This window comes from Pollachius pollachius (assembly GCF_949987615.1).
Source record: "Pollachius pollachius genome assembly, chromosome: 3".
NCBI classification, from domain to species: domain Eukaryota; kingdom Metazoa; phylum Chordata; class Actinopteri; order Gadiformes; family Gadidae; genus Pollachius; species Pollachius pollachius.
The window spans coordinates 49,803,102-49,874,132 of record NC_136936.1 but is presented as its reverse complement, the minus strand read 5'-3'; the positions used below and the strand labels follow the sequence as shown (position 1 = coordinate 49,874,132).

At 48.8% G+C, this 71,031-nt stretch overlaps 4 protein-coding genes across 5 annotated transcripts; 2 read left to right on the top strand and 2 right to left on the bottom strand.

The window, feature by feature from the left end:
* Window positions 1-23,723: 23,723 nt before the first annotated feature.
* On the bottom strand, window positions 23,724-28,758 carry LOC307073898 (uncharacterized protein; the record flags this gene model as incomplete). The annotated part of the gene is made up of 6 exons (XM_079733856.1): window positions 28,522-28,758; window positions 27,787-28,077; window positions 26,910-27,191; window positions 26,206-26,304; window positions 25,986-26,045; window positions 23,724-25,786 (listed from the first exon to the last, which is right to left on the bottom strand). The coding sequence occupies exons 1-6, from the start codon at window positions 28,568-28,570 to the stop codon at window positions 23,724-23,726; spliced, it is 2,844 nt and encodes a 947-aa protein (XP_079589982.1). The 5' UTR covers window positions 28,571-28,758.
* A 318-nt stretch (window positions 28,759-29,076) lies between these two features.
* Window positions 29,077-38,067, bottom strand: klhl6 (kelch-like family member 6). Its single transcript, XM_079732580.1, has 8 exons — window positions 37,671-38,067; window positions 36,375-36,540; window positions 35,306-35,572; window positions 34,818-35,000; window positions 34,073-34,307; window positions 33,023-33,225; window positions 31,452-31,665; window positions 29,077-31,027 (listed from the first exon to the last, which is right to left on the bottom strand). Exons 1-8 carry the CDS (start codon window positions 37,928-37,930, stop codon window positions 30,702-30,704), a joined length of 1,854 nt encoding a protein of 617 aa, XP_079588706.1. The 5' UTR covers window positions 37,931-38,067; the 3' UTR covers window positions 29,077-30,701.
* A 516-nt stretch (window positions 38,068-38,583) lies between these two features.
* On the top strand, window positions 38,584-47,702 carry LOC307072973 (immunoglobulin superfamily member 3-like). The gene is given in 11 exon segments (XM_079732579.1): window positions 38,584-38,785; window positions 39,896-40,264; window positions 40,440-40,471; window positions 40,473-40,857; window positions 41,019-41,423; window positions 42,230-42,619; window positions 43,350-43,727; window positions 44,822-45,205; window positions 45,425-45,826; window positions 46,103-46,507; window positions 46,669-47,702. Coding segments are annotated over 11 exon segments (3,429 nt in total). The 5' UTR covers window positions 38,584-38,718; the 3' UTR covers window positions 46,881-47,702.
* A 4,079-nt stretch (window positions 47,703-51,781) lies between these two features.
* LOC307072975 (immunoglobulin superfamily member 2-like) lies at window positions 51,782-60,073 on the top strand. 2 transcript variants are annotated; one of them, XM_079732582.1, is made up of 6 exons: window positions 51,782-51,915; window positions 52,202-52,311; window positions 55,051-55,224; window positions 57,413-57,778; window positions 57,870-58,286; window positions 59,287-60,073. In XM_079732582.1, exons 3-6 carry the CDS (start codon window positions 55,158-55,160, stop codon window positions 59,385-59,387), a joined length of 951 nt encoding a protein of 316 aa, XP_079588708.1. In that variant the 5' UTR covers window positions 51,782-51,915; window positions 52,202-52,311; window positions 55,051-55,157; the 3' UTR covers window positions 59,388-60,073. The 2 variants fall into 2 exon arrangements, with proteins under 2 accessions (XP_079588708.1, XP_079588707.1); XM_079732581.1 differs by having other exon boundaries at window positions 51,808-51,915; window positions 52,152-52,311.
* The last annotated feature ends 10,958 nt before the right edge of the window (window positions 60,074-71,031 follow it).

Genomic DNA, 71,031 nt, shown 5'->3' with positions numbered 1-71,031 from the left:
GGAGGGAGAGGGAGGGATGGCTGGATGGAGGGAGGAAGGAGGGAGGGAGAAGGAGGGATGGGGGGAGAGAGGGAGGGATGGCTGGATGGAGGGAGGAAGGAGGGAGGGATGGGGGAGGGATGGGGGGAGAGAGGGAGGGATGGCTGGATGGATGGATGATTGACTGAATGAATGGAAGAGTCTCTAAGTTCCTTCCCGGCTCTGAGCACTAACTTTGTGGTGTTAATTGAAGGCTGCATGAGGCCTGAGATGGTGATCCGGGTTTGGAGCACGGAGCCCCGTTTGGTGTCAGCCTCCCCCTCAGGGCTGCCGCTCCTCACAGGAGCCACGCCCCATTAGCGTCTTTCGTCAGTGAGAGGTGAGGAGGCGAACGTTTGAGCGGTGGTAAGTGGAGGATAAATTGCGGAGACAAAATGGAAGTTTTCACACTCACAACCTCCCCTGGTGATGTCTGATGGAGAGTGGCGTGCTGTTTGAATGTACCGTATCTGTGTTGTGTCTCTATTGTCTCCTCACACGATGAGGCAGATGAAATTGATGATAGGGTGATGATAAATCCACCAATAGGCTCCCAGGCAGGGCATTATAGTGGTAATAGCACTCTAGCACAAAAAGGCATTCAGCCCTCGTATTAATCTGTCTGTAGTCATGAATGAAATACAACCAGGGTCAGGATCGGTGAACATGGAATTGATTAAACTATAATAGGGACAAATGAAATGTCCAAACCTTAAATCAATAATAGAACCTATAACAAGAAGCCATCAAAGAGATTTAGTCCACCAGTAAAACAGCATTACATTCTTCTGTGATGGATTTCATATCGTATTAAGAAGCTGATTCTGAAAACATTACAGGGAAAGCCAACACATGGATCTTACAAACCACAATGTTTACAAAATCCATTTGGTCTTGCCAGTGTGTGTATGTGCGTGTGTCTATACGTGTGTGTGTGTTTATACTTGTGTGTGTATACTTGTGCTTGTGTGTGTGTCTGTGTGTGTTTATACGCGTGTGTGTGTTTGTGTATATACGTGCGCATGCCTGTGCGTGTGTATGTCCGTGCATATCTGTGTGTGCGTGTGCCTGTGTGTGCATGTCCGTGCATATCTGTGTGTGCGTGTGCCTGTGTGTGTATGTCCGTGCTTATCTGTGTGTGTGTGTGTGTGTGTGTGTGCGTGCGCTGTGCGTGCGTGTCCATGCTCTAAGGCTAAGAGCTCATTTCCAGCCTGATGATCACAGGCCCCATTGATTGTTGTGCTGACGACCAGCCCGTGGCGGCGAGGATCTGGACATGTTTAAGGCACTAAGCACTACACTTTTATGTTGTCCTGTTTTTTCTCCCTCGGCATGAGGCTGAATACTGATGTTCAGGGCAGCTGGCTCCCATTAACACACCCTGATGTCAAACAGAGGGCCTCGCTGCTGAGAGCCGAACGCTCTCTGGTCCGCTGGTGTCTATGAATCCTGCGGTGGTGGTGGCGGCCAGAGCTCCACCGCGGAGCCCGACATCTGAGGGCCCGGGGCCCTTCAGGGGCCGGTGCTGCGGCGGCGGCCCGCCACATATTTCAATGAAAACGTTTTGAGGAATGCCGAAGGAAAATAGAATGCAAAGTATGCGATCATCAGGAAGAACAAACAGGATTAGCGACCGTGAGAGAGACGAACGGTCCGACGCCGTGAGAGGCAGGGTGCGCTTGTTTCGCTCTCGCCGGCTCGCCGCCGTTCAGCGAGAAGACAAATCACAGCGAGGAAGGCGTCCGGCGTTCGGCCTCCAGCGCTTTCACGGCATCAATTTATGACACACGCGCCGACGGGACGGTGGAGCTGGACTTCCTGGGTCCCGGCGGAGTGTGGCCCGAGGGCGGGGCGGGGGCGGGGCCGAGGGGTTGGCGTGTGCCGCCGCCATTACTCACGGCTCGGGACGCCCCTCGGAGTGGGAGGAGCCCGCGAGGTTCCCCTCGGAGCTCCACGCCGCGATAAACAACCTCCCTGATGCGCACGTGAACCCCCGGGCTTACCGCTGCCCACTGCAGGGACAGCCGTCAGGTGTGAGCGTGTGCGTATGGGGGGAGGCGTTGGACTGTGTCCTCGCCACAGCACACGAAAGGAGCTTCAGCCTTCTCATAAATCCACAGTCTCCTCAACGCACCGCTGGGGCCTGTGGTTCTGGACCCGAGCGCAGCATAAACAGTTCCGTCCGTGTTGAGGTGCTGAGAGGAGCCAGGATTTAGGGAAGCCTGGGGGGATCCATCCGGGCTTCGGTGTCAGGATGGGCCTCCGCGGTTGGCCGGCCTGTAAACACGTTTACGAGCCTCCGGTGGAGCTCAGCAGATGGGATAGATGTTAGGCCGCTCGGTGCTGGAGCGCCGGGGGCGGGAAGGTCTTTGATGACAGATAACCGATAACTGTGGCTCGGCCTCGGGGACCCCCACACATGACGCACTTTGACTAAGAAGGAGAAAATGTCGATTTTCGAACGTCGGCGGGCTTCGATAAAGAAAGCATGTGTACATTACCCTATTAGCGTGTGTTATTAATAACTGATGTCCACTGTATTGAGAAGGCTATACGTTTTTAAATTCAAAGCCTTGTCTGAAGAGAAAAGGCTCTCGTAGAAGCAACAGGGCTACCAGTGGTTTGGCTGAGCAGCATCTCTGCAGCATCTCTTTAATTTCACTACTTAGTGATTTGCAGCCACTTTAATCCGAAGTGACTCACAATGGACTCGGATTTAGGGTATTCATTCAGAGGGGAACCGTCACGCTCACTATTGGCTAATATAAAGAGTACTGAGAATAGAAGGGTTCTGTTTCGTACGCGTGTTGGGCACAAATCGCTGTCTGCAACTTCAACTCTTTTCTTTTATAATTTTTCTACGGAAAGGTTTGACGACATCGGTCGGGGATTTGCGTTCTCCATCGTTCGGGGATTTGAGTTCGCCAATGACATCAATGGCCCGATTCTCCGCCCAATTCTCCGAGAACAGAGTTGATGTTTCAGATTCTCCCCAAACGTGTGGATGAGGCACGACTCAGATATTAGAACTGAGCCGAGCGTTCCCCTTCAGGAACCTGCTGGGGAGAAGCAGTGCGCTCCAGAACACCTTCAGGTTGCTGGTTGAGATCTGGGATCGAATCCAGTACGTCTGGGTCGGCGACCTCACCCAACAACCTCATCCCTGCTGATTCCCAGCGCGAGTGGCCAGGCAGCACCAGTGTTTCCCTCTCCTTCTCTCGGTGGCCACGCTGTTGTGTTCCTATCGTCATGTTGTTCCAATCGTCATTGAAGTCTGTGTTCCTCTTTCTCACACTTATGATTTAGTACCCCCCGAACCTCCCCCTCCCTCCCTGAGCTCAGTTCATCCCAGCCTCCTGACCGTCACGCTCCTTCAAAGCAGAGCTGTCCGATGACAATGAAGTATCGCGGGGGCTTAATGACCTGATCTAAACCAGCTCCTCTCAGCTCCAGAAGACACACAGCCCCCGGGGGCTTACGCCACTCGGGGGAGGCTTGGAAACAAACGGCCTGACAGATTGTAATTTGATTAAACGGATCAACAGTCCAGTCGGTTACTGTCCCCGCTGCGCTGGTGAGAGCTGGAGTGGTTTTGATTTCTGCGGGAGAAGAGCGGTTCACCTCGCCAGCGGTCCTGCTCACACAAGAGGCCGTCGCTCCTCCTGATGCTCCATGCCGAGCGCGTAATGGATCGCAGACCCTCGCTCTCCCCCTGCCTTTGACCGTCATCGCGTCGGGGCTTACAGCTGGAAGGATGGCCCCACTTAATCATGCTGATACTTGAAAGCAGACCAAGTGAACTTGTTTTCGAATAAGGTCAAGCCTGGTCTTTTCTTTTTACCACGGGTGCCACGGAGTATTGTGTGGAAAAACTAAAGTCATAAATTGACATACAATGGGATTATTAGATCACTTCTCTCTGGGTTTCCACCGCTACGAGAAATGTTAGCTATGATCACACACACCACAATACAGCTGTGTCAATATAAACACACACACATCTACACACACACACACACGCGCGCACAGACATAATTGCATAAACGCACACAAACACACGCACACACCCACCTGTCGACTGCACAGACACACACACGCTCCCGTATTCACATCCACTCGAAAATACTGGAAATATTGTAACTTATATGCATACGTAATCCCACCACATCGCTTACCCCCCTGTGATCATATTATTTTCAAGGCCTCCCTCAATTAAGCAATTACCAACACCTGGCGCTTTCCTTCACTCAATCTGCCTATTGAGTGAATGAGCATGACCCAATTAGAATCAGTAAGACAAAAAACGTACAGATATCAGCCAATCCAAACATTTGTATTAACTAACCGCTCTAGCGGCCGCTCTGAAATACCCGCGGTGAGACGTCTGTTCTCGCCGTGCGATCCGTCTTTCATGGACGAGACGCGAGACCGCCTGCCAACAACAGCCGCGCGCTGATGGGTCTGCCGCGCGCTGACGGGTCTGCCGCGCGCTGACGGGTCTGCCGCGCGCTGACGGGTCTGCCTCTCTCTCTCTCTCCTCGCACCGTGCCCTCGCTTCCAGAGCCGTGCGTTCGTTTTTTCCCCCTGAAACTTTCTTCTCTCACTGTGTGTTGTTGTTGTGGGCGACGGGGCTCACGGTCTGCTGAATGCCATTACTCACAGACAGAGATGTCAGGACCGCTAAATGACACACCTTCCCTCGACTGATGCGCTGCCAGAGTGCGTCATTCGCTCTCCCGACGCACAGAGAGGCACCAGAGAACGCCTCGGAGCAGGTGTCACAAGCAATTGCCTTTACCCCCTTTGCTGCAACATCTCGCTCTGTATCGCTTTCTGTTTGCATAATTATTCGCTCGTCTCCGTTTACTTCACAATGGCGCAGGTTGTCGAGTGTGGGGGAGTGTTCTCAATTCAACTGCTCCTTTATGGTTTCTTTTGGTACACGTAGGGCCTAACTCTTCTCTGGGATGAACCGGCTGTCTCTCGCTCTGACAGGTGTATGTACACACACACACACTCACACTCACACACACACACACACACACACACTTTCCTTTCCTTGAATGTTGGATTCTGTTTGTGTTCAACTATGGTGAGAATGCTCTATACCGTAGTATGAAGTATCTTTGGGCAGAATTTGTTTCACCAAAGACTGTCGTTTTCCCATCAGAATCTGGCTTGGGTTGCATGTTGCTTGATGTGATGGATGGACTTTGATGGATTGATTTCTGAGGAAGTCTAAGATATTCATGAGTCTGTGGTCTGCAGGGGAACAGACCCAGAGTCGATGTGAAGCAGCAGCAGCAGAAGGCCTCCTCGGGTTCCCCGTCCGCCTCTCCTCAATTTGTCCCGAGTCCGTGGCTCTCTACGTCCTCCTCACTCCCGTCAGGCCAGAAGCCGCTGCCCAAACACCACATCTTCAGCTTCTGGAGGCTCAGAGGGATCCAAGTAAAGTGGAGAGATCGCTCCTGGATCCGTGTGTTTTGGTGGATGAGGTCGTGAGGACACTCCGCTGACGGACAGAGGGTCAGGCGCGGTTAAGAAGGAGATGATCCACGGTTAACCCCGTCTCTGCGGCTTCGACAGGGATCTTCTCCAAGGGCGCAAGTCAGCGTAATCCCAGCCCACTTAAAACACTGGACTCGGATTACCAGCACGGCCTCTGGCTCAGTGTCATCACTCTGTATCCACTCAGGGTCCTTCAACCCCATCAAATCCCACTTGAAACACGTCCATCACGCTGGGCCTTCTCCCCATCCCAGGCAGTCTAGCGTAAAGTTCCCAGCCTGCCTCCCACAAGCCTCGTACTGCCAGCGGCCTCGTTCTTCAACCGGATCTCAGGCCAGAGATGTGACGCCCTAGAGAGAGAGAGAAGCCCACTTCTCAGACGTCAAACCTGATCCACAAGCAGCGTCCTCCGAGTTCTCCCGGGATCGCCCGGGCCCAATTATCCTGCTGCGCAACGCGTCTCTCGGAGCTGGCGAGCGAGGCGCAGACGGACCTCGTGGAATCTCATCCGTTACCGTGATGATTTATGTCCACATCAACGCGCTAACTAGGAACTCAGGAACCGGGCGTATCCATCGATGAAAGGGTGAGAGGGGAAGGACTTCCTGCAAAACGTCTTTACGACCTGTTGTGATGGACGTGGAATTCTCACAGATATTTGCCCACAAGCCAGGAATGCAGCATTGTTGTTTTATCTCCAGCCCAGCGGCCCACCAGTCTCACGGAAGCCCACCACAACACAGGGGGCTGGTATTTTAATCACCCCAACAAGCTGGCGATCGTCCTGTCAACCTACAGCGAGAAAATACTCCCTTTAACTGCTTTGTGAGGTCCCCGCGACTCTGATCTAAACAAATATACATTCCTGAGCGAATTAACCACAGAACAAGAGAGCGGAACCGAAACCTCCAGAAAAGGGTGTGGTGTTCTGGAATATTGCGTTTTGAATATTTGTCAAGAATGTGTTTAATATAAATACATTTCCCATTCATGACTTAATCAAGCAAGGGTTTGTCTGAGGAGACACGGTGGTGAAAGCTATTTCATTCAGGCAGAGAATCAAAACATCCCAGTGTTAAACACCGTCTGCTCAGTCTGTCCTCATCAGGTTCCAGGCCTTTCTTCACACAGCTCTGCTCGTTGAGACTGTTGAAAATGTGGATAGTTGCTGTGACACAAAACGCCTTGAGAAATCTATAGGCTCAAACCGGTTCCACGTATTTGTTGTTGTTCAGAGTAATTACCGTGTAATAATTGAGGGTGAGAATGTAATCTGAGGATTAACACAGACCTCTGAATCTGAAACCCCCAAAACGCAAACCGATCCCTCAAGTTCAAACATGTTGGAAAGTACTTAAGTGGAGAATGTACGTGATCTGCACACTACTACAGGCATCCAAACATCTCCATTGTGTGTTTTATTTATGCTTGTCTTTCTGTACGCGTAAGGAAGAAAGAGGCCGATGGTTGGTCTTTGAAAGCATAGGTCCATATACCGTACGGGGCGACACTTTGAAGTGGGAGATGAAATGGTATCAAGCAAAAACAACCCCAGGGTTCCGGCCTGCTTTTGGGAGGAAAAAAGAGATTTGCCAAGCCTGGTCTTGCGCAACCCCGACCGTCAAGCAGGTCTGGGAGATCTGCCAGGGAGGCTTCGACAGCCTCATTAAAACGCGAGGTATTCCGAGATGGGTCTGTCCGTGAGGGGTGGCGATGATGATTGCTAACAGACTCAAGGCCTCGTCCACACGTATTTGAGTATTACTGAAAACGTGGGGTGTTTTTTTTCTCTGCGTTTTTGGCCTCCCCCCCCAAACAGAACGGCGTTTCAGGTCACGGAAAACAAAGCTTTTGGAAAACTCCAAAAGGGTGGAGGTTTTTCGTAAACTCTGTTTTCTGTGTGTTGGTACGGACCGGTGGAACGGAGGTGACGTGAAACCATGACATCATCACCTCCATTCACACACTGGGCGTGATGCAACACTGCGACATGCAGGGGGAATTATCTTCTCTCTGAAGTTTAACTTTGGAAGCGAGTGACACCAACGAAATAAAAAATAAAATACATTGTGTATTTTTTCAAATAAAGTGAAGTCCGTCTTCTGCTTTGCTGGGAGTTGAAACATAAACATGTAGAATTGAATTAGCGGCAGTTGTGGAAAAAAAGACATATGTTGGAGACCGTAACAATGGTTTGGTTTTTGGATCCGAATAATTGGAAAAATATACTCGTGGAGTGATTTGATTTAGTCGTAAATCAACACAGATCGTATCTGCACCTTATCAATAACAAACGTGCCCTTTGGTTTGTCTTTTTCAGAAACCGCACCGGGAGAAGGGAAAATAAAAATCTTGCTTTGACTAAGGACACTTTCCTTTCTACTCTTTTTTCCAAAGCGAACACTTTAACCACTCTCCCTACGTCCTGATTTATCACATCTTCAAATTTCACAATCTGGCGACAAATTGGTCTCCTCAAAAATGCTTGAACGTAGCTGTGCAGCCCCACATCAGATGAAATGAATTCCTGATGTTGCAGCCGGAGAGACTGCGGGCACGGCCGTGTCTCTGCAGATTAAGGAGATGCCCCGTTTTACAACCTGCGGTACCGTCACTAATCTGAGGGGCATTGGACACGGCGGATTGCATTAGAAGAGACACAAACAGTACAGTTTCTTCCAGTCGCTGTGTATTCGCCGCTCTGGAGGTGACAAAGACACGCGGCCCGTGCCTTGGTTTGGGATAAGCATCTCCTGCTAGAAGGAACAAAAGACTTGTGAGGCAAGGCAGACTTCCATGCCAAAACACTCTTAAAGAGGCATGAACTGGCTGGTCCTCGCCCGGCCCAACCCAGCATCCACATCTTGAGGAGTAATCATTCCCTTCTGGGTGTGTTTATTAGGGCAGAGGGGTCTGGGGTGAGACGCCTGTGCACTATAGCATGGGGGGAGTGATGAGTCCTCCAGCACCAAACAACCTGCTGGAAATGTCACCGTGCTATCTTATCGGGAACAAACGGGCTACAGGAAAGTCCACTTCTTGTTTCGGTTTCCAAAGCGGCTGCAACAGCCCTGGATGTTAAGCAGCGGTCATCTGTTTGAACAGGGGGCTAATTATCCATGTAATGAGTTGCCAGGGATCTTCATGGCAGTATTTCAAGAAAAATATTTCTGTCTTTGAAAAAAAAAAAGAACAAAAAAGCATTGCACATTGTTGAACCTCCAAAGTATGGCTTGCTAAACGGAACCTATTTTCCACACATGTGCTTCTGATCAGAACATAACAGGGAGGCATACTTTCTCAAACAACATCATTTATCTGAGGATGAGCTAAACCTCACGGTGAAAAAGTAGAATATCTGTCCCTCTGCAAGGAGTGGTTGCTCCGTCCGAAGATGGAAACAAGGACGAGACAGAGAGGAGACCAGCACCTTAGTGTCTGGGCCCCATGCCGTGTAGAGATGATTACAGACATCCAGAGCTGAGGAGACCTTAGTGTCTGGGCCCCATGCTGTGAAAAGATATTCCCAGACATCCAGAGCTAAGGAGACCTTAGTTTCTGGGCCCCATGTGCTGAAGAGATATTCACGGACATCCAGAGCTCAGGAGTCCAGCACCGTTTCAAAACAGTTAGCAAGATGCCCCGAGACGCATTCGATAAGGACCGAAAGCGTCCATTGTGTTCCCATGTGCTTTTGTGGAAAGTCAGATCGGGTGAGCGATACACCCCAGAAGAGGAGAAGAATGCGCTTTGACTCGGTTCTGTTTGGGTTGGCACGTGTCATCTGAGCAGAGGGCTGTTTGTTTACGAGTCACCGCAGGATTAGGACGGGGCAGTTTGTTCCCTGGTTATGTAGTTGGAGGGGTCATATAGTTCCGTGTCAAATCCGGGGATGTGTATGTAAGGCCCGGCCATTTGGGAAGTAGCTATAATCTGGTGGGTTACCGGGAGGGGAGGACATACCGGGGATTTGATATTCCCTTTCATGAGTTGTGCGGCATTGTTTATGTCTACGCTTTGGGCTCCTCCGAGGAGTTCCCTGGAAGTCAGGCATGTGTTTGTTAGTCAGGAGCCCATCTATTATAGATCCATATTTCAAAACAAAAGCATCACATCAAGGTGTTTATTGTATTTATTACATTCCTGTCGGCCCAGCCCATTTGAATTATGTTTCCGTCAGAAAATAGGATGGAAAGCATGTGAAAAAATAAATAGAAAACACAGGATTTTGAAATCCAGATATGTGAAAAAGTCAATGCATCTGTATACTGGACAACATTAACATCCTGATCTGCTTTGTTGTCTAATGGTCTTAATTTTGGGCCACAGTGAAGCCATTGTCTTCAAACCGTCCGTGAATACTTGGTAATAGCATTCTGTATATAGTTCAGATGGTATATTCAGATGAGCTCCACTGAGAACCGGGGTTAAAGCAGCCCTGATATCTCCCTCTCTGGACGGAAGGTGGGTTCATGAGTCTCCATGAGCCTGTTTAACAGCCGAAGGAGAAGGTCTGGGAAGGGAGCACATGTGGATATATAATCCCCAGCGGACAGGCCTGAGGTTTAAGATGCAAACGGACTCAAAGAGCCCAGCCAAGGCTTCACAAACGGCTATTGCTTTCGATACGTTTTATTAAAAATGGGACATTTTTACAACAAACTTTGCCAATTATCTGGAATGCCGTAAAGAAATCCTGGAACACAACTCGGAAGTGCAATAAAAAGGGTTCTTGTTTTCCTTGGGAGAGTTGGACCGGCTCCACACTGCCATTGCCGCGTTGCTGCTAAAAGGCACGGAGGAAAATCCCATAAAAGATAATTTACATTCGGATCCAAAAAAAGGACCGGATGATTTGCTCATTAACTATTCCAAACAAAATGCTGTGGGTGTGTAACGTCAACGCATATAGTTGCAGTGTAAATGATGAGTGAAGCCAGCCGGTGTACGGTAATTCTATTGTCGTCTGATGGTCGTCTCGTGAAAAGTTTGAGTGTGTATCTGTTGACAGGAGGACACTCTTATCATGTTATTCCACCCAGAGATGGCCTCACAGCCTAGATACTTCTGATCCGATGATGCAGCCTTAAGTATCTTCATACACCGCAAGTATCTGTCGATACAGAGCCAATATATTCATTAAGGTGGTCCGAAATGCTTCTGCTCAGCACCTGATCTAGTCCCCCAAAAGGTCTCGCGTAACTCCTCTTCTGATTTATGTACGCCAGCTTCCCATCAGCTTCAGAGTCCAGTTGAAGGTTCTTGTAATCCCTGCAGAGCCTTGCATGGTCAGGCACCTGCACTCGTCGAAGGGCCTGCAGCCACAGGGTTCCAGCAGGACTTGAGGGCCAGGTCTCAGGCCAGGGCTTGCTAGCTGCTCCTCACTTCAGGCTCAAGACAACCCTGCTTTTGAGGTTGCAGCTCGCAAACAGACTCTCTCCCGTTTCACTTCAGAACTGTGGACTCTGGACCCTGTGAGAAGCAGCTCGGGAGCCGTGCGTTTATCCTAGCTTTTGTTCCTTTGTATTGTTGATGCTTTTGTTCCATGGCTGGATGTCTGTTTCTAAACGCCTGTTGCTCTGTGGTTTATTCACTTTTTCCTGAAGCTGGGACGTCTGCTCCTTAAAGGTGCTAGATCAACAACGGTTTTCTTCCGCTTGTATTATTTCACCTGAATAACCAGGAGGCCTGATCGCCTCTTCACGGCCCGCTGTGCATAGGCTGCATAATCCAGTGTTGGGAGGAATGTCGAAGCAGAGTAGCGGGGGTTTATGAGCAGATGTGTGCATTGTCTCATACTTCAACATCTATTATTCCTGATACGTGATCCAGGGAGCCTCAGCCAATACTGGCCCAGATACCGACGCAGAGTCTGTGATCGGTGCGTCCAGATTTGTCCTCTATGGGTGTCTGCTTCTCCCTGAGAAAACATTTCCTGCTCGGTGCCCTAGCTACACTTCACAGAGGGGTTAGGAGACCTTTGGTCACAGAGCATTAAACCCTCCTCAGGACTCCTTCCTAAAAAATAACTTTGCTCGTTTATCAGCCAAAACCTTCAGACACGTGCTGGGTTAAGAAAACAGTCTGGGAAAGCAAAGCGCAGCACGGCTTTGATATGGAAATAATACATTTCATCAGCCTCCCCGAGTACTATTGCTCTTAGCAGGCCAATTTGTGAAAAAGACGTTGACGATAATTGCGTGCAATGTGAGCGTGTTGAATCACGTTAAGTCTTATTTGAATTTAATCTGGAGCTAAAGGTGTTATCACAAACAGGTTAACAGGCCCACTAGCGCGCGATGTGTGGAGGAACATCTCTGGAAATAATAACCAACGTCCTCTATTCCACCGCCCACCCCCACCCCCAACCGGGGGTGTGTTAACCTCTGTGGCGAGGTGTGGGCTGGAAACGAGAGCCAACGCCTCCAACGCTGTGGAATCTCTCTCTCTCTCTCTCTCTCTCTCTCTCTCTCTCTCTCTCTCTCTCTCTCTCTCTCTCTGTGAAGTGCTTCAGGGCAAGGCAGTGTTGAACATGTGTGAGTCATTTGCAGAAGGTGCGCAGCGAGATGATTTGATGACGGTCACCGCAGCTGTTGGAGGCATTCACCGGTGATGCGCCAGGGATGCATCTTGTTTTTGTTTGGAGAGGCGGGGGGGGCAGGGAACTCCTCACGGTGGCCTCGGTGACATGGGTGACAGATCACGACTCCCATGAAAGGTCTGGTTAACAAACAGTACACTATAAAACAGAAACCCTTTCCCGCCAGGGTGGACTCCTCAACACCCCAGGACACACTCCCTCCTCCGTTTGGGAGCCTAGCCTGTGGCCGCCCTGTGTGGGGGGGCTCGGTTGTAGAAACTGGATATGCGTTTGGGTTTTGTGTGAATGTGCGCAGGTAAAGGTAACACGACTCAGGCGTCCACTTATCCGACGGAGCGTTAAATAACGCGCCGGGGTCCTAACGACCGCGCGGCCGCTCTCAGCATGTGCGGACACAGGAGAGTCCGACATGCCAGACCGTGTTGTGTGGGAGTCCATTCAAACATGGCCTTTTGTTTTTTTCAGACGCTCACCCCAATCACACGTAACCGTAAACTCCCTCCGGGCCCGTTCGGAGGACACACAGCTTTAAGCGGAATGTCTAACAGCATGTGAGTAATGCTTCATAAACCGTGGCATCCCCAGCAGTAGTTTACCTTTCTGTTTGGTTTATTATTCGCGAAATGAGCTATGTGGATAAATACCATGGCCCGGCGCATTTATGTCTCCTCCCTGCTGTACCGTTCATAGCATTGAGACATCCACACTAAATGTAATGAAAGCCATACAACGCTATTCCGTGGTACTGACACCGCATTTCTCATGCTCTTCATGGTGTTGGACGGTCTCGCCAGGCCAGGTATAGATTATAGATCAGCTCATTTCCTGTCCCGGAGCCAAGAGGCAGATGGATTGCACATTGAGAGACTTCAGACCTGCCAACAGCCACTCGCACGCGGCTGTGAAGAGCAGCACGGCGCGGACATCTCTTTAAGGAACTGACAGATCCTGCGTGCCATGATTTCCCCAAGGTCCTCTGTTGACTGAGGGCAGCTGGAAACTGGACGCCTTTCAGCACGCTGGAATAGAAAGAGTATATTTTTCCTGTGATTGGTCGATTTGGAGTCGGAGCATTTGATATCGTCCAAGAAACGTTGCTAAAACGGAAACTGATGCACCTCACAGATCAGCTTTCAAAGCTCGTCGCCCCTGAACCGGTGTCATCCTTTGTGACGTTAACCGCGGTTTATACTTTTCATCATTGGGAAAATCGCAGTATTAATTAGTATTGATGATTGCTAAATATCTGCGAGTACATTATTAAATTCAAGTTGACTAACCCAGCGTTAATACACCGACTATAGTCAGGTTGTAGACTTTAGCGCGGCTGGCTGGCTGACATCTGTTCAACTAACCAGCGTATTATGGGACAGCTGCAGCAGAGTGCTGGCTGCAGACCCAAGGCCGTGAACTGCATCTCACACCGACGCAGACTCCTGCTGCACTGTCCTCCAAAAATACCACATAAAACCAAGAGTTTTTTAAAGCAGTGCCTTCCCTGTGGAATCAGGCGGTTCCTTCAAAGCTTATAAAGGGGGTCGCCGACAGCCCCTTTAAGAGACCCGGAGGCCTCGGGGGCTAGGCTAACAGCTAATTGTTTTGCAAGTGTCCTGTGAATATCCACCGTGAGCTCATGAAGCCGGCACTAATGCGTTCAGCCGCGTGCCCCCCCCACCCACCCTCTCCTCAACGGGGAGATTTACAGCCGGACAGTGTCGTGAAGAGGTGTTGGCTGCGATGAAATACAGGGGAGAACATCTGGAGTGCCTATCAGCAGCAAGCCTCACAGCCGGGGGGAGTTTGATGGTGGTGGTCACTGCTGGGAGGTGGAGTGTCCGGGTGACGCTACGCTACGCTAGGCTAGGCTAGGCTACGCTGCTCTTGACGCTTGCGACGTGTGAGCCGAGGTCACTTACATATTAAGTAGGGCCCTAATAGGTGCTACTTAGGGCGCCAGGTGAGCTAACAAGAGGCCTGAATGAGCCCCACCCCTCCCCCCCCCTCCCATGGCCCTGATGCGTCCCAGATGTCCCGGCTCCAGTTTGAGTCATCCCAGCGTCCTTGGGTTTCTGGCAAGGGGGGGGGGGTGGGCGGGGGGGTTTGTGGAAGGGAAAGAGAAAGCGTGTTGCGGAGTCCAGGACCCTACGATTTCTTGTGATCACGGAGAACGTAGCGTCAAGCAACGCTAACGTACTAACCTGGACCACCTCTGGGGAGGTCCAGGTGTCCCACCGAGGAGTCCATCTCTGGTGGCGAGCCCTCCGTCCAGAACCGACGTGGCTTCTATCCTGTGGTCCCTCTCGTTTCTCAACATCAGGTCGCGGCCTTCGACGCGTCGTTCCCTCACTCTCCGACGCATCGCTCGGGAATTACTTCGCCGGGGAGCGGACACAACCAACCCCGCCTCATGGACCTGTGGCCCCCCCCCCCCCCCGACACTCCGATGCAGCCCAACGGTCTGCTTCTCATTTAGGGGGGAGACCTACCTGTGTCCGGCCAGGCAGACGTCTCCCGGAAGGCTCTGTGTGTGTTCCCCCCCCCGGTGGGCCTTCCCCCCCATCCCCTAACAAACGCTGTGCTGGCTCATTAACGCAGTACCACAGTAGGCTCAGGCCAGCGGTGGGATTGCTCTCTCTCTCTCTCTCTCTCTCTCTCTCTCTCTCTCTCTCTCTCCGCCCCCCCCATGGATGCACGCCCAGGCTCCACACATCTCCCCCTATCTGGGCTGTAACCCAGGCCTCTCCCGCTCTCCCTTCTAGGCCTTTCTCCCCCCCTCCCTCCCTCCCAGGCCTCTCTCCCTCCCTCCCAGGCCTCTCTCTCTCCCTTTCTCCAAAGGCCTCCCTCTCAGGCCTCTCTCCTTCTCAGGCCTCTCTCCTTCTCTCCCTCTCTCCCTCCCTCTCTCCCTCCCTCCCAGGCCTCTCTCTCCCTTTCTCCCAGGCCTCCCTCTAAGGTCTCTCTCCCTCTCTCCCTCCCTCTCTCCCTCCCTCCCAGGCCTCTCTCTCCCTCTCTCCCAGGCCTCCCTCTAAGGTCTCTCTCCCGCTCTCCCTCCCTCTCTCCCTCCCTCCCAGGCCTCTCTCTCCCTTTCTCCCAGGCCTCCCTCTAAGGTCTCTCTCCCTCTCTCCCTCCCTCCCAGGCCTCTCTCTCCCTTTCTCCCAGGCCTCCCTCTAAAGTCTCTCTCCCTCTCTCCCTCCCTCTCTCCCTCCCTCCCAGGCCTCTCTCTCCCTTTCTCCCAGGCCTCCGTCTAAGGTCTCTCTCCCTCTCTCCCTCCCTCTCTCCCTCCCTCCCAGGCCTCTCTCTCCCTTTCTCCCAGGCCTCCCTCTAAGGTCTCTCTCCCTCTTTCCCTCCCTCTCTCCCTCTCCCAGGTCTGTCTCTCTGCCAGGCCTCTATAAGACGAGTGTTCCAGGGACTGGGCTGTAATGTCCCACGGGGGTCAGGTTGAAGTAGGGGGGTGGGGGGAAGTGGTTGGGGAGTGCCTTGCTAAAGATGGCGGGGGGCGGGGGGTGTTGTGATGACATTGCAGAGTTTCCCTGCAGATGCGTCAGAACTCGAGCGGTGTGCAGCGGCGCGTGAAGTCATGTGTTTGTTGGTGTTGCTCGCGTTGTGACATTCCCGTCAGTGAATGTTTTGAAACCCGGACCCAGCGTTCGGCGACCGGGGGGAGACGCGGGGGCTGTCCCTCTCCCCCCCTCCCCCCCCCCCCCCCCCCCCCCCCTCTGCACGACGGCCCGCTGCTGAAAGGACTAATTACTAACATCAACAGAAGGTTGGCTGCTTCCTGCAGACTCCCTCTGAGGGCGCGGGGTCGACAGGGTGTTCCCCACGTGACGCCGACGTTTCATTAAAGCAAGCTGTGTGACATCATCGACTCCTGCCGCAAGGCCGACATGCCGGAGCGTTGGGTGGGGGTGGGGTTGGTGGGGGTGTGGTTGGTGGGGGTGCTGGGGGTGGAGGGAGACGTGTCAAACGTCAGGGGCTGTCAGGAGCTGTCAGGAGACGGGTTCCAGAGCCTGGATGGGGCAGCTGTCACCTCTCTGACACCGGCGGAGATTCTCGCACACACGTACAAAAAGCTCACGCACGCACAAACCGGACGCAGACACAGCACACAAAGCTAAGACACACACGCATACACACATGGGCGTGCATGCATGTAGGCATACAAACGCAATCACAACACACACGCACACACCAAGCACAACAGACACTGACGCACGCACCCCATGTGAACAGAAACAACATGTAAGCAAACACACATGCAGAGACATTCACCGTGTGTGCCCTCCGGAGCGGAGCTGTGCACCGCGGCCCCGCTTGGTTATTCTGGGTAATCGGCCCTTCATCTGGGGGCCCCTGTCCTTATGAATCACCGCCGCGCTCAGAGACGGGGAACCCAGAGCTGACAGGCCGCCGCCACGCGGTCCTCACATAAATAACCCGTCCACGTTGAAGCGCTCGCTGTCTCTGCCAGTCGCTTTGAGTGCTGATCCCCCCCTCCTCATTTTGTCTCTGGACATAAATATCTGCAGTTGGGAGTCCAGTCATGCTGGCCTCACACGGGTTCACTCACAGGCCGCGTCGGCCCAGCGCCGCCAGAGGCCCAAGCGCCGGGAAAGCTATTGTGTCGGGACAAACCTCCACGGCTCGCTCTAAAATTAGACAAGGCGCTGTGGCGCGTCCGCACGCCGTGAGGGGCCGGGGTCACACACTGACGACACGCTGCGGACTGAAACAACGCAGGAGCTCAGAGTAATTAGCACACGTCACCTTACACAAGGGGGGCATGTGGAGATATCCAGACTCACACAGGAGAGACAGGACGTTTGTGAGTGGCATGTGGCTCAGGAGGTACAGCAGGTTGGCTGGCTCCACAAGATGGCTAGTTCGATCCCCGGCTCCTCGCGTTGTTGTTGAGGTGTCCCTGAGCAAGACGCCTCACCCTGACTGCTCCCGACGAGCTGGCTGTCACCCTGCGTGGCTGACAGCGCCGTCGGTGAGTGAATGTGTGCATGAAAGTAAGGCGATATTGAAAAGCGCTTTGAGCTGCCAATGGTTAGAAAATCGCTGAATAAATGCAGTCCATTTACCATTTGTTGTGAATGTTGTTTTGTGGGTTTGGTGAACCGAAACCCTGACCGCAATTATTAAGACGGACGTCTGCATCGGTCCTGCTAAACAAACACCACAGTGTATGCATAATTCATCCGCCGTTAGAACAACACGCCAAATATTGGACGTTGATGGATAGCTTACATAACGGCGAGTTGTTGCTGTTTTTATTTTGTGTTCAAATCGTTCTTGTGTGTTTTTGGTACGGATTCAGATCTTTATTTAGAGGACCAAGCAACACCAACACACTAACCAAGACCTCCTCCGTGGTTCTTCTGGCCCAGAGGACCCAGTCCATCTCTGGTGGTGAGCTCTCCGTCTAGAACCGATGTGGTTTACATCATGATGTCACTCTTGTTCTTCAACATCAGGTCGCAGCCTTCGCCCGTGTTGTTCCCTCACTCTCCAATGCACAGTTCATGAATTATTTCACAGCGTCTCTCTCTAGCTCCGCTCATTCCCAGTGCAAAGTTATACTCCCAAAGCGGTATTAATTCTGAAACCTGGCAGCAGTGTGTGCAGTCTGGAAATCTTTATTTAGTAATTGTGTTGTGAATAACGTCCCTGGTTGGGGATGAAGAGTCTAGCGGGGTCCCGGGCGACGTGGCGGGCAGCCATGCCATCTCGTAGGCATGAAGGCCTTAAATACCTGGACTACAATTAGCAGGAAAAAGGTCCTCGTTTATTTATGACCGGTGAGGGCGGCGTGCGTTTGGTTCGGCAGGACAAATGCATTCAATGCGTTGTTTTTTTCGCACATTCAAAAGAACACAATGTTATCCCAGTGCGGTGCGTAAATAGAAACCAGCTAATTATTCTGCGCTAGTCTCAGCTGAGCTGGCCGACCTGACGCGATAAGGGCACACAGAGTGAGTTAGGTAAGTGTTGCCTTGTGTGAGTTTCACGTGTGCTGGATCCAAGAGGGGAGGGGGCTTGCGAGTGAGGGGGGTACGTCTGCCTGTCTTTGCTCAAAGACAGGCAGACGTATGAAGAGCGAGGCAGACAGATCCATGATAACGCGATCTTCTGATTTCATGCCCCCCCTGCCTCGGCCACCAGCTCACATGCGCCGCAGCAGTGAACTTTAGCCCTCGCCGGCTGTAATCTCCGCCATCAGGCGGCGCGACGGGGCCGTGCGTGAGTTTTTCCACATCCCCGTGAGACAGTCCTGTCAGGTTGTGCGAGTGTGCGATCGGGGATCTCTGTTAGCGTGGCACTTTGACAGGCAGCTTGTTCAAATCAAACGCACATAAACGGACGGAGCTTTTTCAACCGAGGAACTGAGCATTTCTGCGGAACGTTTTTACGGGAATGGACGCGCATGACAACAGAAACAACAGATTTTTTCCTCCTTTTGTTGTCTCTGAGGTTTGCCCTTCATTGAGGGGACACACATTCTATTGTGAGAGAGGAATGCCCCCCACTCCAAGTTAATTACAAATGATTACAGCTTCGGTTTGAACTTGTGAGCAAATTAAAAGCATAAGCCTACGTGACAGCACAAACTTATCATTCTTCCATTCACAGTCAGGAGTCCTGAGGAGACTGCTTGAATCATATCTATGGCAGCTGGTGTCATATGGCACCAAGGCTGTTTAGAAAACCAGAGAGTGTCACACCAGTACCAAGTGGGACTGATTGCATGGGAATATGTAAATGAAAGATACGCATCTGTATGAGTTCATTGTTACTCTGTCAAGAAGTGGTTCATGCCCTGCATGCAGGGACCGATATTACCTTCAAATGAGACTGATTTCCCCAAAGGATGAACAACAGAAAGCATGCGAGCCCCCAGTCTGATGCTCCGATCCCACTAATGAATCTGATTCAGACCTGTCAAACATTGGCCCCGCGTCAACACACAGTGTTGTTGTTGCTTCCCTTGCGTCGTGGCTCGCACACGAGCCTGCTCGCTCCGTTCCGGGGACAACAGACAACCCAGCACAGGTTTCTGCACACAACAGCGACTAATTACAAAGAACACAAAGGATCTAAAGAAGAAATACAAAGAGCTCAGCTGAAAGCTGGCATAAAAGAAAAGATTTGCTTCAGTCTTGTAAAGACCTGCCTCGGTAGTTTCTTTGCTGTAGTGCGTGGTTTGTGTGGACGTGGTTCACTGGGCATGGATCTGTATTGGATTTGAGCCGCATTGATCCGAACAGCCTGGACAGGAAACGGAACAAATCGACCTGCTCTGGCCTGACCCCGCTGAAATGAGCTGGTGTCATTTGGTTTCGACGTCGACCCCTGCGACAGCTCGTCTGTCTTGATGCGCACCTTTGTTCAGTGGAGGGCTGATAAGCCGTGTTTACAACATGGCCGACACAAGGCGACACGGCCAGCGTTGACGGACGTTTGTTGTGACGCGAACACAAACAGATAGCAGATAACGACCTAGAGCCAGTCTTCCCTATTAGCGAGAGTAATGACAGCATGAGCCTTAGCTGACAAGGATCTGAGAAGAATGTCCCTAACATAAACACCATGATTCCTTTGAGTCTTTTGAGAGCTAAACTCAATCACCTACCTACTGCAGACTGGAATGGTTTTTAAAGCGAAACTTCTTTTTATAGTGTAGTATCATTTTTTGTATAATAGCCTACTACTTATACTACTACTTCTTAATGAATCCATTTTGATTATCTTTGATCTCTTTATTTTATTCGAATCGATTATCACAAATTCACAATCATTCTCATTAATCATTTCCTGAAAGGCGATCAAGGGACACAATTGAGCTCTCTGTTGAAGGGAAGGTCATGTCCTAAATATATAGGCCTAACTATGAAGCCCATTTTAAGGTAAGCCGTCAAAGCACTGTCTTTTAATGGAAAGGAACTGTTAATGATAACGAATACCCTGCTAAAATCGATAGTCACACAATGAATCTCAATCACGATGGTAAATGATGCAACCATCAAACCTTATGTCAAGCACTCGCATGATGTGACATTTGAATGGGAAAAACAAAACGAAATGACGTCGTCCCAAACCTTTCATAACATTCACATCATGCGCTGCCGGCTGCGTTACAGGCCGGGCGACGAGCAGAGCGCGAGCAGCAGAACACGAGCAGCTCAAGGCAACACACAGCGACGTGGCTGGGATCCAATCCGCCAGTCAGAGCGAGGGCGGAGCAGCAGATGGACACAGCAGCAGGACAAACACCAGCGGCAGCACTGCGGCCTCTCTGGTCCTCCTCTAACAACAACACACACACACACACACACACACACACAGACAAACTTGTTTTAAAAAGAGGTCTTTGACAGTAAGAGCCCCAGGGGAGGGTCGTCCATCTCTCTGCCGTGTGGCCCCGGCTGTCTGCAGTCGACTCCTGCGGAGCGATGAACACGAGGAAGGGGAAGAGGAAGAGGAGGGAGCAGGAACGCCAACGCTGCTTTTAAGGGAGCCGCTTAGAAGGGATGTTTCCCTGGCCGGCGGGGGTCCGTCATCCCCGGCCCTCCTCTGAGAAACTCAGGGGCCTGGGGGGGGGGGGTTCAGCCCAGTGCTGCGTACCAACTAAATGAGAAGCCGCGGGGGCCCGGTCTCCAAAGCCAGAGGATATTGTTCGATTCGGTCCGAGGCCCCGCGGGAGGTCGGCACTTTTAAAACGACCCGCATGCTAATCAACCTGGAATCTGGAGGGGCCCGCTGGCCCCGCCTCCGGCCGGCCCCTCGGCCTCCTGCCCCCACCACCACCACCACCAACACCACCACCACCACAACATGGAGGCTGGACCGCTTTGGGGAACGGAACCGTGAACAGAGATCTTAACTTCAAGGCGTGGACTCGCGGTGGCTATTTGAAACGGGCAGGATGCTGTAGTGGCGGTAGGGTGCTGAACTCTCAACCAAAAGGTACCGGGTTCGATCCCCTAAGCCTACCGTGCAGACATCCTCCAGAAAGACGCCTTGAGTCTCGACGACATGGGTCTGAATCCCCCACAATGCACCGTGGATCACAGCCTCTTCTAACCGACTAAACGGGGAAGGAGCCAAGCTGGGCGTAGGGGGAGGGAGGGGTGACGTCAGCCTCCCCCCCCCGCTGACCATTACCACGGAAACATGTCTCTGCGGTGACCCTCACCAGAGAGAGGCACCCCACCCCCCCGCCCCCGAAATAATTCAATATTGTAATATCCCCTAGGTATTTGTGGGGGGGCAGTGGAAACGTGATAGCGTTCATTCCCCGGTGCTCACTGAACCCACAGGTCAGTAGGTAGCACATCACAGACCACGACGCGACTCAGGGGTTAAACTAATCAGCCGCGACTTTTCTCATGGCCCTGCGATGCCCCTCGCACAAATCTACACCAGCTTGTGTACCTGGCAACGCGACGACCCTGCCCTCTCTGATGCCTTCACACACACACACACACACACACACACACACACTGTTCTCCTCATTGATCAGCTCTGCTCTGTGTTGAGGGGCTGCTCTGTGCTGTGGTTAGTTGGGAGGAGAAGGGTTGTGTAGGGAGGACAGACCTCCTTCTCTCATGTTTTGGGGGGTTTGGTTTGTAGTCGGGGTTTGTTGATCGACAACCACGGAGTGCAATTCAATTTGTTTTCACCCGCCTGGTTTAAGTCAACTCACAGTCATCTGTCAATACTATGAATCTAGAAGGCCCACACTTGCACGTGAAGTATCTGTATGTGGTGTGGTGGAATTCTGAAATATGATTTTAGATTTACATTTACATTCAGGGTATTTAGCAGACGCTTTTATCCAATTTGTCAGAAGAAAGAGAAAGAACAAAAGCTGTCTGTAGAGTAAGGATGTTCATAGAACCAAGTGCCAAGCACAAACAATCTCTAGGTTAACCCATTCCCCATATACAACAAAGATAGCTAGGAAAAGATGCTATTTTAAATGCAAGAACGTACGACATACAATAATTGTGTACATTAAGTGCCAGATATGTATATGGTATGAATGTCATTGACTAGTAACTGAGGTTTCATAACTATGGTTATTTTTCATCCTCAGAACGTCCATCAGGATCTTGCGAAAATATTCTCTAAGTATTTCATAATGGCCTTCATACCATAGACTGTATACAAGTGTCGGAATCAGGATCCCGACGCCCTGAATACAACACTGTTAAACACTGCCCCCTGCTGTCAGGGAATGCCCATTACAGATCGATAAAACACGAGAAGCAAAGAATTAATACAAATACAATCAAATGATTTTAGGTTAGCTCCAAAACATTTTATCTTGAAACAGAATTTAACAAATATACGTAGCATATTGTTTAAAAAAGAAAACAAAAAAAAAATAGAAATCTGTAAGTAATATATTACACTTTAAAAAGAGTCAATCAATATAATAATATGAATAATAAAATCCCCATTCTTCAATATAGGAAACTTAATCAAACATTGATTTTTGGACTCCCAATAGATTTTGCTTTTTAAAATAATATAACTTAGTGAGTGTATTTGTTATAACATTCAGCTATCGGTCAACATTGTTCTCATTAACTGTTTCTCATGCTCTTGCTGTCTGGGTGCTGAATATCCAGTATTTAACTGCATATATTTAGTGTTAATGTAGTAATTAATGTTTCTGTTTTGAATAAAACTTGTTGAAATGTACACAAAATATCAAAGTGCAGTTTTCATGAACTCCGAATGTAAAATAATGTATATTATTAGACTAATATTGTAAGTTTAGTGTAATAGCAAAATGATATTGTTAATCATAAAAAAATTCAGGTCAACGATGTGATCTTACATAAAAAAATCCCATTAAAACAATCTAATAATCAAAATCGTTAAGAGAAAAACGAGGAAACACCATCCCCTGTTGACAAGAACTGATCATTACAATTAATGTGAATTAAATGTTAAATTCATCTTGAGTGTAAAGTGGTGTTGTAAACAAAGTCCAAAATGATTCTAGTTATTCATTAGCTAAAAAACAAACAGCACCCCCTTCTGTAAAATACTTACAGTAAGTGTTATCTTCTATCAGACTAGGCGTTTTACTTGCCTGCTTATCAGTTTCGCAAACCAATATTTGACGTTTGACACACTGAAGGAGCAGACACAATAGAATCCAGTTGCATGTGTGATAACAAGATTAAGAAGAATTTCACAAGTTTGCTCTGGAAGGTGACCAAAATCCATCTCACTTCACTTAGACTGGATTTAGTTCTGCCCTACCCACCCTGACCATCTGAGTTGCATCCTCTCCTGCCACAGCAACAGAGGTTACGCTGTTCGTTGCACATCCTCGCATGCTTCAAAGCCTTCGACCCTGCTTTTACATGTTCAAGTTCGAAAAATAAATGTTTCCAACCAGTGTGTGGACAGTGAGGCCCCCTTGTCGACCAGAACGGCTTCACAGGGGAAAGGCAGGGGTTGCTCACGATTCAAACACATAGTCCAGGTATCTCCAGCAGGGTGTGCAGGGAGGAGGAAGCCCTCAGAAGGTCCTGACGGTGTTCCCCAGCGACCGTCCGCGGCCCAGCCCTCCGTCCTACTCAGTGCCGTCCTCGTTCTCCGCATCCTTATTTCCGTCCCTGGAGTCCCCCTCCTCTAAGCGATTGGCAGGGAGTCGCCCGTCTCTCGTCCCCTCTTTGCGTCCCTCGTGTTGTCCCCCCGAGCCTTGCGTCCCTCCCCGCCCGGCGCCGCTCCCTCCCGGCTGCCTGTCAGGGTCCGGTCCGGTCTCAGGACCCGACTCCATCTCGGCCAAGCTGGTCTTCCCTCCCTCCTTAAGCCCTTCTGCCTCTTGCACGTGGGGGTCGTCGTGAACCGTTTGTGGGATGCCGTCCTCCTCTTCCTTCCCCTCAGGCGGCTCCACGTCCAACTTCTTGTCCACCATGCTTGTATCTGTAATGGCCTCCCCCGCCACGGCCTCAGAATACACGTCAGTCTCAGGTCTGGACGCTGTGGGTCTGGCCCCCCCTCCGTCTTTACCATCCTCTTCCTCTCCCTCCCCTTCCTCTGGCTGCTCCGCGTCGTGGGGGGATGTTTGTGGCACGTCTTCTCTCTCCCCCTCAGGTGTCTTCACTGCTGGCTCGGCAGGAGGCGCCGTCTGTCCCACCCCGTCTCTCGCGTTGCCTTGATGGTGCATTGTCTCCTCCTCCGAGCTCCCATCTGTATTCCCCTCCCCCGCCACGGCCTCAGCATCCCGGTGAGGCTCAGGTCTGGACGCTGGGGGGCTGGCCCCCCCTCCGTCTTCACTTTCCTCCTCCTCCCCGTCCTCTTGCCCCTCCGAGTCGTCGTGCGATGATTTGTCCTCCCTCTTCCTCTCAGGTGTCTCCGCGGCGGGCTCGACAGCAGGCGTCACCTGTCCCGCTCCGTCTCCTGCGTTGTCCTGTTGGTGTACCGTCTCCTCCTCCGTGCTCCTGTCTGTGTCGCCGTCCCCCACCACCGCTTCAGAATCCTGGTGAGACTCCGGTTTAGACGCTGGGGAGCTCGGCACCCCTTCGTCATTACCGTCATCGTCCTTGGTCCCCTGTGGGCCATCCCGTGACGTTCCTGGGACATCGTTTTCCTCTTCCCTCCTCCTCATCACTTGTTGCTCAGTAGGAGGCGCAACCTTTCCCGTATCGTCTTCGTCCTGTTTGTCCTCAGGCGTGCGTGACGTCTCTTCTGTGTCTTCCTCCCTCCCGTCCGTACCCCTCTCTCCCGCTTCGGCCCCCAAGTCGCTGTGGCTGTCAGGGGGGGGGGCCTGCTCTGGCGAGCTCACCCCCTGTCCTTCCTCCTCCCCGTCGTCTTCCCCCACCACCCCTTCCTCCTGCAGAACCTCAGCCCCATGTGGAGCGCCAGCTACTGCTTCCTTCATCTCCGACGGCTGGGTCACAACGTTCACCGGTGGTTCACCAGCAGCCACAAGACGCTCGCCACCGTCTTCATCCGCAGGACCGGCCCCCGTGTCCTTCTTCTCCTCCTCCTCCTCCTCCTCCTCCTCCGCCACCGCCTTCTCCTCCTTCTCCTCCTCCGCCACCGCCTTCTTCTCCCCGGAGGAGGAACCAAGGAGGCTGAAAGGAGCAGGCCCCACTGCCTCAACCTTCTCCTCAATATCCTCCTGCTTCGCCCCATGCAAGGAACCAACGCTGCCCGAAGGAGTGTAGAATGTTCCCTCCTCCTCTCTCAGTACGACTGCGGCAGGCAGCGCCTCTGGATCTGATCCGTAGAGGTCTGCGTCGGCTGCGTGCCCGCCTTCCTCAGAGCCAAGATGGCCGCCTTCATCAGAGCCAAGATGGCCGCCTTCATCAGAGCCAAGACGGCCACCTAGATCAGACCCAAGATGGCCGTCTCGCGGGTCCATTGGCTGAGGAGCAGTTAAATCAGATTCAGACCCCAGGCCGGGCTCCACCAGGACGCTCACTGCCGAGTTGCCCGCACTGAGCTTCAACTCCAGGTCGCTCTGCTGCGGAGGATCCGGCAGCCTGGACTCTGAGGAGTGGACACTGACCCGGGTGGAGTCCCTCCCCCCCCCAGAGTGGGTGGTGCTGTCCTCTTCCATGGGGGGCAGCAGACGCTGGGCGCTAGGTAGCGTGGCTCTGTTACCGTAGGCCTTGGAGTGGCCCGACCCTGAAACCATACCATAAGAAGTTAACCTACCGACACAATGGTTTCAAAGGACGATAAACTTATTGTTTAAAATGTCTTTCAATTGTCCACTAAAGTATTGAATTATTCAAACAGGGTTAAGTTGAAAGAATTCTGAAATCTATAGATACACGAAATCCATATCTATATCTATATACACACACAAATAAAATAATTATACCATTTGATCGGTTCAGCGGCTGTGACTCCACGTCTTCGATGCCATCGGACTTAGGGTGTGCTGTAGAAGTTAATCACGGGGATTAACACTCGTATTGTTGTATTGTGTGAAAACACGACCTGTACTCCTCCGAAAAACACCTGACAGGAGATGCATGTGGGGGCTGTGTGGAGAGCATGGCGTGTTCCTTGCAGAGCACACCATGTAGAGATGTCTGTACCTTTGCTCCATCTCAAGTAGCCCACGACGCAGCCCACTGATATAACCACGAGCAGACAGAGCATCACGATGGCAATGATCCCTCCGGTTGGAAAACTGTCTGCAAGGAAATGAGAAAAATGGGAGAAAAAGATTGAATTCGCAAGCACGAATCAGAGCTTTCTCTTAAAGGCGACATACTATACCACCGGGTGTGAGGGAAAATCTGCGTCGTCTGACATCACTAGTGGGCGTGTCCACCTAGATGTGCGTGGATAGATGAGCAACGTTTGCTTCAGTCCACTGGGTAGGCTGGTAGACTGGTCTACCCGGCACACATCTAGGTGGACACGCCCACTAGTGATGTCAGAAGGACACGCCAACTAGTGATGTCAGAAGATGCAGATTTTCAAAACGGCTTGTAACGGCTAATCACACTCTCACACCTGGTGGCATAATATGTCCCCTTTAAATCAGCAGGTTGCATTACGCAACAATTCCTCACTCGAAACCTTGAAAAAAACCCTTATCTTCACAAGATCAACCCTTTGTTAACATTAGCATTAGAACGCAAATACATTTCACTCATTCGCCTTTATTCTGAGAAATACCTGAAATGCCAGTGTTGCAAGCTGAGAAATGACGCGGTGTACTGTCATAACCCCGGAACAATGAGGCCCCATTCCATCACCGCGATAAGCAGGGTGGTGCTTGCCGAGGCCTCACCTGGGTAACAATCTTTGGCCACGAACGTGCCCATCTCCTGGCTGACGGGGTTGCTGGCCCGGCAGGTGTACACCGTGTCGTCCTGGTCTCCAGCCAGGGCAACCGTTAGCCCCGCCCCCTTCGTCGCCACTCCGTCCAGCGGGGTCCAGGCGTAGGTGATGAGGGAGGGGGGCCCCTCGGCGCTGCACCTGAGGACGGCGTGGGTCCGCGCGGGGTCCGACTCGCCGACGCCGCTGACCGTGCCGTTGATGAGGCAGGTGATGGTGGGCATCGCCACCTTCTCTGCAGACAGACAAACATGACCTCTGTTAAACACCCGGGGACGGTGATGGCAGCGATCTTTAACTTTGATAAACAACGAATAAGCATCGTCCTCCATGGACGTCAGGGCTGCTAATAAATACTCTGGGTCTTATATGACAGGAGATTAAACGCTTTTTAAATCCAGTGCAATATTTCATAAATGCAGACAGATTTAAGTGTTCCAGGATTAAGGGTTACCAGGGAACACTAAATGGAGGTTACGCACAGGGCAGAGGTTCAAAACAAGCCGGTTCACTCCAGGAAGCTTCAGAATAATGATGTGATGTTTCCTCATGAGGGGGTAAGGGAGTGGCCTGGCTTGGCTGAACCTGCTCAGTAACTTAACCGCCAACACACACATTCATATAGGCCTATATACATTGCTGATATATATATATATATATATATATATATATATATATATATATATATATATATATATATATATATATATATATATATATATATATATTGCATTACCTTAATTGTTTATCTTCTCAGGTCTTGCACCTGTTAATTTGTATATTTATTTGCATAGTAAAGTAGGCTACCATCTGTGAAGAAAAACGCTCACCAATAACCGCCACCTCATGCTGGGAGTAGTACTTCTTGTTGTTGATGGTGGCCTCCAGCTCGTAGGGGCCACCGTCAGCCAACCGGAGGTCCTTGATGGTGAGGGAGGCCGTGTGCCAGTCCAGGACCACCCGGTCCCGGAACGTCTCGTGGACACTCTCCTCACTGCCGTCGAACTCCACTACTTTGCGAAACGCTTGTTTCCAGATGATCGCGTCGGGGGCCCCCCGGATTTGGGGGACCAGCGTGGTTTCGGAGCCCATGCGTCCATATTGAAGGGCTTCCACCGCAACTGCGGACGGGAGCTATTTACTATGCATGCTTCAACAGGGTAGAGGCTAATGGATACTTTCGTCCTTTATCCAACTCATTCTGCTATTATGTTGGCGGGATGACTCCAAACGATTGTAGTAAGAGTTCGGGTAAAAAAGAACGAAACACAATAACAGATAACGATAATTCAAAATATGAGTAGGAGCCTAGAAGTTCTAGCGCAGCGAGTTTAACCTATCATTTATGATTAATTATTAACTTTAATAGGTATCCAAAGCAGTGCTTTCAGGACAACATTTGCCTACGAGACCCTCGTTAAATAATCTGGGTCTGCACACTCTCTCTCTCTCACACACACACACACATACACACACACACATACACTCATAAATCTAAAAGTAATAACTCGCAGGGATTGGAGCCCGTGGTCCCTAAGCCGTCTGATCAGGACGTGAAAACTCACCGAGAGTCAGGAGTAGAATGGGCCAGACCAGGAAATAGTGAACAGCCATTTCATAGAGACAACCCACACTGACTTTCGCAGCGCCAGCCAGGTGGATCTGCTGTGGATCTGCCGCTACGGTCCTGGTGTGGTGATTTACGCATCTAATGCGTAAACCATAATATTTGACTGAAAGCGACCTAAAACGTCCGGTGCCTATGCGCAGGTAGGGTTGGAGGGATCGGACTCTGAGCTAGGTTAATGGTTTCCCAGAGGAAAGTGAGGCCGTCCCACTGAGTGACGCGTGAAACCAGGTCACCTGAGTGGCAGTCAACTCAGGTGAGGATGTGCGCCAGTCTTAACCTCTGATTCAGGAGACCCTGGACTGTCGGGATTTGGGGTTTCAGAACTGCTGAAAATCTCGGATTGGTTGACCTGGGGAAAAGGTGCATTCGTGCGCTTCAAAAGCCATCATTCTGCGCACTGGAAGCACGGCCAAAATTTCAAAGGGAATTGAAGACAACATTAAATATAAAACAGAGCAAAACTTTATTATATATCAAAGTATTTGTCATTTCATAAGTTGGCTTTTTCAACACGAAATGTAGGCAAGGTGACGTAATCATTCTGTATTCATTTGCTTAGCAAAAGCATAAACCTTAAGCCCAGTTCAGACCAAAGATTCGCCTCGCAACTGCTTGCAACGAGACTGTTTTAGAACGTCGCAGGGGAAAAGTCGCAGCAGTGTGAACTGGTCGTTGTAAGGCGGTTGATGCCGTTGCAAGGAGTCGCCAGAGATTGAACATGTCAAATCGCCAGGTCCAGTTTACGAACGCGACGATGTAGCTATTTCTCTTCAGCCAATCACAGCACAGAACAACTTGTACGTCACGGCCTTACTCCATTCCGGTCCCGGTCCCGTACTGTCCACTCCAGCATACGAAAATGGCAGACTTCTGGTCCGAGGAGAGAGAGGAAAAATTAATTCGCTTGCTGGAGAAGCAACCTGTCCTATACAACCTGTCCTATACGACGTTGGCAGTAAGGGGAATAGCAACAGGGAATCAAAGAGGAAAGCAATTTGCGACATTGCAGTGGCACTTGGTGTATCCGGTAAGTAGGCTAACGTTAATGTTTTGTTTTTCTTTTCTGTTATTTTTTCTTTTCCCCGTTTCCTGTTTTTATTTTCTTTCATAAAGGCATAGCTTAGGTTGTAGTACCCAACTGCGGCTCCATATTCTCGGCTTTCTTACTCGCCGTCTTCTCCTTGTCATGATCAGAGCAACTGCAAAAACTGCGACTATTTCACTCTCACTAACATTACTACTACGCCTGTTTATAATTAAGTTATCCATCTCCACGTAGTAGTTGAGCCGATGGTAAACAAAGACAGATAAAACAGAAATTAAACTAACGGAAAATGTAATGTATCCAATTAGCGGTTAATCTTAAACTGTAAGCTCCGACTATTTACTCCAATGCAGAAGTGGTGGAGAATGACAACACAGTAACTCTAGCCTACTCTCAAGCAAAATAAAAATAATCGCAAACCTAACTAATCGCAAACCTAAGTTAGTTAGGCTGAGGTTAGTAAATGCAAGTGATGCTGATGCTGTTGCGTCTCACAGCTGTGCCAGAGCGTTCACAGTTGCTAGGGAAGTTTTTAGAACGTCTCGTCGCAAGGAGTTGCAAGCAGTTGCGAGGCGAATCTTTGGTCTGAACTGGGCTTTAGAAGGACCAGATGAACAACTTTGTCCCCCACAATCTCTGGCTCACACTGGGGTATTGAACTCAGCAAATATTTATCTTACCTACCTCTGCTATTTCCTCTACATAACACTGCTGTACACAATCATTTCAACCGCTGTTTACACAAACTCCTGAACACACACACACACACAATACACAAACTGTACACGCCCGCACGCACACACACACACATAATACACAAACTGTAAATGCACACACTCACACACACTATACACACACACTCAAACTACACAAACCTCAAACTGCAAAAACACACACACACACACAATACACAAACTTTACATGCACACACACACACACACACACACGCAATACACAAACTTTACACATGCACACCCAAACTTTACACGCCCACACAATACCCAACCATTACACTTCACAAACAGCCTCCACAGATGTAAACCCCCCCGCCACTGCCCCCATGTGGTGAGTCACGGCGCGGCGGCGGCGGGCGTGGCGGGCGTGGCGGGCGTGGTGGGCGGGATGCGGTGGATGTGCGTGTAGGACTTCATGAGCGTGACGCTGCCGTGGTGAGACACCCCGAGAGGCAGCACACACTCCTCGGTCAGCACGCCGCCGGCCGCGTCCCAGCACATCACCGAGGAGATGACCTGGTTCCGGTCGTCCCGCCCCCCCGTGATGAACAGCTTGTCGTTGCACGCGGCCACGGCGCAGCTCGCCCGGTCGCCAAGGTGACAGACCAGCGCCCAGACGTCCCCCGCCGGAGAGTAGCTGTACATGGCGTGCATGGCGCCCCCTGGGGGAGGGAGGGGAGGGGGGGGGGGGGGGGGGGGGTTGATTTAGGACATGCATGCTTGGACTCTGACTCTCTCTCTCTCTCCCCCTCTCACTCTCACTCTCACTCTCACTCTCTGACTCTCACTCTCACTCTGACTCTGTTTCTCTCTCTCTCTCTCTCTCTCTCTCTCTCTCTCTCTCTCTCTCTCTCTCTCTCTCACAGAAACAAACACACACACACACACCGTGTGTGTGTGTGTTTGTTTGCACACATCAACACACACGCACACCGCGTGTGTGTTGATGTGTGCGTGATCTGAGACCATCAGAGAAGCGCGTCCCCATTGGTCTGTGTGTGTCGTCATGTACCCCGACGTGGGCAGTGTGTCTGCCTGTACGTGTGTCAGCGTATGTAGAACCACGGGGGGGGGGGGGTCACTGACCGACGACGTAGATGTGGTCCTTGAAGGCGACGGCGTTGATGCATTTGGCCTCCACGGGCATCGGGGCCCGAGTCCCCCAGCAGTCGGCCCCCGGCTCCCAGCACTGGACCGCGTCAGTGGCTAGCCTGCCGCCGGGCCCGCCCCCAACCACGTAGATCCACCTATCGTAGCTCGCCGCCGCGAAGGAGCTCACGGCCAGCCGGAGAGGGGTCACCTGCAGAGGGGACGCGGAGCGTTGAGGGGGGGGTCCGTGTGTGTGTGTGTGTTAGGGGTCCGTGTGTGTGTGTGTGTCTTAGGGGGCTGTGTGTGTGTGTTAGGGGGCTGTGTGTGTGTGTGTGTTAGGGGGCTGTGTGTGTGTGTGTGTTAGGGGGCTGTTTGTGTGTGTGTTAGGGGGTCCGTGTGTGTTATGGGGCTGTGTGTGTGTGTGTGTGTGTTAGTGGGCTGTGTGTGTGTGTTATGGGGCTGTGTGTGTGTGTGTGTGTTAGTGGGCTGTGTGTGTGTGTTAGGGGGTCCGTGTGTGTGTGTTAGGGGGTCCGTGTGTGTGTGTTATGGGGATCTGTATGTGTGTTTGTTGTGATGAACACAGCAACGTTAGTGCCGGGCTGCATTTACATGATGCTCTTCTAACCTGTGGCCACTCAAAGCTCGGCCACTAATTCACCTAATCATACACACAAGCATTCATCCATTCATACACACATTCACACACGCACGGCGACAGCTGGCCTGCCGCTAGCAGTGAGGGTGAGGTGTCTCGCTCAGGGACACCTCGGCGGTCCACTAGCTGGAGCCGGGGACCGAACCAGCCAGCTCCGGTTGCCAGACGACCTGCTAAGCCAGCGAAAAAAGGTTACAAAGCAACCACCTTTCTCCAAGCATTCATATACCCCAGGGGTCGGCAACCCTAGGCACGCGTGCCGCCACTGGCACGGGGCAGCATAAACTTAAAAAAAAACTGGCACACTTAAAAAAAAAAATATATATATATATATATATATATTTTATTATTAATATTTTAAAAATTCACAGCACAATGCGGCAGCATAATCATTACTACCGATTTTTCTTTGCACTTTATTCTGTTTTGGGCATTTCCTCCCAGTGCAAATATGTTTAAATTACTTCAAATATTTTTGCAAGTGGCCTGTATGCATCGCCTTCACATGGTTTTGCAAAGCTGTACATGTCTTAAAGATGTTGATGTGGATGGTTCCAACATTCTCATATATTCTCGTTTTTTTACATTTCTCACAGTGCAAATATGTTTTTGAATGAGTTTCTGAAAATGGTGTTTTAAGATGGGACATATGTAATTATAATTTGTAAGCCCATGTTGCAAACATAACAACCAAAAAAACATTTAAAATGTTGATGCATGATTGTGGACTATATGGAAATAGTACAATTCCAGGTCTTCTGGAAATGTTTTTGGTCGCTGTGTCATAATTCAGCTTAATTTTTAATATATTGTTGCTTAAGGCACACTCATTAACGAGAAAATGTCAAAGTGGCACTGCATGTCGAAGAGGACCCCTGATATACGCGGACAATACGCATGAGAAGGGCCCCACCTGGGTCCAGCAGTTGTGGAACGGATCGTAGGCCTCCACGCTCGTCAGTCTCTGGCTCCCGTCGAATCCCCCGAGAGCGTACAGCTTCCCCCCGTGGACGGCCATCTTGTGTCTCCATCGGCCAGTGGCCATGGGCTCCGTCCGGATCCACCGGTCCAGGGCCCCGTTGTACTTCCAAACCTCATGGGCCGTCTCCTTCCCTCCTGGGGGGGCCGGGGGGAGACACAGGGAAACCCCCACCCCACCGTCACTAAGCATAGGAGCCTGTCTCTCTGTTGTCGGGTGTGCAGATAAAGAAAGTGGGATTCTTGTGAAACTCACTGCCACAGAGCATAGGAGCCTGTCTCTCTGTTGTCGGGTGTGCAGATAAAGAAAGTGATTCTTGTGAAACTCACTGCCACAGAGCATTGGAGCCTGTCTCTCTGCTTTCGGTTGACAGAGAAAAATGATATGATTCTGAAAAATTGATTCAGCACGAAAATCTCCCTCTGGGCTGTTATCACAGGATACTCATCGGCCCACTTCCCCACAGGCCCCGGCTCTTGTCTCTGTGTCACTGGGTTGGGCAACAACCAGTAGACCAACGGCCTGCGACCACAGAGCATGGTCCCTCGTCTCGCTGTCTCTTCTAGGCGCTGGGAAAATGTTGGCGGGCAAAACACAAACAAAAACACCCCTCCCCAGTGAGCCTGGACTCTGCACACGTTTGTCCTCGAACAGAGCGAGCCTCGGAACACCTGGACGCCCCTGGCTGTGTGGTGGTGTGGACGTCCCCTGTTTAAACACCCCTGGGTGACAATGTTTTCTGAATGTTTCCACCGTGGTTGGTTTCATTTGCTATCTCCCACTGTTGCTGAAGGAGAAGTGCACAATGTGTAGAAATGCACAATGGTTGAGATAATCTGGGGTAGGGAGGATTCTTTGGGCGAAAACAACAGATGCCGTTCGAAGGTACTTGTGTGAGAGCAGGATGAAACATGACGATTTCAGTCGTGGTTCTTACTCATACCTCTAAGTCTAGATCCTGGAGAGGCTGCCAGTGACTCTCACCTGATATGTACACTTCCTTGTGAAACGTGATGCAGGCGAACTCCACCCACTTCCTGTTCTGTGGCTCCTCCCCCTCCGTCAGCGGCATGCGGGCCACCTCGAGCCGGCTGCGGCGCAGCGGGTCCAGGCAGGTTACCGTGGAGATGAACCTCTCGTCCCGGGTGCAGCCCCCGATGATCATGAACACCTCCGAGAGGAAGTGCTGCATGCGCGGCTTGGTCCGCTCGGAGACCACCTGTCACATGACGGTCACATCACGGTCACATGACGACCTCATGACGGCCACATGACGACCACATGACGGTCACATGACCACCACTTGACGACCACATGACAGTCACATGACGGTCACATGACGTTCACATGACGGTCACGTGACGACCACATGACCACCACATGACGGTCACATGACAGTCACGTGCCGACCTCATGACCACCACATGACGGTCGGATGACAACCACATGAGGGCCACATGACCACCACATGACGGTCACATGACCACCACATGACGGTCACATGACGGTCACATGACCACCACATGACGGTCACATGACGACCACATGAAGGTCACATACAACTATTTACAAAATCAGCCGTTGAGAACTTCTCTGAGGTGAGTAAATGCTAAATTAATATAATTAATCGTTAGTCGTAAGTCGCTTTGGATAAAGTTATTTGCTAACTGTCCTAAATGTAAAAGTAAATGTAAAGTGTTGCCCACGACGAGGTGGAGCGGGCCCTCACCACGGCCCCCAGCAGGTGGTAGCAGCGGGCTTCCTGGAGGACAGGAAACGCGTCGACGCAGCGGCGAATCAGCTCGTCCGTCTCCACCGTCGCCACAAAGTAGGCGGGCTCCAGCAGTGGCAGGCGGACGTGGCGCAGCATGGCGGCGAGCAGTGGCTCGCGCTCGCTCTGGCTAGCCCGCACCTACCAGAAAGCTGACGTCTGAGAAACGGCGCTCCAACACGACCAAACTCTAAATCTAAGGTGTAAGGTCACTTCTAAGACGCAATTTCTCCAAATCGTAGAAATGCAGCCAATGGTCGCCATTTCTAAGATTTTGATAGAACTTCAGTCGGAACTTCAGAGCAATATGATGGTATGTTTTTTAATTGCGAACAAGCTCTGCGTATTCACACAGAGTTTGGTTGCGTTAAGGCCACGCCATTCTATGATTTCCAAACCGCCTTTTGAGCAGTTGTCATCTCGCTGCAACGGCGGCCCGTACTCACCCAGCGCATCAGAGCCTCGAACACGCACTCCTCGCAGGTCACGCTGAGGTCGTCGCGGCTCAGGGCACTCTCCAGCGCCTCCGCTGGCAGGAAGTGGAACTCCTCCTGCGGGATGACCCGGGAGAAGGCGAGGACGATGTAGTCCAGTGCCCGCGTCCTCAGGTTGGTCAGGGCGTGGCTGTCGGCCAGACGCAGCACCCCCACGCAGCTCTCGGCGTGGAGGGACGTGGTCAGGAAGCCGGCGCACGCCTCCACCACGCGCATGAACTGGAGGACCACGCACACACACACACACACACAGATTTAGGCGTCTCAGTCAAATGCATGACACGCACATTGTATTATGTGTAAATGTAAACACACACACAGACAGGCACACACACACACACTGTCTTACACACACAGCCACAGACACGCATGTACATGACAATAGACACACACACACAGATGTAGGTGTCTCAGTCAAATGCATAACACGCACTGTGTTTTATTTGTAAATATAAACAAATACGCACACACACGCACACACAATCACATGCAGACGTAGATGTCTCAGTCAAATGCATAAAACGCACTGTGTATAATGTATAACTATAGACACACCCACACACACACTGTGTCTTACACGCACACACAAACACACAGAGGTAGGTGTCTCAGTCAAATATATATATATATATATTTATATATATGTATATTTATATTTATATAACACCCAATGTGTATTATGTATACATATAAACCCACACACACACAACAAACAACACCTCACAGATGCACATCCTGTTGTGATGCCTAGCCCAGCTGCGCAGAAGTTCCAGGGAGAAACGGTGACAGTTCAACGTAACGTGTGACTTTCACTTCCCCGTAAAAATTAAAAATAATAATTAAATTACATATGGAAAAAAGTGGGCAGTAGAATCATGCTTGAGGGGATGGGAAAGGCGTTATATCAGACTAAACTGATACTGCGGTAGGTAGGAGCTGACTGGGGTAATAACAGCCTCTGGCGCTCTGATCAACAGCCAGCAGAGGGATGAGGGAGGGGGGAGGAGAGACAGTGCCTCACCTGGAACTGGCTGGCCGCCTCCAGGATCCTCTGGACGTTGGAGCTGGTGATGAGGGCCTGGCTGGTGTAGGTGTAGTCCAGTAGGCAGCGCATGGTGCCGCTGTCCAGGCCTTTGATCTCCACCTGCTTCTCGTGGGTCTCTCTCAGCCCGCTGCAGAACATGGCCCTGCAGGCCAGGTGGGATTCTCCACTTGTTACAATCTAGACCCCACATTACAATCTAGATTCTGCCTTACAATCTAGACCCTGGGTTACAATCTAGACCCTGCCTTACATCGAGGCCCTGCTTTACAATCTAGACCCTGCCTTACAATCTAGACCCTGGGTTACAATCTAGACCCTGCCTTACAATCTAGACCCTGGGTTACAATCTAGACCCTGCCTTACAATCTAGACCCTGGGTTACAATCTAGACCCTGCCTTACATCGAGGCCCTGGGTTACAATCTAGACCCTGCCTTACATCGAGACCCTGCGTTACAATCTAGACCCTGCCTTACATCGAGACCCTGCCTTACAATCTAGATTGTAACACGCGTCACATCGAGGGCTCGCATTATATCCAGACCCTACATAACAACCTAGACCCCGAGTTACATTGACCCTGATTTACAATAAAGCACCCGCGTTGCAATCTAGCCACTTTAGGGGAAAGAAATGTAAGGCAGCCTTGGGTTTTTGTGGAAAAGTGTGTGTGCGTCTGTGTGTCAACACCTGGGTCATTTCTGTGTGTGATCGTCCATGTATGTTTCTTTGTGTGTGTATACGTTTGTGTGTGTGTGTGTGTGTGCGAGTGGTCATGCATGTTTCTTTTTGTGTGGATGCATGCGTGTGTGTGTCCGTGCGCCCGCGTGTGTGTCCATATGTGCGCGTGTGTGTGTGTGTGTGTGTGTACATGCGCCCGTGCCTGTGTGTGTGTCCGTGCGCCCGCGTGTGTGTCCATATGTGCGCGTGTGTGTGTGTGTGTGTGTACATGCGCCCGTGCCTGTGTGTGTGTCCGTGCGCCCGTGTGTGTGTCCATATGTGTGCGTGTGTGTGTGTGTGTACATGCGCCCGTGCCTGTGTGTGTGTGTCCGTGCGCCCGCATGTGTGTCCATATGTGTGTGTGTGTGTGTGTGTACATGCGCCCGTGCCTGTGTGTGTGTCCGTGCGCCCGCGTGTGTGTCCATATGTGCGTGTGTGTGTGTGTGTGTGTGTGTACATGCGCCCGTGCCTGTGTGTGTGTCCGTGCGCCCGCGTGTGTGTCCATATGTGTGCGCGTGTGTGTGTGTGTGTGTGTCCGTGCGCCCGTGTGTACCTGAAGTAGTGGCTGGCGGCGGCGAGCACGGCGCGGTGACAGGGGAACAGCTCCCCCTGGACGGACAGCGTGACGTCCGTCAGCTCCCCGCCGGCACGCAGGGTCTCCATGCCCTTCTGTAGCTCCCCGGGGAGCCCCCCGTCCTCCCAGCACAGCTCCCCCGGGGCCCCGTCGTAGTCCCGGGCCCCCTCCAGTCCCGGGGTCTCCTCCCCGGCGGGGGCCGGCGGCCCGTCGGTGGCTGTCTCCAGCAGCTCAGTCATGGTTAGCTCGCCTGTTCTCCAGCCGTGGCCCCGTCACACCAGCATCACAGCTGGAGGGTGAGGGCCGTGTGAAGGCGCCCGGAGGGACGCAGCGCTGTCGGGGCAGATCGACTCACCGCGGGGGGCGGGGGGTGGAGACGGGCTTCCTGTTTACCGTGCGCTTGCTTCCTATTAATTTTGTATCGCGCTGCGATTGGTGGGTCTGACGCTCGTGGCGTTGATGAGGCAACAGTCGCGTGCTTGATACTTCCTTTTTTGGGAAGCAAGACAAAGCAGCTCACGCCTGACACCGAGTCGACTGCTGCCCGGCTGAAAGCCTGTACTAAGAGAAGTTTAAACCGTGTTTAGCAGATCCGCTGGACACAATGCAAGCACTGAGGCACATTGAGTGTATATATTACAGAGAAATGTAAAGGATTTAATGTGAAATGCAAGGAATATAAATCAAACGGGGAAATGTGAACAGGGACACATATGACCATAATAAAAACGAAAACATCCTCTTTTTGGTAGAATCGTTTCCCTCTTGTCCAAATGTTAAAGTATCGATGACATTTCAACAGGAGCAGGTGAGCAGAGACACAGTAAAACACAACGCTCCCCACATCGGCAGAGGATTGCATTTTTCTGCTCATGTTTTGCTCAGTCTCAAGGAAGCCAAAGTAACCGCAGGTGAAACCTCCCCCCGTCTATCACATGGGCACCAGACACATCGCGCTGAGACATGGGCCACCTCAGCCGTCTGACACACAGAGGCTGACACATCTTGCGGGTCATGCAGCTTCAACATGATTAGCTTCACCACCGCGCTTTACCTGAGGACTCTGCTTCTAGGGCTGCTGCACATCCAATGTGGTGAGAACTAATTTGGATTTTTTTATTTAGAATATGTATGTATATTTTTACTTATGTTGAGGCTTGGATGGACGTCAACGTATTAATACGTTGACGTCCATCCAAGCCTCAACATAAGTAAAAATATAATTGCTCTTTATAAATATCTGACGGTGGTGACGAATATGTGGGACACATTTTGAGCAACCACAAATAATAGTAAATATTGTTCAAAACTCACTGTTTGTAGTTTTTAACACATATTACAATGTACTCTTTCATGTGGTTAAGATATTATTAAATTAAATTATTACTTTTAGTTTTTTTAATCAAGTTGAATATGATTATCCTAGCTGAGGACAACTGATTTTGTAGGCAATGGGTCAGCATATGATCATTAAATTGATACAAATTAAAAATAAACCTATAAAATAATAAATAATTTGTGCAAAGGACCTCCTGATTATAACCTTGATTCTTTTTATTCATGAAAATGTTATTAATTTCCAACAGAATTAGCACTTTTCTTAGTGGGACATGTTTTATCCAAATTCCCAAGATTCAGTGATTAATATTATATTGTTATTTACAGTACTTCATATTTATTCACTAGATATAATTTTCTGGAAATGTCTAAATAATGCTCACTCTCCCTCAGCGTGTGACTTCTCTTCTGCAGCTATTTTTAAATTTATTACAAAACATCTCAGCTAGACAGTTTCTCAAGTCTAAAACATGCGTTTTAGACTTTTAGACAAGGGGATGTACCTCCATTAGGCGTCATAATACAATCTAGGAGAGTATCGTTCCGGGGTGACTTTGATTATTCCTATCGGGTTGGTTGTGGACCTTCTCTCTCTGCACCAAATCATATCCACAGTACAATTAAGGGGAACCAAAACTGTCCGATGTAGAAATCAGAAACCTAATGTGTATTCAATGTAGAGATCAAAAACGTAACGTGAATTCAATGTAGAAATCAGAAACCTAACGTGAATTCAATGTAGAGTTCAGAAACGTAAAGTGAATTCAATGTAGAAATCAGAAACCTAATGTGAATTCAATGTAGAGATCAGAACCCTAACGTGGAGCTGCTCCCCCCCCCCCGTCCCCGTCCCCTGCTGTGTCCAGGGGCCCGCGTGCTGACGGAGGTCCCGTCGGGGCCTCTCTACCGGGTCGTAGGCCACCCGCTCCGGGTTCCCTGCAACGTGAGCGGCTTCCGGGACGCTGAGAGTGAGAAGGGCTTTCAGGTTCTAATGCAAGTCCCGGAGGGCAAAATGGACATCAACGTCATCAGCACCAGAGATCCACACTTTGCCTGGGGCAAGTTTAGCGGCCGCGTGAAAAGCAAGGAAATCACCCTGGAGATGTTGGCACCCAACTCGGCTCTCTTCACCATCGGCGAGTTGAAGGCGAGCGACGAGGGGGAGTATGAATGTGCTGTGGTAAACGACGAAGTCGCCTATGACGGATCCTACTTTGCTAAGATCATAGTGAAAGGTAACATCCTCTTTGGGGGTACCGAAATGTTTATGGGGATATGTATTCTCATATAGAGCACCAAAGGTGTTATCTATATCTAATTAGAACTCACTGCTTATTCCCCATCTTGTGAAGCGGACCGTAAACTCAGTGATTGAATGAATCTTTCTCTTCCTCCGTTGTGGAATCAAAGTGATCGACAACACCCTGACCGTCTCCTCCCCGCCCCCCCCCCTCGCTGAGCCTGGACGAAGGCGACCCGCTCTCTCTGACCTGCCAGGCCTCCAGTAACACCGTCCAGCATACCCACCTGTCTGTCACCTGGTACCTCCACACGGACGGGGAAGAGCCCCCCCAACCCATCGTCTCCCTGGACAAGGACCTGACCCTGAGCCCCGGGCCGAGGTTCAGAGAACGCTACGGGGCCGGGACCGTTCGGCTGGACAAAGTGGGCGAGGCCACGTACCGGCTGACCATAGCCCAGGTAGAACCGTCGGACCAGGGAGTGATCTACTGCCAGGCCCGGGAGTGGATCCAGGAGCCTGACCGGTCCTGGTACCCGATCACGCAGAAGGACTCGGAGACCACCGCACTGACGGTCAAAGCTAAAGGTAAACTTTCGTCACTTACTGTCACAGAAGTCTTCTTAGATCACCCAGCTGCCGTGCGGTTCCTTGTCGCCTGTGGTTTCTGCAGACTGACAGGATGCGTGCAAACAGTGCACGAATAGCATTTCTTCTACCACTTCTCTAGTACTCCTTCTGCACACTAGACAAGGTGGAGGCTGAGCAGGGCTCTCTGACGGTGAGGCTGTCGGGGAGACCGGAGGCCCTGCGGGAGGGCCAGGAGCTGGCGTTAACCTGCAGCGTCGAGGGCCTGGCCGCCAGACAGTCGTTCTCCGTGGCCTGGCTCCGGGACGGCTCGGAGCTGGCCCGCTTCGGCCCCACGGGCGTCCTGCATGTGGGGGCGGAGCACGGCGACCGCCACACCAGGGGGGAGCTGCTAGCCACCAAGACCGGCCCAAGGGAGCACCTGCTGGTCCTCAGGCCGGTGAGGGTGCAGGACCAGGGGGGGTACGTCTGCAGAGCCTGGCCCCAGGACCGTAAGGAGGACGAGAGCTTCACGCAGGGCCAGTACCGGGACTCCACGACCCAGGTGGTCAGCATCTCAGCCACAGGTGTGGCAGAACCCCTCGGGGTCTTTAGGGTCACGAGGGGGAGCAGGAGGGCAGGGGGTTGTGGTCTTACAGACGGAGTGTTAGACAGCCTTTCCCTCGATTCAGTATCGAAAATTAAGTCCATCGTCGTTGATAAAGGTCGTGGATCAAATGTACATTCTATTTAAACAGCTGATGTGTAAAGCCAAAGCGACTTACAATAAGTGCAAAAAGTGCAAGAATCATTCGAGTACTTACAATTCCTCATATTTTAGGCAACTTTGATTTCCTTTTCTACAAAATAGGAAGAAAAAAGTAGCAGGGTGAAGTAACTTCCTCTTCCTGGTCAGCTTTATTAATGTCTGTCTGTTGCTCCATAACGGTTCATGTATATTTACTTGACTAGTTGCGTCTAAACTGGTGCACTGCCATATTAAAAACATGAGCTTGGTTGTTCCTGCTGTGAGAAGGGCCCTGAACATCTGTATAATTTCAACCAAGCTTCGGACCTGGGGAGACAGTGCCTTCTCAGTTACCGCACCCTCCCTCTCGACTCCCCCCCACCCAACCACATCCGACAGGCCAACAGTCTCCCTTCATTTAAACCTCAAAACCCACCGCTTTAAGGCTACTCTCATCACATCACCTCCTTCCCTTGTCTCCCCTTCCTCCTTTGTTATCTTTTTACTTTTATCCGTTCTTATCAAACTATTTATTTTGTGTTCACTCGTCTTTGAGTTCACTCGACTTGGGTTGTTCCAAAGCGTCTCTGAGTCCTTAGGAAAGTGCCATATGAATCGAATGTGTTATTATCCCTTTGTTGACAGCGAGTGAGCTGTCCGTCCAGATGGGGGATGAGAGTGTCGCGGTCACGGAGGGCGGTAGGCTGCAGCTGACCTGTAGAGTGACCGGGTTCAGCGGTCGACTCTCAGTCACCTGGGAACACAGGTCCGGCCCCTCAGCCACGGGTCTCCCCAGACAGGTGGTGGGCCTCAGCCAGGAGGGGGTGGTGGAGCCGGGGCAGGGCTTCGCCCAGAGAGACGTCAGAGCCAGGCGACCGGCGGCCGACACGTTCACCTTGGAGCTGGAGGAAGTGCGCCCCTCCGACGCGGGCACCTACGGGTGCACCGTGTCCGAGTGGACCGCCGAGCCCACCGGGGACGCCGACGTGTCCCACAGCCAAGCGAAGCCGTGCACTGTGGATGTCGGCCTTTTAGGTGAGTAGAACCTGGTTCTGTTCTGTGGCCTTTCAATCGGTTTCAGGATTCAATGACAAAATGTGATAAAAATATCCATTAGCTTAGGACTTTTACCTTTCCCACACTACACATTCTATACTAAAAACTACAAGCAAGCAATTGAAGCGTTAGAGTCACAATGTGTGCAATTTCCACTAGCTCCTAGCTTGAATAATGTATATATATAACATGGGCATATCTCAAGATTGACCAAAAGTATTAACTTCGCAATGAAAATACCTCCTATGACTGATATGTTCTACTAACAAAAAAGTACCCCTCTTTCTTTACAAGAATATTACTATCGACATTCACAAAACCCCTCCGACTTACCACAACCCCATCCTGCTCACCCTAAGCCCCTCCCACTCATTCTAAAACCCCTCCCACTCAGCCTTAAGTCCCTCCCACTCACCCTAAACCCCTCCCATTCACACAAACCCCTCCCACTCAACCGAAAACCACCCCTACTCACCCTAAACCCCTCCTTACCCATCTTAAACCACTCCCACTAAACCCCTCCCACCCAACATTAACCCCTCCTACTCAGGCCACCCAGTCAGCCGAGGTAAGCTAGCTCGCGTCACGCGGTTCCCAGCCAGTCAAAGCGGACATAGCACCTGAGTCCTAAAAGACTCCCGCCTGCTAACCCGGAGGGGCTCAATGTCACACCTTGACGCTTTGATGTTGCCCCCCCCCCCCCCCCCAGAGGACGCCCTGAAGCTGACCCTGAAGGGACGCGATCCAGTGGCGACGTTGGGGGGAGACGTGGAGCTCTGGTGCCACGTCAAGGCCCCCCGCATCCCCATGACGCTGACGTGGACCCTGCGGCGCGACGGGTCCCCCGCCGACAAGCTCCTGGAGCTGTCCCCGGACGGCGCCATCACCTGGCGGGGGGGCTGGCAGCAGCGCTACCAGCAGCGGGTGGAGCGGTTCAGTGAGGCGGTCCTCATTCACACGCTGCGCATCGCGGGGGCGACGCCCAGCGAGGCAGGCCGCTACCAGTGCGAGGCGTCGGTGTTCCTGGAGAAGAGACACAAGAAGATGCACCCGTCCAACGAGCTGGCCGTCATGGTGTCCCGACCGGGTGAGGTGACATCTGGGGGGCTACGGTCCATGAAGGCATTACAAGCCATTAGAAATAACTAATAATACATTATTTATATATGTATGTATACAAAATACAAGGGTTCTTAAGTAACGAGGGTTAGCTAACCCTATTTACATTGACGGGCTGTCCCGTCATTGTCAATACGATTTATTTCGCTTATATCACAGTTGGCAACACTAGATAAGAGTTACTTTAATGTAGAACAATATGGTATTTTTTTAATCAGCTGAATTGTAGCTATTCTTCTGCGCCACTTGGAGCATATTGTTTCTGCGTTATCGACAAGTTTATCTTGAATAAACCTGTCCAGGATGTTCTGTTATTGGAATTAATGTACCGTAACGGAACAACCTGTGGTGGTTTAGACCTTAGATAGGATTAAACCCTACAACACATTGCTGGCTGGCAAATTTCTTTAAAGACTTAAAATAAAATAATAAAACACAAATCCATCACTTAAATTGAATGTATGAATAATGATACAGCCCCCGTCCTCCTCATTGTCCCAGCCTGTTTGTTACCTGGTGTGGGAGTAAATGAGGAACCGCTCCATCGGTGTACTGGTGGGTTCTTAGAAATCACTGGTTAACCACCTTAGGCGCCTGGTCTCGGGAATGACTTCCGAAATGAATTGTTGTTTTTTAAATTATATATAAAAGCAATTATATATATATAATCTTTTTATCATAATTATTTTAATACATATAATCGCTATATTACTGTATGATCAGGAGTTGATTACGTTACCATTCCACACAAAAAGAAAAATCTTTTTGTAAGTATATTATATATTAATATATATCTATTTAATCATAGAAAATGAGTTTGTGTGTAGTGAATGCCTTGGGTTGTGTCTGTAGGTGTCATTCTGTTGCTCGTCCAGGAATGCAGTAAATAATCTTCATTCAAAAAATAAAATCTGGACTTCACTCACTCCTAACCCCTGACCGCGGCCCCGGTCAGGAGCCTTGGTCGGACCGATGTACGAACGAGTGCTGGCCAGACGCGTTCAGGAAGGTGTCTGAGGGGCCGTCATGTTGCTGACCGCCGGCCTCTGTCTGTTCTCCTAGAGAGCAAGCTCTCCCTGGACGCCCAGTCAATCAGCGGCCTGCTCGACGCCAACGTGGTGGTCACCTGCTCCGTGACCAAGTCCACACCGGGCAACACCCGCTACGCCGTCACCTGGCGGGAGGAACAGAACAACCGCACCCTCCTGGTCTCGAGTCGCGACGGCGTGGTCACTCCCGGAGCTCAGGCGACGCCCGGCGACGAGCAGCGAATCAGCATGCAGCAGAGGGCGGGCCCTAAATTTGAGCTGACCATTCGCCGTGCCCGGATCGGGGACAGCGGGAAGTACTCTTGCGTGGTCGTGGAGTGGCTGCAGGATCCCAACGACGACTGGTTTGATCTGCCGCCGGTGCGAGCGACCATGACGGTGCAGATCTCAGAGCCAGGTCAGTGATCCGAGTGGTTTATCAGGTCTGCGTGTTCATGTCACCGACCGACCTCCTGATAGATATAGGACCCCAGAAGCTGTGAACACAATCAGGATTTCAGACCTGGGCTTCATCTGAATCTTCAAGTCGAATGTTTGATTTTGTAATTCTGGATTAAGATTCTGTATTTTGAACGTTATCTTAAGAATCAGAAACACCTGCCCCCTCTTCTCCCAGTCTTCCCCTTACAGGTGGACCATGAAGAGCGCCACCTGATGGTCACCGAGGGCGACGACGTGGACCTGAACTGCAGCCTGACCGAGTGGGGGTTTCGGCCCGGCACGGCTTTCTCCCTCGCCTGGTTCTACACGGGCCCCCATCCCGGGGAGAACTTCACCCTGGCAGAGCTGACCCAGGAGGGTCTTCTGACGCGACCGTGGGGGGGAGGCCCAGGCAGGAGGCTGTCCCTGTCCCACCCCGACCTCGGCGTCTTCCGGCTGAGTCTGCAGAGCTCCCAGCGGGGGGACGGGGGGGTCTACTGGTGCCGGCTGGAGCAGCACCGGCTGGACCAGAATGGCCGCTGGCAGCAGGTGGCCGTGGACACGTCTGGACGCACGCACCTCAACGTTGGGGTCCCAGGTACGATGGTCCCGGCCCACTGGCTGATGAGGACATGTGTGATCTGTGTGTGTGTGTGGGATACTGATAGCATCGCGATACAGCGATTCTGATCAAGATGTATGTGTACCTATGAATACAAGATTACCTTGAAAAGGTAAAGTGCTGGATTTAAAAATAAAAAATCGATATTGGGTGCCAGTGTATCGTTTATCGTATCTCACTCAGATGGGCGAAGATATAATCGCCGTATCAATATATTGTGCCACCCCTAACGTACGCTGTGTGTCCCCTCAGAGGGTAGGCTGTCCGTCGGAGGAGGAGGAGGAGGAGGAGGAGGAGGAGAGGTCAAGGTGACGGTGGCTGCGTCCCACAACTTCACCGTCCCCTGCGACATCATCGCCCAGTCCAGCCCCACCTCCGCCTTCAACGTCACCTGGTTCTGGAGGAGGGAGGCGGGCGGCGCCGCAATCCCCCTCTTCACCGCGCACCCCGACGGCACGCTGCAGGACGTCAGCGGGCGGGGCGACCGGCTCCGGTTCCGCCGCCCGCGCCCCGCCCTCTTCAGCCTGACGGTGTCTGGGGCGGTGCCCGAGGACGGAGGGCTGTACAACTGCCAGGTGGAGGAGTGGCTGCTCTCCCCTTCCAGGAGGAGGGTGGGGTGGGCGCAGTGGTCCCAGGAGCTCATTGTCAACGTCCAAGGTAGACGACGCGCACACAGGGGGAATCATCTTTGAAAACGTATTAAGTTTAATATAAGGGACCATGAGTTAACCGTTTATTAATGCAGTCATAAGCATGACAGACAGTTGGTCTAGTAATCATTTACTTGCTTATTTATTTTGTAATATTTCTTTAAACAGGCAATATGGATGCCGCCTCAGACTTCTCTTCTTCAGCCATCATTCAAGGGGTCCTCATAGGCCTGATCGTACTCCTACTGGTGGTGGTGGGGGTCCTGGTGCTGAAGATACGACAGGGCTCGACCAAAGAGGCCAAGAAGGAGGCCTCCCTCTGGACAGAGGGACTCTTCCTGAAGGGCAAACCCCCCAAGGAGGGGGCCGAAGAAGAGTAGAGGAGGAGGAGAGGAGAGGAGAGGAGAGGAGAGAGAGGAGTGGAGGAGAGGAGGGGAGAGACGAGAGGAGAGGGGGAGGCGAGGAGAGGAGAGGAGGGGAGAGAGAGGAGAGGAAGAGAGGAGGGGAGAGAGGAGAGGAGGAGGAGAGGAGAGGGGAGAGAGGAGAGGAGGGAGAGTAGAGGAGGAGGTGAAAGGAGAGATCAGAGAGGAGAAGGTGAGGAAAGGAGGATTGACTAATTTCATAGACGTCTTTTACGTTCTCAGCAGTAAATTAAACAAATGTTTTAAACATGTACTGAGCGGCCTCCCTCAGTATAAGGTAAGGAAGGAAATGTATTGTGCAGTGATGTGGCTTTTTTTTGCAAAACCGTTTGTTCATATCAGCATTTGAGGAGAAAATAAGGAAGTTAAAAGTGTGGTCAGAGCGATGGGAACAGAGAGAGGTCTGGCTGAATCATCTTGCCGGTTGCGCAGATTCAGTGGCAAGCTTTGCGGTACTGTCTTATCTGAAGGCCAGTGTCCTGTGACTCATTGACTGCGTCACTGTGGCCAGACATCATCAAGACACAAATAAGATAAGATTCAAGTGTAATTTGTTAGAAGGTGCAGTTTGCTGTTCCAGACTGACTGCCTGCCACCGTAGGAACTCATTCAGAAGCTCCCGGCTCACTTAAAAACCGATCCGAAATATGTTCCCTGATTCGTTGGGGGAACCCATCTTGCCTGTCAATCACAGGAGTTGCAACACTTGATGATGATCGAGAGACATAGGGTGGGAGAGAGGGAGGGAGGCGGGGAGGAGAGAGGGAGAGGGCAAGAGAGGGAGGAGATGGGAGGGAGGAGAGAGGGAGGGAGGGATTAGAGAGGGAGGGAGGAAACGTATTTTGGGTTGTTTCAGTTACCGCAGCCTCTCTTTACGTCTCTCAAATCTTACCCAGAGCAGCTTTAATATAGAGATGTGTGTATGTACTTGTATGACTTATCAGTAGACATGATTAAATTATACTTTCTTTGGAAACATTTTTGCATTCTAGATTGTTGTTCACTCTCTTTCGACGTGTCCCAATTGTACAACGTTATGGAATAATCTGCCCATAAGGGGTCACCATTGTAGCCTCCATCCAAGGCTGAACCAAACCCACCTCCACTCCACAGTCAGGCCTTGACATACTATCGTACGCTCCTCTTTTCCAGTTTGTTAAACAATCAAACAAACAGCAGTCGGTTGTTGCAAACCGTACAATGTGGAAATCAGAAGCATCATCCCAGGCTGGATGATCCTCCTCCCGTCCCCTGCTGGCATCAGGCGGGCCCTACGGAGGTTCCCCGTGGCCCCCTGTATCGTGAGCGGCTTCGTTGTTCAAGACATCCCGCTTTCACATGGTCGGCAATAAAATAAAACCCATTCCTAAAAACTAATTTTGCATTAATCGCCTCAGCCTTTCAGGGGGAATTATTTTAAATTCGATGCGAAAAAATAACGGCTGCTTACGTCACGAGTGTCTTGCATAGCCGTGATACCTGAAACCCCGGCTCCATGAAAGGCAGCGGCGTGGAGATCGAGCCGTGTGACCGCGTAAAAAGCTTCACCCCTGTGTCAGCGTCCATCTGGAGACACTCAGGAGAGTCTCTGGTTCTGCTGAGGTGGTCTGATGAGCTTCACCGTGGAATGGTAAATGCCGGTCAGGGCTTATTCATAACTAGAACGTTCATTCGGAGATCGTCTTTGTGGATGATTGTATCTTGCTCATAGTTATAGTTCTGACACATGAAACGGCTTACTTAAAGGTCCAATGACATGCCACCAGGTGTGAGTGTGATTAGCCGTCACAAGCCTGTTTGAAAATCTGCCCCTTATTATATCCCAAGTGGGCGTGTATCCGTCAGCGAATCTAAAAAAAAAAATGTAGGTGCGTTTCCATCAAGTGGTTGGAGCGGGAAAACTACACACATTCCAGGGCTTGTCGTATCCTTTGGATAACATGCTCTCTCTTAGGTGCTGATATATAGTGGAATTGTGTTGTTTTCCATCGATGAGAGCAAGGAAAAGTTTTACCTCTTCAGCGGTCCACACGTATCTATTATTCCCATTAGTCATCTGTTCCATGGACGTATTTAAAGGTTACATTGTATATATTTATAATTCGAATTCGCCTTTATAACACAGATAGTCTAGGGTCTATAGCATATAACCGCCTTGTCTGATTATAGATTAATTCATTTTTCACAATTTACCAGCTCTCGTTTTGAAGACTATTCACCGCGCCATTCGTTTCAATGGGAATCGCGACCGTCTATACTTTCAACATCCTTCCCCTTCTCCATTTGTTTTTTACTCTCTCTCTCTCTCTCTCTCACTCACACTCACTCTTGTTCAACTTTAGAGTAGCTGATTCAATGTCAAAGTAACACCCGTATGAGAGCTTTGTATATATTTTGGGGGACAGGTTCCAATGTAGAGCTCTCGGCTCTCTCTCGTTTCTATGATGTTGCACTTGAAGCTTTCTTATTATTATTTAATGGACTCACATGAATATGCAACTTCTAGTTTTCATCTTCGTGATTGAATGCACTCATTGTAATTTGCTTTGGATAAAAGCATCCGTTAAATAATGGAACCTAATAATATCTGTGTGTTATGCGTTGGTTATCGCTTTTTTTTTCCAAACAGTTGTTGGGGGGAATAACAAAAAACACAAATACATCAAGTCATAGAGAAGAAGTTTTTGCTTAAAACAATGCAACAATGAAATTCAAACCTTTTATTCCGTTTATCTAACTGCCTTAGGGCACATCTCGTGAGCTGAAACAATGTTTTCCCGACACAATAAAAACTGAAACATAATCACATTGACTTTTTTTTTATGTAATCATTCCACAATACCTCAATATACCCCATTGCGTGGGCGGTTGGTTGTGCCCTACTTTATCTGTATCGGAAGAACATGGCTTACGACCCCCCAGATAAACGCAAATTGATCGACATTATTAAATAAGTTTACTTTATTTTATGCATTTCTTTGTTTCTTACACAATTGTATATGCCACTAGAGGGCGCTGTTGCCTAGTGCTCCAAGGCCGATTCATGTTTGTGGAGACGGTAGCAAACAGGGAACACACACTGCACTGATCAATACACCAGACAGGTCTATCAGACAAGTGTGCGATTGGGTTAACACAAAAAAAATGTTTCTATAAGACCAGTGTCTGTTCTGAACGGTTAATCCTCCATCGTGTAAGTGAAAAAATGCCATGATGGATTTATCGTGGAAGGGTGTATTTTATTATTTAAAGGAGGTAATTAAAAGCACCCTGCAAACTATTATCCAATGAGCATATTTTGAGCACTTTAAATATCAGCACATACCACCGCTTGCGTTTCACCAAGACGTAAAAGACGTGAAACGCAAGTGAAAGCACAACTGGTCCCAGGACCAATTGCTACTGAGCTGATTATAAACTTAATACATATATGTGTATTAAGTATATATATAACTTAACTACTTTAACGGCACCGACAATCCAAAACCCAAGTGGAATCTAGATGGAAAAGGTGTGTAGTTCAAAACCTGAGCAGCTTTTACTTCTTCGCCACCTACAGAGTTTGTCACGTACGATCATTCAAAACCCCCATGTTACTTTCCGTAGACATTTAAACATGGACCCAAGAGCCTCGGAGGCGTGACTTACTTTTCAGAGGTCTATTTCCCTTCAGTCCTACGTCTGGGTTTGCGGTATATTCCTCGGTATTTTCGTCCAAAACTGTGCGTCCATTCAGCGAACAGAGGGAGCGGCTGAGAACAATGACATTAAAGTCAGCTCCCGTTGAGGACATCTCAACGCGCGGTGTTTGGTTTGTTTAGAACCTGCACGCAACGTGATTCCCGGCCAAACGTTAGCAATTGGTAATGGCAGATCGAGAGTGGCACTGGGCAGATCCAATAGTTTTAAACTTCAACAGAAAACCGCCTTCAAATGAGTTAACGTTAGTCAATTGAGTGGGTCCAGACTGTACGAAGGCTGGTAGGACCATGCCAGGACTTTATTGCATCCTGCAAACAAATGTGTGCATGTGCTTAAAGGCAGAATTTTTTAACCATCACTGATGGTTTCGATATGACTAAATAATTGGGATTGCAAAGTTGCATTTTCCCTGTTGCTAAATGTTGCTTCTCTGTTGCTAACATTTTAGCTCCGGACTGATCGGGTTATTCCGGTTTGTTTGGGGACTTTATTGCATCCCGCACTAATTCCACCACAAGTTTGACACCCTCGCAATTTACTTACTTACTGAGTTAGGAGTCCTCTTGTGGGCTTTTAGGCCTAAAATAGTTTGTGAATTGCTCTTAGTAAAATAAATTAGGATTCCTAAATTTAAGACCGAAACGCCCATTATTTGTAGGAGTTTCTCCTAAATTCGCCGCTTATGAGCTACTATTAGCCCTAAGATTATTTGTGAATAAGGCCCAAGATATCTTGAATGTAGAAAAGTTGCATTGTTCAGGTTTTATATTGGCTATATGTATATTCCCCACAGTGTTATGCAGAGCCTGCAATGTTAGCGACCAACCAACACCTTAAAGGTTTCTAAGCAAATATGACTGTCCGCTTAATGGCAGTTTGGCCTCTGTGCTTAAAGGCAGAATATGTAAGATTTCAGCACTCAAATATGTCAAAATGACCAGACGACCTCACTGAATAATTTATTTACTTGTAAACTAACACTATCACAAATTTTTCCAACCACTGCTAATCTCAGAAAATTATTCTTTTAAAACGGAAGTCCCGTTCAGTTTTGTCGAGTCTTAACGACATCATCTCCCGTTCAGCACCGTAACAAAGTATTCATCTACACATTCCTGTTTGTGATTTTAGCTTTCGGTTTTGTTTCTCGGTTACTGCCCCGTTTTGTGAAACCTACCCAGAGTACCTCGTGTCTGTGGTGCAAAGTCCTCAGCAGTCCCACACACAATCAGCTTTTCGAAGGTGTTTTATGTGACGACTCTGCTCGTAGGACTGCTTCACCTCCAACCTGGTAAGACCTCAGGGGGAATCAAACATACTGAGAACTGTTTTATTTGGAGTGTTTGTGTTATTGGGGCAGCAGAAACCCAATATGGTATTTGGGAACAAATAGTTTTTTTCAGAATATAGTTATTTCATATATACACTTTGTATACACAATGTAATATATTATATTTGTGCTCCTTCTTCTCCTGCGGTACATTGCTACCCCAATATTCATCTACACATTCCTGTTTGTGATTTTAGCTTTCGGTTTTGTTTCTCGGTTACTGCCCCGTTTTGTGAAACCTACCCAGAGTACCTCGTGTCTGTGGTGCAAAGTCCTCAGCAGTCCCACACACAATCAGCTTTTCGAAGGTGTTTTATGTGACGACTCTGCTCGTAGGACTGCTTCACCTCCAACCTGGTAAGACCTCAGGGGGAATCAAACATACTGAGAACTGTTTTATTTGGAGTGTTTGTGTTATTGGGGCAGCAGAAACCCAATATGGTATTTGGGAACAAATAGTTTTTTTCAGAATATAGTTATTTCATATATACACTTTGTATACACAATGTAATATATTATATTTGTGCTCCTTCTTCTCCTGCGGTACATTGCTACCCCAATATTTAGTTTTTTAACCAGTTTTCTTTATACCATCACTGGTTGCTGAGGTCGTTTATAAGAATGTCTCTTTGGCGTTCCTGTTGGAACCGGGGTTAGTTTGACCTGAGGGGGAATGGCGTAGTGGAGGGGTTCACCTCAGGCTTGGCTCACCGCCCAGTCAGCCTGGGTCACCAGTAACAGTTTATTTCCCTCCGTTTGTATTCTGTCTGTTCAGTGTCCTTTGGTCAGAGCGGGGTTCACAATGTCCACATAGCCATTAGTTTAGACTTAGGTTTATTGTTCAAGTGTGGATTAAGAACTGAATGTAAGTTTTAAATGATGTTTATGGTTATAAAAGTTTATTGCTGGGATCACTATGAGAACACTTATATTAACACTTTAATATCCTAAAATAAGAAAAAAAAAAAAAAAGTAACAATCCCTACATTAACGATAGGTATCCACAAATACCTCAATGACAACTATCACCACTTTTACTTGAATACAAATAGTTATGCTGCCTCCACAAGTACAGATACTGGGCTCTGCTCTCTGCAGTGCCATAGTGTGTAAGTCTATACTTGTATATAGACATAAATTAATATATTTTAATGATATTATTGATATTGTGTCCTGCTGGATCCAGGCTGGACCCATGTTATATATTTTATTTACTTGTGAACTTACATTGTCACAAATTTTTCCTGAAACGGAACGTCCCTGTCAGTTTTGTCGAGTCTTAATGGCATCATCTCCCGTTAACCACTAGCATCCGGCAAACACGGGAAACACAGTGAGAGAGGACGGATGTCGGCAAACTACAATGGACAGCTATCCCCTCTATTTTATTATTTTATATTATTTTTCCGATTTTATTTTTAGTGAGTTAACACAAATCAACTCAAAATATATTTATAGCTGCAGGCAGACCGTGACAGGCCGTTTAAAACCCTGACCCAGACCATGAAGACCCTGATAGACCAAGAGGCCCTGATGCAGTCAATGAAGACCCTGACGAAGAACAATGAGACCTTTTTTGTTTGCATACGCTTAACAACACTGGAATAGCCTCAGCTTGGATCTGGTGATGGGCAAACCAATTTTCATGACCTTATGCCAAAAGGCTGAGGATTTGAGTCTTTAAAGTTTTCCATTGATTGCTTTAGCGCCCTCTATCGTATTATTTAGATGAAATTTAGCCTGGTTAACCTTGACCTATGCTTCTTTAAATACACCAAGTTTGGTTTTGATTGACTCAAGTTAACCCCGCCTTTTTTCACCAAACATTGATTGGGCTAATTTGGACGTCCAGCCACCATTTTGTTACAGGTTCTTGGACAAATGTCTACATGATTTCATGACTGTAGGTGAAAGGGGTCAAAAAATATGTCCGTCCAAAGAATGCATTTTCAGTTAATTGATATAGCTCCCCCTATCGCCCGATCTGGGTACAATTTGGAGAGGTCACAATTTCAGTTAACTGTTTTATTGCTCCATATAGCCCGATATGGAAATTTGGAGGGGTTCATCTCGACCCATGTGCCTTTGACTACACCAAGTTTGATGATGATTGGTTTAAGTTAACCTTGTCTTTTGGAATTAAGTTCATTTTGGACGATTTTGAGCCTCTGGCGGCCATGTTGTTTTGTCAATCAGCTTCATTTTACTTGAGCAGTTGGCAATTTGGTCCCCAACAGCCAATAAGTTGGTCCCGCTCAAATCAAACATTCCTTCTATGAACTGTGGTGATTTGAGTCACAGGCCACGCCCATTTCGATGCCACGTCCTAATTGAAAATATGTGGACTTGATCTTGTTCAGAATTTGATTCTCAACAACATAGGGGTCCATTTTGATGTTGATGTAAGCCTTTAAGTCTTTACACGTTTTAAACCACACCCTTTTTTGAAGTTAATGGCTTCTGGGCATTTTAGTTTTTATTGTACAGACTTCGCTTAAAGTCAGATTGAAGACATTGGTCCATAGATGATAGTTGCTACAGGATTTTTGGCTAAGTGAGAAAACCTAGAATCCTTGAGGAATTGAGTGTTTTAACAAAGTTTGAGATTGTCGTAAATCTATCCTAATAAAGTCATAGGGTCTTGAGGCATATTTGTTTATCATGAGGATATGCATGTGTTAACAAAGTTTCATGACTCTAAATCAGAGCGGTTATTAGATATGTTTGTTTAAAGTTTGCATATTTGGACTGTTGCGCCACCATTTGGCCAATCAGTGTAATATTTGCTCTCTGTTAATCTTGAGTAAGCCTCTACAGCTGTAGTGGGTTTCATGAAAAGCGTGTGAGCGGTTTAGGCTGTGTAAGTCAAACGTGGCGGAATAATAATAATAATAATAATAATAAAACTAACAATTACAATAGGTTGCCTTCGCACTGTGCTTGGCACCCTAAAAATAAATGTTTTGAATACAAAGGGAAAGTTGACAAAAATATTAAACTTTGACTACAGCTCCTCCAAGTTGAGCACTGTAACAAAGTATTCATCTGCACTGGTTTTCCTTTTTTTTCATATCCCTTTTGTGATTTTACTTTCAGTTTTGTTTCTCTGTAACTGTCCGGATAAGTGCAACCTTACCAGAGTACCGTGTGTCCGTGGTGCATAGTCCTCAGCAGTCCCACACACAGCCTCCTGTGGCGTCAACATGATGAGCTTTTCGAAGGTGTTTTATGTGACGACTCTGCTCGTAGGACTGCTTCACCTCCAACCTGGTAAGACCTCAGGGGGAATCAAACATAATGTTTTATGTGGGGTGTGGGTTTTCGGGGGGGGGGGTTGATTGTATTCGGGAAAAACAGTGTTTTTTTCCTAATATATTATTATTTCATGTATACATACACTTTATATATACAGTGTAATATATTATATTTGTGCTCCTTCTTCTCCTGCGGTACATTGCTACGCCAATATTTAGTTTTTTAACCAGTTTTCTTTATACCATCACTGGTTGCTGAGGTCGTTTATAAGAATGTCTCTTTGGCGTTCCTGTTGGAACCGGGGTTAGTTTGACCTGAGGGGGAATGGTGTAGTGGAGGGGTTCACCTCAGGCTTGGCTCACCGCCCAGTCAGCCTGGGTCACCAGTAACAGTTTATTTCCCTCCGTTTGTATTCTGTCTGTTCAGCGTCCTTTGGTCAGAGCGGGGTTCACAATGCAGTGTTGTGCCTGAACGCGTTCACTGAACGAAAGTTCATGAACTCGTTCATATTTTGGGCGAACGTGAACTGAACGTACTGTATTACTGCCTGATGAACGTTACTGTGAACTCGTTCATTCTGGTGTCAGTGAAGGGCACGCTCACTCGGTTTAACTTCGTTCAATGGGGGGGTTATTTCTCTATCAACACGGCGGATGCGCGCGCAGATCGCCGTGGTGTTTGACCGGTTGCCATGGTAATCCCGTGCGGTTCATTTGCAGTTGCGGTGTTGCCAGCTTACTGTTACATTAAAATGTAATCAGAAAAGGTGGTTATATGCTATAGACCCTATAGTATCTGTCATATAATGGCTGGGACGAATTTCAAATTATAAATATGTACACTTTATTTTGAAAGTATAGACCAGCGCGATTCCCATTGAAACGAATGGCGCGGTGATTATTCTTCAAAACGAGAGCTGTTAAATTGTGGAAAATGAATTAAACTGTAATCAGACAAAGCGGTTATATGCTATAGACCCTAGAGTATCTGTGGTATAAAGGCTGAGACGAATTTCGAATTATAAATATGTACAATCCATAACGTTTGCTCTCTGGCTCATAGCTCAGCGGAGTAGAATATCTCATAGAATCATTGCTTGTTGGCCGGAAACGGAAAGGGGGGCTGTTCACGTTTGGTTGTAGTCTTTTCGCTCGGTTCTCCGTCTCATCAGTAGGGCTAGAACCGAGCGAAAAGACTACAATCAAACGTGAACACCCATCCTTTCCGTTTCCGCCAACGAGCAATGAGTCTTCCAACAGAAATCAATGGGATTTACAAAATGCGCTAAATGTGGAATAAAACACGATAGAAACTGTATTTCGCTACGATACTTGATTCAACCACTCTATATCATCCTAGACAAACCACAAAGGGTGCTCAATGTTCAAAATACCGGAATAAACGAATAGCACACAGCAACATTTGAAAAAAAGAACTATGAACTAGTTCATTTTTTGGAACTGAGAACGTAGTTCAAAATTTTGAATTATGAACGTTTAACTGAACTAGTTCATTTTAAAATTTGTGAACTGAACTTTGAACTAGTTCACGAAGAAAGTGAACTTTCCCAACACTGTCACAATGTCCACATAGCCATTAGTTTAGACTTAGGTTTATTGTTTCAAGTGTGGATTAAGAACTGAATGTAAGTTTTAAAATTATGTTTATTGCTGGGATCAAAATGAGAACACTTATATTAACACTTTAATATCCTAAAATAAGAAAAAAATAACAACAATCCCTACATTAACCATAGGTATCCAGAGATACTCAGGATTATTTCGCCTTAATGACAACTATCTCCAGTTTTACCTGATTACAAATGGTTTTGCTGCTCTGCACATCCATATCATGTAAGGGCTTGTTCACACAACCTCCGTCCGTCGACGGATCTAATTGACTTTGCGGTTATGCAAATACACTCCATGCGTCTACTGCATCCATCCAAGAAATGTGGAATGATAGGATTGTTTTTAGTCACCTGTTGTTTGTGTAATCTTTTGTATTTATATCCACACATCGACTTTGTAGCAGGAAGCGATTTGATTGGCTGCAGTATGCGTCTACAAAGACTAGTCCCCTATACGTCAGACACGCCCTCGGTCATCCGTCTACGGACGCATGTAGTGTGAACAAGGCGTGTCTACTTGGACAGAGACATAAATGAATATATTTGAATGATATTGTGTCCTGCTGGATCCAGGCGGGACCCGCGTGTCCACGGAGGTTCCCAAGGGCCCTCTGTATCGGGCCGTCGGCCAACAGCTCAGCATCCCCTGCCATGTGAGGGGCATCAACGATAGCGCAAGCTGGATCGAGTTCGAGTTTCGCATGCAAAACCAGGGAACTCATCATGACATCATCAGCACCAGAGATCCAAACTATGGGGATGTCATCTTTAGTGACCGTGTGCGCAACAAGACAATCAGCGTGGAGCGCAGGGACCCCACCTCGGTGGTCTTCACCATCACCGCTCTGAAGGCGAACGACGAGGGGGAGTACGAGTGTGCTGTGGTGAACCAGGAAGGCAGCTACGATGGAGACTACTCTGCCAAGATCATCGTGAAAGGTAACGTCATCTTTGAATCTATTCTGATCAAATAGTACAGAAAGACCATCAGCAGCATAAACAATAAACACTGATTTAATTCTTCTTCCAGTGATTAAAGACACCTTGAGAGTCACCTCCCTGGCCCCCACCTCGTTGAGCCTGGAAGAAGGCAACCCGCTCACTCTAATTGTCAAGGCCTCAAGAAACACCGTCCAGAGAACACACCTGTCTGTCACCTGGTACCTCCAACAGGATGGGGAAAAGCACCCCCACCCGATTGTCTCCCTGGACCGGGACCTGACCCCGAGTCCCGGGCCGAGGTTCAGAGAACGCTACGGAGCCAGGGGCGTTCAGCTGGTCAAAGTGGACGGGGCCACGTACCGGCTGACCATAGCCAAAGTACAACTGTCGGACCAGGGAGTGGTCTACTGCCAGGCCGTGGAGTGGATCCAGGGCCCTGACGGACACAGGAACCCAATCTCCTGGAAGCTCTCGGAGAAAACCCCTGTGAATGTCACAGGTGAAAGTGAGTCACCTCATATAATTTACCGGCACATAGGTGGACTTAACGTCACTGCATGGACACCAAGGATTGTCGCAGCATTTCTGAGAATTGACGCAAAATACGATGGGTTAACCATGATAGTAAGCTTCCTTGAAGGGGAGGATTGGTGGCTTGGTGTCATTTCCTTCTTTTAAATTTCAAAAAATAAAGGCATGATCGTTGATTTTAGAAAGTCATCACCCATGCCCAGGTGTTATTAAAGCTTGTGTAAAGGTTAACTTAGTTATTAAAGTCAGCTTTGAATTCTATAAGCACTGCGCTGTATCTCTATTGCTTAGAAGTTTGCATCTAGGAGGTAACAGAAACACGTTCGCTGCAGATGAACCCTGCCTGAAAACACATTATAGCGTGGCAGGATGTGGTCTACATTGCAAACCAAGTCTGTTCTCAATGCTCCACTTCGAGGTCGTTACCTACCGGGTTTCTTGGTGGCCGTGAGTTCGCAATGTTGATTTTTTGCAGTGCTTCACACCCCTGACATCTGTAAATACAGACCAGTATCTCAGACAGCACCCTGATTTCAACCCGCTTCTTAGAATGTCTGGGTTAGCAGGTCCAGAGAGCTGTAGCACGCCTCGTGTTCAACCAAAATTCTCCCATGTCCCATGACATCCGCAAGATTTGAGACTCACTTGTTCAAAGTTCAGCTGGACTCTGCATCACCTCCCCCCTTCTCCTCCCTTACTCTCCTCAAAAATAACCTCTTAAGCACTTATTGTTTGTTGTTACATCCTGGCACTTAAAAGTAGTACTTAGCATTGTGTAGAATCTTATCCTAGCTATCTGTGTTGCATACGGGGAATGAGTTAACCTAGCGATTGTTAGAGCTCAGCACTTGTTTCCATGAACATCCTTACTGTACCATCAGCGATATATTGTGTTTCTCTTTCTTCTGAGAATGTACCTTTTGGATAAAAGCGTCCAGCTAAATGCCCTAAATGTAAATGTTCTTTCTTAACAGGCAATGAGAGGGCATCCTCAGGCTCTGGACCTTCTTCAGGGGTCCTTCCAGGCATCCTCACATATCTGATCGCGTTGGTCCTGCTGGCGGTGGTCTGGTGATGACGATACAGGGCCAAGGAGATGGACCCCCTCTGAAGTCCCAGCCCACCCTGGAGGACTGAAGGAGAGGAGGAGAGGAAGGGAAGTAGTAGGGGAGGAGAAGGAGAGCAGGGAGTAAAGGAGGGAGTAAAGAAGAGAGGAGAGGAGAGTGTAGAGCAGGGAGTAAAAGTTAGTTAGTTAGTTGTCCCCTTAGGGAAATTCTTTTTTTTTCAGTTTCCTTCAATCATTTCTCATCATAGGCACATAAAGAACATACATGAGACATTTATACAGTTGACATTGGGGTTCGGTACAGGGGGATACATACATTGTTACATACATTATCTGTGGGGTTTTGCGTTGTTGAGTAATGGGATGGCGGATGGGGGGAATCAGGCTTCTGCTGAAACAGGCCTTTTTGCATCTTACCTCCGTTCTAGACGGAGATGAGGGAGTAAAGAAGAGGAGAGGGAGAGCAGGGAGTAAAGGAGAGAGGAGAGGAGAAGAGGGAGTAAAGGAGACAGGAGAGGAGAAGAGGGAGTAAAGAAGAGGAGAGGAGAGCACGGAGTATTGGAAAGATGGGAAAAAAGAGGTTGTTTAGCATCTTATCCTAGCTTTGTTTTTTGTTGTCTTAACTCGTTAAGACAATAACTTTCAATTTACAATTTACATTTATGGCAATAAACAAAACAAGTTTGTTGAAAATGTATTGCTCCAGACCCCCCTTGTTTAAAAACATGTATTTTTAGCCAAGGCAACACTTAGATGTTGGCGGTATGGTTCTGTTCTGCGAAGCCCCTGCCCGCTGGAGAAGTGACCCGCCCCCCCCATGGATAACAGATGTAAAGCAACTTTATATTTGTCTCAAGTCAATTGTTGCATTGGTTGCCTGTTTTAGCCAAGAGTTCATCTGGCTCCAAAGTGAAAGTCAACCTCATTTATAAGCCCAGCAATCTGCGGATTGGTCCCAAATATATTGTGACGCTCAACGCAATCATCAGCTTCGTCTGTAGTAAATACTGAGATTAATCGTCGTAACAACACCGCTCCAGTGGTCGTATTATTAAATTGCAGCTGGCTCAATCTTCAGGGTAAAATCCCGTATTTTGACCCTTTAAGGGAGAGCTCATTTCAGTCAGCGTATTGGAGAGTGAATCACAGTAAAAACTAAATTTTGTGTCAGTGTAGGCCGACAAGAACACAGGGAGTTGTTGTGCTTCCAACCCCCAAGCTGTAGGATGGCATAGGCATGTGTGTGTCTGTGCCCGTTTGTGTGTGTTGAGATATTCACCCCCAACTGCTAACCCCACAGGACGCAACCACACCGATAGAGGACACACACCTATCGGAGAATTCAACACCCCAGCTGTGATCTTAGCCTTAGTCTGTGCCCTTGCCTCAGACACAGATCTGCAACGTGTTGATGCTAGGAACAGGTCTAAAGAATGATATTACAAACACACACAATAAACCCTCGGTGTGTGTAAGGAGTACCGTATTTTCCGCACTATAAGGCGCACTTAAAAGCCGGTAATTTTCTCAAAAAACGACAGTGCGCCTTATAATCCGGAGCGCCTTATATATGGATCAATTGGTTAATTGGTTGATCCATACTGGTTGTAAACGGTGCTCTGTCAAAATGTTTCAGTATGAAAAACCAATTAAAACAATTTAATAATAATAAAGTGTTTCACTACGACTACGATAAAGCCACACCGCTTGCAGCATTACGGCTATCGTAGTCAGTGCACACAGCATTTTACTGCGCTTACTCACGGAAGGTCACACTATACGATCACAGAGCCAGGAAATCGGGCGGAAGACTGGCCACACTACAAGATTCGAGGGTGCGATGCTCTACTTTGTATCATTCACGTTTGCAAGATATTTAAAAAATCTAAGGTTTGGAACTGCGTAATTGTGTTTTACTTTTTTGTCATAAAGGTTCCAGTTTTATATCTGCTAAATGCAGCAACTCGTCCTCACAGTTGCGTTGCGCGTGACGAGCTATACAATTAGCACAGCTCCATCTAGTGGATGCATAATGCATCCCCAGTCAAACGTTTGACTGCAGTATCTTCTATGCTATGCGCCTTATAATCCGGTGCGCCCTATTTATGAAAAAAGTTCTAAAATAGGTCATTCATTGAAGGTGCGCCTTATAATCCGGTGCGCGTTATAGTGCGGGAAATACGGTACATGGCCGTCTGCTCACCGCTCGGGGAGGCCTGGTGCTCTCCCCTGGGACAGCGCGCTACTGGTCTGAGAGGCTGAGGACTCCTAACACAGACGCTGTTGAAATGGTGCAATACGCAGTAAGAGTCCTCTCGCTACCGGGGGATCCCTCAGCTGTCTACGCTCTCCATTGTTTGGCCTTTTTTAAGCGGTGTGCTCTGAAACAGTCGTACCTTGCGGATCATTACAACCTCATGAATCTACATACCCACTGAAAAAACATTGAATGTTATTTTGGTTGATAGCTGAACCGTTTTCTTCCTCGTCTCCCGCTGGGATTACTAAAGTGTGTTATTTAATATCCACCTGTGAATCGTTTTAGTATATCAACAGCCAGAAAAATGATTGTTTGCGCCCTCTTGGGTTTTAAACATTCAACCTACTCAATCACTGATCAGAGGTATATTTGCGAGACGTCTAAATAATTTTTTATTCGCACTGAACTTCAGTTCAGAGGCATAGGTGTGCATAAATGCCATCCCTGCATCAGGATATGTAGGCCGGCAGACGTGGAGTGATCTACGTCTGCTGGAGATCCTCCAGGGAAGACTGCGTTCAACAAGACAGGAAACAAATATAATAGATCCTCCATTTATGACTAAATGCATCTCTTTTCTTAGCGAGGAGGACCCCTTATTAAGTAACTCCCTGCGTTTGCCGTGGTTCCTCTCAGGGGGAATCAACCGTACATCCTAAAGTGTTATAAACAATTATTCAGTGACTTTAATAAACCATCTGAACCGTGTACCAACAGACATCAACAAGCAGCCAGTATGAATAACTGATCTGCTTGACATGTGATACTAATGCAGTGGGACTGTACACGCCTCTGATTGGCTGAGACATGGCATGAACACGGCACGCAGGCTCCAGCGACCTCATTTGAAGATGGTCAACAGAAGGGAGATGCTGGGACCTGGTCAGAGAGCCGGGGTCGCAGGCCTGGATCCGGACTGCTCAGATGGGAGGGCAATTACAGATTTGTGGTGGGCAAATATAGGCGAGTGCTACATGCAGCGCTCACCTGTTATTCTTAGGCTTTGTTATTTTAATATTCTCTACAAATGTTGGGACCCATCTCCTACAATTGTTCACCCAAGACTCCATTGGACTTTTAAAATGTTCTTATTACCTTGGAATCGCACGTACAAGTACTTTTTTTTTTATATTCCTTACTTTCATATTCTATTTTTAAAATATACATTTTATAATGGAAGTGAGGGTAGGGGGGGTTCAAGGGTAGATGTGTAGGTTAACTCATTATGGTCAGTATTAAACATCACATAATGCACAACATGCAGAAAAAGCCACACAACCAGGTAGAATTAGTTATATACGATTTTATATCAACACCATGAGTATACATTTCATAAAATCGCTTGCACATTGAAACATTTTGGGAAGCGTTTTGTCCGATGTCCAAACCCATTTTGAACACAAAGCGTATATCGTGAATCCAGCACAGCCATCTGTCCCTAACTCTGTCCCTAACACTGAACCCCGACGCCTTGAAGACAAGGAACCCTCGATGGAACACGCTAGGTGCATCCAAACGTGCAACAGATGGTGAGAAGGTCACGTGTGAGTGTGGAGGAGATGAATCCACAGGCCAAAGTCCCGTTGTATGAGTGTGGAGGAGATGAATCCACAAGCCAAAGTCCCGTTGTATGAGTGTGGAGGAGATGAATCCACAGGCCAAAGTCCTGTTATATGAGTGTGGAGGAGATGAATCCACAGGCCAGCGATGAGTGGCGGTTGTTGATCACTGAAATGTGGACAGAGGAAAACAGCATATTGTTCAGTTGACTGTCTAGGTAGTGTCACGTTATCAAAAGGTTATTACACCTGTAGTCAATTAACTCAATATCCATGTCCTCTTCAGCAGTTGGCTACTGACATGGAGGACTCCAGCTGGTCAGAGATACAGGTTTGACGCAGCTCAGGTGTGTCTGTCCAAGACTGGACACAGCATTTCAACTGCACCTTACAAAGACGGATGATATGAATACAAAAGGATACAATGATTCAGTTATTTAGCAGACCATCCGAGCCAAAGAGACTTGGTGAATTCAGACGTGCGTCGTGCCATGTAGTCTGAGAACTCAGGGGTAGAACCCAGTACCATTCGTTGGAGAGCCCAACACCCCATCCTGCCCTGTTGAGAGTTCCATCAGCACCAGACTCACCTTCCAGATGCAAGATCGGGTGTCACTCGCCCCACCCTGACATCCTTCACCAGGCAGGTCCTCCATCACCTCCCTCTGCCCCGCCTTCCTGTTTGTGGACAAACAGGGCCGTTTGGCCTCAATGTCTGGGCACAGTCACAGTGGTAGTTTGCTATAATGTCTGGTAGTAAGCGGTAGTTTCCCAGTACAAGTCATGTTCAGTTCATGCAAACATACCAGTACTACTTGTTGGCATGCAGGCTCGTGGTTCCCCAGGTGCATGGCTCCTCCGTCAGCTCTCCTCAGCCAAGGACTCCTGGTCAGTATAAACAGTGGTGGTAGTTGAGCAATTTGGGGGGGGGTATTCTTGTGACGCCCGGTTTAAACCAAAGTCCTTGCTGGAGCGTTAATGAGGGCATTAAATATGATTTGTTTTATTCTTTCCAACTCGCATAGAAACTGAAGCAAATGCAAAGCATCTATAGTTAGTAATCTTTGAAGTCAGAACACTTAAATATTCTAGTTGAGGAATATGCTGTTCAATTACATATATAATCGAGTCACTTAGTTCTGATCGTCAGGTGACAGAACACAATGATGACCCACAGCTGGCCTTTACCTTCCAGAGACCTCTGCAGTCGCATCGTAGTCCTCCGAACGGATCCCGGTGGGTCAGCGATACACTCAGGATATGAAAAAAAAAAAAAAAAACACTCGCACCTCAGTAGACACTTTCTTTATTTTAAAGGGGACATATTATACCACCAGGTGTGAGTGTGATTAACCTTACAAGCCGTTTGGAAAATCTGCACCATATGACATCACTAGGGTGCGTGTCCAACTAGATCTGTGCTGGATAGATGAGCAACGTTTACTTCAGTCCACTGGGTAGGCTGGTAGGCTGATCTATACAGCACAGATCTAGGTGGACACGCCCACTAGTGATGTCATATGGGGCAGATTTTTGAAATGGCTTGTTAGGCTAATCACACTCACACCTGGTGGTATAATATGTCCCCTTTAAAGAACAACAACGTTCAGAACTCATGTGAGAAACCAGACGCTGCAGCCTCACATGGAGAGCAAAAGTATGAGTGAACAAATCCTGTTCACTCACAGCTCCATTAGCCCAGGGACTGTTTTCTCAAAATCATTCTGATCAAAACGATGGCTGGAGAGGCCGATGTAGGGCTGGTGGAGTGGCTAGTCTAGCTGCCTACTCCATAACATTGAGGTGGCAGTGAAAGGTATAATCACCTCGGGGTCGGCTGTCATTACCCCCACGAGGGACGCCCTTCACCAGCAGGTCCTCAGCACGGCTCTATCAGCACCCCTCCATCACTGAGCCCTGGTCTGGAACAAACAGCAGGGAATTTGCCTCAAGTCCACTATGTTTAAAGTTCATGCAAACCAGTGCAAACCAGTAATACTTGTTGGCTGGTAGATTCATGGTCGTCCTCCAGATGCAGTTCCTCCATCAGCCAAGGGCCCCTGGTCTGTAACAAACAGGGGTGGTAGTTGAGCAGTGGGTGGGATTATTCTTTGGACGCGTCTTTTAATCATTCTGAACCAGAGTACTGGCTTTTGGTGTAAAATGTAGAGGAATAGAAGATACTGCAAGTTAAAAAAATAAATAAGTAAGAACCATGCACACACTTGGAAATATGTTATGCACGAAAATGGTAGAATATTCTGTGAATTCAACAGCATGCATTTGAAATTTGACTTGACATTAAAACAGTCTTCTGCCTCAGCTGAAACTCAATATTTATAACAAACGATAAAACTTGTAGAACTCTTGTACCGGTAGCCTAAACTCTAGCCTTCACATTGAGGGGTTAGAGTCTCAATAAAACTTCTTCACTGATGGCTCCATTAAGCCAAGGACTGTTTTCTCTAAATCAGCCATATTAGATGATGGCTGAAGTAACAGATTTTAGAACAGAAACCGTTCAGTAGCTGTGAGAGTGATAATTAATTTAGAGTCTGGCTGCATTCACCCTGACATTTCTTAAGGCAGGACCTCCACCACGGCTCCTCCGTCAGCCCTCGTCCACCACGGCTCCTTCAGCCCTCGTCCACCACGGCTCCGTCAGCCCTCGTCCACCACGGCTCCGTCAGCCCTCGTCCACCACGGCTCCGTCAGCCCTCGTCCACCACGGCTCCGTCAGCCCTCGTCCACCACGGCTCCGTCAGCCCTCGTCCACCACGGCTCCGTCAGCCCTCGTCCACCACGGCTCCGTCAGCCCTCGTCCACCACGGCTCCGTCAGCCCTCGTCCACCACGGCTCCGTCAGCCCTCGTCCACCACGGCTCCGTCAGCCCTCGTCCACCATGGCTCCGTCAGCTCTCCTCCTCCACCACCTCGTCCTGATCTAACACCAAACAGCGGTAGTTGGGTCCAAAATCTGGTAACAAAGCCGGGGAGGTCAAACCTTCACACCCTTGCATTTGTAGAGGGGGGAAAAATATCCAACTTCCTCAAGTTTACAAGTTCACTCGTTGAGAAATGTATAAACTATAGTGGCAGCTATGGGAGCAAAAGTAGCTTATATGACCTCAAATCAAAGCTCTTGAAAAATGTCAGAATGAAAATCTGAAAAAAATAATCAGCCTCTACAATTTGTTTCAGAGCGGCTTGGTGATGGTTACCCTGGTCCACCCTGCTGCCCCATTACTGGTCCAGGGAGTGGGGTAACCCTCTGGTGCCCAGCCTCAGGTTCACCCAGCTGTGGTGTACAATATGTATTTAAACCTTGGAAGACGACGTGCCATTACTAAACTGCTGTAAATTAGCTTAATTAACGACATTTACATTGAGGGCATTTAGCAGATGCTTTTAACCAAAGCGATGAGTACATTTGTCAGAAGGAGAAGCAATAAACTAGACACAGGTTGGCCTTCTTCAGGAAGCGGACTCCCACACTCTAAATCAAGGTACTGAACCATCATAATCAAGCACATTAACATCTAATATACATCCTTTTAACACAATAATCAACATTGATCTAAAGCCACTTACAACGATCGAGCCTGGTTCAACCGCTCGTCCACATCTCCTCCCACCGACCACGCTGCAGAGATCACTGAGAAGATAATAATGTTATAGAAGATGGGTAAATATGGTGGGAATAAATGTGAAACCTTCAATATCAAAAGCTCACATGTGCAGTTGGATTGACATCTTCTGCATCATACAGGATCAGGACTGCAAGGGCTGGAGTTTCCCCCGTCTGTTAACACAACATTCATCCATTTAAAAACATCACGACGAGCTTTACATCACTGCCTCACCAAGAATAAACTGATCAATCTAAGAGTTTCTGGTCACCACTTATCTTAGTTGCCTTGGTTTATTAAAAGTCTCAGGTTTATGGTAGCATTTGCGCAACAATTAACTTTACTTTTCTAAACAGCTATACCTTTTGTTAATACGTGAATAAGCACACTTACATTGAACCCTTTGTTTTGTTTCTGAAGTCTAGCAAACTATATTGAGCAGATAACAGCCCAGATATTTAGAACACTAGCAATATCAATAGTAATTTATTATAGTAAAATTATACTTAGCCACATTCAGCTACTGGGTTGTTGAAGAACTAAAAAGCCGTAGTATGTAAATGCCAATGTCTCCATCTTTTACGCGACGCAATAATGTATGCGCAGAAACGCATTGAGAGTTGATTGTAGAGCGCAATTACCAAAGTAGTTTGCGGTATTTTGTGGGATAATTAAATATGTTTTAAGAGTGCCATACCTATTTTCTAGTGCATAAGAATTTACCAAAATCGCAGAAGGTTACCGATAGAAATGGGGCACTGCCAGATTACCTTAATTGGGTACGTTCATTAGTTATGAGGTATACGCAAATGCCAATATTGATCGTACTGCCAGACGCCATAATAAGGTGTGGATGAGGTAACGCAAATGCAAATCCTGATCTTACTGCCAGTTGCCCTCCCAGGTGACCGAACATCCACCATACGCAGTACTGCAGCACTAGAGCATCACAAACTGCACAAATCTAACTACCAACCTCTGCAGAAACCCCAAGCCCCGTCATAGTGGAATCGTAACGTTCCAGTACGAACCACCCCTAAGTAACGTAACCAGCACCTCACCTTGAGCTGAATGACGATGAAGATCTTGTGGTCGTCTCATTGCAAAATACAGCCAACAGACTTACCTTGAGGCGATCTGGTAGTTTGTTGCTGTTGGTTCATGTACAAAACATTTTGACTAAACATTTCAGTTACCCCATATAACTAACCAATAATACCAATTTACAATACTTGCCAGTGTACAAAAAAGCAAACTAATCTCATGTCTTTTGGCCACTTCCTCGCTTCACATCGCATGAGCATTGCCATATTGATCCGGGTGTGGTCTTAGTGGCCAGAGATGCATGCTAGGATATTGTGCGGTCTGAAGCCTACTGTTCTGTAGACGTGCCCCCACCGGAGAAAAAGTGTTCAAAAGGGCTGTTGCATCAGTGACATGACCTGGAACATCCGTCAAGACAGTGACAGGGACTCCCCAGGGAGAGACGCCATGGGTAGGATGTGAGGGCTCTTCTTCAGCGACTAGAATACACCACAGCGCTTACGGGAGAGAACCATCACACACATTTCAATGTTCCTCTTCATAGATCTTGAAGCCCCAGTGAGGATTTATTTTCCTCCTCAGCTGAAGAAGAGCTTGGTTGCAGCATGAAGAGAACCCAAGTTGGGATGTTTCCAAGATGGTTTCTGATTCAAAGGGGACCCAACTCCCAGGTCCAGCTAGCATCGACAAATACATTACAATTCAGCCCAAGAAAGACTTCCATCCCAGCACAGGAGTCCAGAAGATACAATCCACAGGGCCTACCAGCCATCGATCATGTCGGGGCTAGAAAGGGCAGCCACGTCGCAGTCTTTCAAGCTTGAAGGACCAAGTGCATTTGCCCATGTCATGACGCTCACACATGTTATGCCTCGTCACCCTGATCACACCCAAATGAAGAACCCCAGGCCATAGGAGAACTCTGACCACATGAACAACCAGGCCATGGAAGAACCCTGACCACATGAACAACCAGGCCATGGAAGAACCCTGACCACATGAACAACCAGGCCATGGAAGAACCCTGACCACATGAACAACAAGGCCATGGAAGAACCCTGACCACATGAACAACCAGGCCAGGAAGAACCCTGACCGCATGAACAACCAGGCCAGGAAGAACCCTGACCGCATGAACAACCAGGCCAGGAAGAACCCTGACCGCATGAACAACCAGGCCCGGTAAAACCCAGACCACATGAACAACCAGGCCAGGAAGAACCCAGACCGCATGAACAACCAGGCCAGGAAGAACCCTGACCGCATGAACAACCAGGCCCGGTAAAACCCGGACCGCATGAACAACCAGGTAAAACCCGGACCGCATGAACCAGGTAAAACCCGGACCGCATGAACAACCAGGTAAAACCATGACCACATGAACAACCAGGCCAGGTAAAACCATCGCCATGTCCACCTGAACAGCCCCAGGCAGTCCAGTGGTTTCCTGATTGAGTATCCTTCAGACTCAAACTCTTTCGCTTTGATGAGCCTGAGAACAGGGACGGGATTTGATGGAAGTGGTGAGAAGGTAATCTGATGCGGTCACCCCAGTAGTTGGTAGGTATCGGACAATCCCAGTAGTTGGTAGGTATCGGACAATCCCAGTAGTTGGTAGGTATCGGACAATCCCAGTAGTTGGTAGGTATCGGACAATCCCAGTAGTTGGTAGGTATCGGACAATCCCAGTAGTTGGTAGGTATCGGACAATCCCAGTAGTTGGTAGGTATCGGACAATCCCAGTAGTTGGTAGGTATCGGTCAATCCCAGTAGTTGGTAGGTATCGGACAATCCCAGTAGTTGGTAGGTAGGTCTTGAACGGACCAGACCTTGAACAGAGCAGCGGTTGGTTGGTCTTTACAGTAGAATTCTCCTCATCCCATCTGAACAGCAGGCCGATGAGCCCCCTGCTGGCTCAGATGCAAGCCTCTCAGGCTGAACTGCAGAGTAATGGAAGAGGCCAGCGGGTCCTGGAAGTTCGGTCCTCTTAAATCAGAACCTATCCCGGTAAGATCCCAACAAGGACCCTTTTTCATGACTGCAGCTGTGCTCTTGTCCAGCTGGGGAGGTAGAAAAACCGTAGCTACGGCTTCAAGATGTATGGGGGGGTAACGTTGAAATGTGCTCCATGGTTCTCTAGTGAAGGACTGGGGTGGTGTCCTAGTTGTTGAGGAAGAGCCCTCACATCTCATCCCCGGGCGTTTCTCCTTTAGGCGAGACCCTGTCACCGTCTTGAATGACATCCCAGTTCATGTAACTGACTCCACAGCGACCTCTCAAGACACTTGGCTTCACCTGAAGGGGGCTAGTCTACAGAGCTGGAGGCTTCAGAGAGCGCAGAACCCTAGCATGCATCTCTGATCACTCAATCCAAACCCTCATCAGTATGGGAACTCAAGTGACGTGACGCAAAGTTCAGGAAGTAGTGGCGAAGCACGTAGAGAGAAAATCTGGACGAAACCCCGGAGTATGTTTTGGCTGCGCTTGGAACCTATACTACACCACTTCTAACACAGCATTCATACGTGTTCAAACTAAACAGTTAATCAGCCCATGTACCAACAAAAATCATTATTTAAATCATCTTGCACCTATCCACCTCAGCCAACGAGGAGGCCAAAACAATGCCCCAGCATAAAGAGGAAATATAAGGACTTACAGTTCGCAGTTTCTTCTTCATGGTTCAGTTGTGATACTCACAAAATCAGTTTCTCCTCCTTGACCTGTGAAGTAACGGAACGAGCAGATTCGTTTTAGAGCTCAAACACCACTGAGGCAAAGTTAATTCAAGTTAACTTAATTTGAATTAATCATGCATTCCTTTCCCCAAATATTGGCACCAATCTTCTCCCAACGACAGTACTTTAACCTGTAGAAACTTCATTTAAACTTGATACTCATCATTTTTTATACTTTATTTTCGCAGTTGTGTATAGTTTAGCTACATTTAGAATAATACACTTGAAAGAAATATATAAAAACTCAAGGGTTTTAACTTTTAATAGGCAAAAATCCACCTAATAAAACGATCAAGGGCTTAATAAAAAACATGATTTGGCAAACGCATCAGACTCTTTAGCCGTCTAAAATCAGCCCACACAGCTAGCACATTGAATCCACATTTAACCACACCACCTGGATAAAGAACTGGCCTATAACCAC

Bases quoted from the DNA above. Each gene is read 5' to 3' on its own strand.
- klhl6 (XM_079732580.1), bottom strand. From the start codon at position 37,930: ATGACTGAGCTGCTGGAGACAGCCACCGACGGGCCGCCGGCCCCCGCC. The intron at 35,573-36,374 runs GTGAGGCACTGT...GTGGTCCTCCAG, and splicing joins AGGCGGCCAGCCAGTTCCAG to TTCATGCGCGTGGTGGAGGC. The intron at 34,308-34,817 runs GTGAGGGCCCGC...GTCATGTGACAG, and splicing joins ACCACCTGCTGGGGGCCGTG to GTGGTCTCCGAGCGGACCAA.
- LOC307072975 (XM_079732582.1), top strand. From the start codon at position 55,158: ATGATGAGCTTTTCGAAGGTGTTTTATGTGACGACTCTGCTCGTAGGA. The intron at 55,225-57,412 runs GTAAGACCTCAG...TGCTGGATCCAG, and splicing joins ACTGCTTCACCTCCAACCTG to GCGGGACCCGCGTGTCCACG. The intron at 58,287-59,286 runs GTGAGTCACCTC...CTTTCTTAACAG, and splicing joins TGTGAATGTCACAGGTGAAA to GCAATGAGAGGGCATCCTCA.